The sequence below is a fragment of the Camelus bactrianus genome, chromosome X, assembly GCF_048773025.1.
Source record: "Camelus bactrianus isolate YW-2024 breed Bactrian camel chromosome X, ASM4877302v1, whole genome shotgun sequence".
NCBI classification, from domain to species: Eukaryota; Metazoa; Chordata; class Mammalia; order Artiodactyla; family Camelidae; genus Camelus; species Camelus bactrianus.
In genome coordinates, this window is record NC_133575.1 from 79821792 (window position 1) to 79893880 (window position 72089).

The following is a 72089-nucleotide window of genomic DNA, read 5'->3' on the forward strand; positions in this document are numbered from 1 at the left end:
TCTAGACCCTCACAGCCATGTAACAATAGTCATTTTCAGAATATCAGTGATGGGAGTTTGTTCCTTGTGTGAAATATTAGCTTGAAAAACACAGGCTTATAATTATTGAAGAAACAGGATGTTCAATCAATGGATAAGTCTATATCTGGAGAGTAAAGGCTTATCCTCTTTCAAAATAGACTAGATCACACTCTGAGTCCCACCAGCTAGAATCATATTCATCTAAGAAAGAAAAGTTAAAAAAAAAAAAGATGGCACAGATTGGATGCCATCAGTTCAAATGTACCTCAACAATTCTAGTGGCAGGACATCTTCACGAGATGCTTTAAATTTGAGCTTTTTCATCAGCTATACTAAGTGAAGAACCATTAGCTGTGCCCAATCGTTTAGGAATCTGGAATCTGCAAAGTTCAAGGAGTAGGGGGTGGGGGGCCTTTAAATCTTTGCTACTCAATGTTTGGTCCCCAGACTAGTAACACAGGCATCATTTGGAAGGTTATTAAAATGCAGACTCACAGGCCCTATTCCAGCTAGCCTTATGGGATCAAGATCTTCATGTTACCAAGATCCCTAGGTGATTTGTACTAAAGCTTGAGAAGTGCTGCTCTGGGTGTTAGCTGGGAGTTGGACTTGCCTGATTTCAAGCACCAGAATCATGCCTCTAGTAGCTAAATCCCTGCATCCACTCTCATCCCTAGTTTTGATGTCCAAACTCTAGGAGATGTAAGTGCACAATGGTATTAGCTAATGGTCTAATTGACCAAAATTTATAAAGCCACTACTGTACACCCAGTCAAGTGTCAGGCCCTTAGAGATGAACAAAAGACAAGCCCCCTCTATTCCCAAGAGTGAATCCTATGAAAATGAATATATGTATATATATATATGCATGACTGGGACATTATGCTAAAAACAAAAGAGTGAATCTTCTGCTTGTGGGAAGAGAGAAGCATGTAGGCGCCAATCCCCTTTTCCTACCTTCTCTCCCACTCTTTCTTCTAATGAATTTCATACTCTATCCATATGGGGACAGATCCATGTTCTCCAAATGGGCCTTGTGCTTTTCTCCCTTTGTTCTTAATGTTCCCTGTGCCTGGAACTTTCGCTGTCCACCCACATCTATGACCATTGAAATTCTACTCACCCATCAAAAGCCAGCTCCTGCCTACACTAAATGACTCTGTCTACCCTTCCCTGAGAGTGCATTCACATATGTGCACCTTCACCATTATCCAGTAACACTTGCCTTTGGACTAACAAAAAAGATTGATGAAGCTTTCTGAAACAAAAAATAAACTTCAAGTGTAATTTCACCTCTCTCCCAGCTAAGCACAATAACCCCATTTATTCTTGTACTTAGGGGTGTCTCTGACCTCGTGTTCTCATTCTAAATATTTCTCTTTCATTTCCAAAGCGCTATTGAGGTAAAGCATTGCCAAAATGGCTTTCCTAGTTTGAAATCAAATTTTAGGACTTCATGGAAATTTTAAATATTCCACATAGAGATAAAAGTATTGGTCCCCAAACACTGGACTTCACCAAAAATACTGCTCACCCTCCTACATGACTTATACAAAGCAACAAACACACAAACACAGAAAGCCGGAGGCCGTAAGTCACCTGAACTGATGGCAAACACTAGATGTAATTTTCAGTGGATGCTCTAGATGGTAGCATTGTGCATATTATTCTTTTACTTCTTTATATTGGTTTCCTAATTCATCATTTTATACATCAGGAAAGCCATGTGTGGAAGGGAGATAGAGAAGGTCAAATATAAATTATATATTAATAAGACTCGATAATGAGGTGAAAATAATAACAATATAAAGTTTCCAAAATTCTATTGCTTCTCAAGCCAGTTTCCCATCTCTCTTTTCCCCGTTGTTCACATTCTTAGAATTACAGTCCATGCCACTGACTGGAAGGCCTCACCACTCACTCACTCGCCAACCCTTCGCAATCTGACTTTGCCCCTCTCCCTCCCTGACCCTTCTGAAATCAACATTTTTTGAAAGATTTCCAGTGGTCTCCTGATCGCTAGACCCAAATGCCTCTTCTTAGGGCTCATCCTAATTCATTGCTCCGAAACAACTACAAGTTGATTACCCCCTTCTTTTTTTTTTCCACAATTTTCCAAACTCCTTTATTTTGAAAATTTTCAAGCCTATCAAAAGTTGAAAGAATATTACAATTAGCAGCCACATACCATTCACTTAGCTTCACCAGTTAACATTTCACCACACTTCTTCCATTCTCCTGCCCTCACCCTCCCTTTCCGTCCTCCCCTTTCAACCTCCCCCAGCTCCCTTCTCTCTCTCCAGACTTCCTAACACTCAAAATACTTCAATATACATTTCCTAAGTTGCAGATGTCATTACACTTGAATCCTAAGTTCTTGAGCATGTGTCTCCTAAGAATAAGATCATCCCGCTACACACTCTTCTTGATATCCTTTGCTGTCCTTGCCCTCCCTTGGTTCTCCTTCTGCCTCTGACTACACCTTTCCAGACGTGTAAGGCAGAGAGGCAGTAGGGCATGAAGAGCTGAGTACTGGTTCAGTCACATACTAGCTCTGTGCTTTGAAAGAAAAAAAACTTTTTCCCTATAATATAAGCTCATTGTAGAAAACAGGGAAAATGCAAAGTTTAAAGAACAGAAGTTTCTGTATAACACAGGGAACTATATACAATATCTTCTAGTAACCTATCATGAAAAAGAACATGAAAATGAATATATGCATATATATATGACTGAACTATCATGCTGTATACCAGAAATTGACACATTGTAACCGAGTATATTTCAATAAAAAAAGAAAAGAAATCTTAAATCTAGAGAAAAGCTGCAAATAAAATGCAAAAAAAAAAAGATAAAAAACAAGGACCTACTGTATAGCACAGGGAACTATATTAAATTTCTTGTAATAACATATAATTGAAAAGAATCTGAAAAGAAAAAATATATACGTATGTATATGTATAACTGAATTACTTTGCTGTACACCTGAAACTAACATTGTAAATCAACTACACTTCAATAAAAATTTTTTAAATGCAAAAAAAAGAACATAAAAGTATCTAAACCTACCATCTAGAGATGATTACATTTTTTTTAGTATTTCTTACCATCATAAAGAGATGGTAGAAAATATACACTCGACACAGTATTCTGGTAGAAAAGATACAGAATTCTATCCTGTTTTTTTTTTAATTTAGCATTGAAAATAAGAATTAGAAATTCTTCATAAGACATTTTTATTGGCTGTATATTATTCTACTGAATACAGTCTTGAAGAAAAAGATAATACTTTAATTTTGAAAGTGAGAAGGGTTTAAACAAGCAATTCATAAATAGATACAAACAGCCAAAAGTTCATGAAAAAGTGTTCAACTTAACTAATAATCAAAAATAAATTTAAATTAAAATAAGACACCATTTTCACCTACCAAACTAGCAAAGATGTTTTAATTAGAAAAGTTATAACCAGGCTGGAAAAAGATAAAGGAGAACAGATACTCCACAAATGCTGTTAATTAGAGTATAAATTAGTATTTTTTGATAAAATTTAGTAATACATAATTTTGAATGTAAAAATATACATATGTTTTAACCAGCAAATGCACTTATAGGAATTTATTCTAACAAGATAATTGAGCAATTGCACCACAATGTATGCACAAAGATGTCCATAGTAGGAGGATTTATTAAAGATTGTTTTCAATTTATTGCTAAATAGAAAATAATATGGAATTAACTCAGTAAATTATGGTATAGCCATACAACAGAATACTAAGCTGCCACTAAATTTATCATTGTATTTACTATTAATAGAATTCTGAGGAAATAACAAGATTATGTGAAAACTTTAATACTCCATGTTAGATATTTCTATATTCTTTGAGATTTTTTTCCCCCAGTGAATGTGCATTACTTCCATAATTAGTAGGGAATAAAGATTTTTAAATGTTGTAGAAATATATTTATTAGCATGAAATATATTAACACTAAATTGATAATCAAAAAGTCATTTATAGAAAACATGTATTGCATGATGCTATTGTTAACAGCTTTAATGAGATATAATTTACATACCATAAAATTCACCCATTCAAAGTGTACAGTTCCATGCTTTTTGGTATATTTAGAGTGGTGCAACCATCACCATAATCTAATTGTGGTACTTTTTTTTCATCAGTAACTTATTCCTTTTATAAATAATATTCAATTGCATGGATATATCACATTTTGTTTATCCATTCATCAGTTGATAGACATTCGGCTTCTTTCCATTTCTTGGCTATTATAAATAAAGCTGCTATAAATAGTCATGTGCACGTTTATGTGTGGACATGTTTTCATTTCTCTTGAGTAGCTAAGTAGGAGTGGAATTGCTGGGTCCTATGGTTAAACTATGTTTAAATTTTTGAGAAACTGTTGAACCAAATTTAAATAGAGGTTGTGCCACTCTATATACATATCAGCAGTTTAAGAGAGTTCTGATTTCTCAACATCCTCACCAATACTTGTTGTTATTTGTCTTTTTTATTTTCATACCCAATAGCCATTCTACTGGGTATATGAAATGACATTACTTTATTGTTTTGATTTGCATTTCTTTTATGCCTGATGATGTTTAGCATCTTTCATGTCCTCATTAGCCATTTGTATATCTTCTCTGGAGAAATGTTTATTTAAATTCTTTGCACATTTTTTTAAAAATTGTGGGTTTTTTTATCATTGAGTTTTAAGAATTCTTTATATGTTCTGGATACAATTTCCTTGTCATATATAGTTGACCCTTGAACAACACAGATTTGAACTGCGCAGGTCCACTTACATGTGGATTTTTCAATAGTAAATAGTACAGAACTACATGAATGCAGTTGGTTGAATCCACCGATGTGGAATTGTGGATACTGAGGAATCACATAAAAGGAGGACCAAGAATAAGTTATACGTGGATTTCTGACTACAGAGAGGGTTGGCACCCCTAACCCTCACTTTGTTCAAAGGTCAGCTGCATATGACTTTGCAAATATTTTCTTCCAATCTGTGGGTTTTCTTTTTCTTTTATGGCTGGTGCTCTCGATGTCATGTCTAAGAAAACACTGCCTAACCCAAGGTCATGAAGATTTACTCTTATGTCTTCATGTAAGAGTTTTGTATTTTTAGTTTTTACATTTAGGTCTATTATGGGTTACATTGAGGTCATTATGAGTAAATGTATGAGATCTAAATTCATTCTTTTGTATGTGGATATCCAGTTGTTTCAGCACTTTGTTGAAAAGACTATTCTTTATCCAGTGAATTGTCACCACTTCTTTGTCAAAATCAGTTACAAATATTAAGTTATATTTCTGGACTCTCAATTCTATTCCATTGATCTAAATCTCTATCCTATGCCAGCAAAACACTGAGTAACAATTTTTAACCATATATACATATGAAGAGAAAATAATCCAAAAATAAATACATCGAAGTATTAAAAATAAAAATATTCTATTGTATGTCTTACCATAAGTATTTAGCTACTTCCCTCTTGTTGGGCATTTTAAGCTGCTTCCATACTTTCACTATTTTAAGTAACATTGTGATGAGCAACCCTCCACAAAAACTAGTCTATCTCAGATTACTTCATTGGGCTATATTCCTATCACTGGACTCACTGAATCAAAAGTAAGAATATTTTTAAGATAGATGATAGATAGATATGAAAAAAGAAAGCAGGGAAGGAAAATGGAAGGAAAGAAAAGAGGAAGGAAGGAAATATACATGTGAAATTACTTTACATAAAATCTGTATCGACTTACATTCCCAACAAGATGTGTTACTTGGAGCAAGTCATTTTATCTCATGCCTCAGGTTTCTCATCTGTCAAATGAGGTTAACAAAGCAAGCCTTCCTTTGTTTACGAGGATACTGCAAGCATCAAATGAAATCTTTGATATAACAGAGCCTTAACAAGTTTTAAAAGTGCTACAGGCATATAGGGTATTATTATTTCCATTTATTTTGTCTAATTATATTCAACAAGCATTTATTGAGCACCTACTTTCTACAAAGAACTATGGGAGACCAAAAATAAAAAAGAAAAAGAAATTAAAAGTAAAGAAAAATTCATTTTGGAAATGAAAATTTACTGACCAGATTATAAGCTGCTTGGAGGCAGAAACCCTATCTGGTAGAGGATATAAGAAAATTATTGTAGTGCAAAAGAATATGATAGCTGCTCTAATAAATGTAACAAACAAAACCCTTTTAATTCACAGGTGATGAGGAGATTAATTTTAGAAGGGGGAAATGAAAAAGACTTCTCAAAAGAGGTAGTATTTGGACTAGGAATGGAAATTTGATGAGGGTTGAGGGTCTCATGCCTTACTAAGAAGGCAAAATTTCTGCAAACAGATGTTTATTTTGTCTATTCTATTTCTGATTCTGTTTATGATTTTTAAGTAAAAGTTATTTATTACATTTTTATTGTAATAAGGAAAAATATAAAAAGGAAAAAGAAAATGTTTTACAATTTCTTTAGTTTACTCCCAATATGATTTTTTTATTATTATTTTTTCCCATAGTTAAGACTTTATTCACCTAACTAGAAAGTTAGGAGTACCATATCAGACCTGGAATAGTTAGACACCTGTTGATGGTCAAATTATCAGAATACAGAGGTTTGGATGTGCCTTCCCCAACAATTCTCCTCCAGCTTTTTATACAGTTGAAAGTGTCCATTTGTATAGTTTGACCTCATCCACCATAAAAGGGACTGTCAGAATTGTTGACTCTTATTGACGAGGTAAGTTATTTTTTAAACTCATTGCTATCATAATCTTATGGTCTCTTTACTGTCATAATCAAAATATGTTTGTTCTTCAATCCTTTTATCTTTGTATTGGCAGAAAGTTGTGCATGGGTCTCTGACATTTCTGCATATTTTGCAAGCAGAGGCACTGACTATATTTTCAAGGATGTTTATATAGCAAATATCCATGAAAGATAAAGATAGTATCCCCCTCTGCAGTAAAGTACAGATTTGTTTATAGTCCGGTAACTTTTCCTCCCCTTCTTGCGCCTACAGATAAGGCCCCCTAGCCAAACAATCCTCTTTATCAAGGGGACAAGGCACAGTTTCTGCTTATCCCTGAGTAGTGGGTTTCAGTTCCTTGCCACCTTACAGAATTATTCAAACAAGCAAATCACATCTTCCCACAGATAACAGGGGGCACCTCACCCTCTTGATACTGCAAAGCTTGCCTCCCACAGCCCCTGGTTGTTAACTCTGATTCTGTGTGCAACCTTATATGCCCTGTAAGGCACATACTCACAGCTCATTTTGCACTGGCTCTGAGTGGGACGTGGTCTTGTACAGTTCAAATTAAAGCCTTTGGCCAATCTGGTTCACTGATATTACAAGTTTTCTTTCTCGTAGATTATTAAGACCTATAATATTGACTTCTACTGGTTTTAAAATGTCATTGCTACCACTGGAACACTAAAGAATAAATCACTGAAATCATTGATTGACGCCTATGGTAAAATAATCCTAATTAAATAAAGGTGGAATTCATTGGATGTGCAGAGGTTCTTATTATCCAACTATTCATTATTGGAATCTAATAGCAATTTCCTGCAGGGAACAAAAAAATGTTTTTGCCATAACACAAAAAATCTTCATCAATGAAGTAACCACAGTACAATTGGGCCCCATTTAAACATCCTTCTTTGACTAATGCTAGTGTATATCATTGGCCATTGTAGCAATGGTCTTTCTTTCCTATGAATATTCAACAAGGCACAGTACAAATCTGCAAAGTGAAATTGAAAAATTTGCAAAATATATAGAAATATGAGACAGATAAAAGATGTTGGCAAATTGCCCAAATAACTCATAAAGTCATTGGCAAATGATGACCTGGCAAAGTTAGATCAGTTAACAACTGAAGAGGAGACGGTGGATAAGGATGATGATAGCACTGACATTTCAATAGAGAATTATTTGAATGGTAAAACCTTAAGAGAGGTCCTTGGGAAAAATGATGCAGCTCTCAAACATCTTTGCAAAAGTGAAGGTCAAAAGTGAAGTAAAGGGTATTATGATCATGCTGTCACATAAGTTTGAATAAAATTACACCCCCAAAAAGCAAAAATTCATTATTTGTTTCTAAGAATTAGAAAATAGTTGAAGTTGAAACTGAATTCAGTTAAATGTAAGATAAGCTTCTTTTTATAATAGTTTCACTTTAGAACTAAAATTCCAATCAAATCTTTTATTTTTCCACTACTTATCGTGGAACATTTCCTGTTTCACATACATTCTCTTTAAGTGGCTTTTTCCAGTGCCAGTTAGTCCTAGATGATCAGGGCTTTTTGTGATTAGTTAGCAAACCACTGTATCAGGCTTCATTTGATCCTGGAGTACATATTCCACTGGCACAGTATTTCTTAAGAGTGGGACCCATACTACTGATAGTACTGATAATTTTAAGTGATTTGTGAATGATACTTATGCATTAGTTTTAATATGGAATAGAAAATATATAACCAATTAATTAAACCCAAGTTTTCATAGACAGTTGTGGCTTAAGACAAAGCTAAATTTTAAAACGTGAATTGTTTAAAATTAACTTAAAGAAAGTGTTAAGTATTATTTTTGTGTAAATGGTAGGCATATATGGCAAAAGTTACAACTGTGGCCCATAAATGACTCAGTTTTAGGAAGCATAACTCTGGCCTTAAGGTACCAGGCACAAATTTCAGGCACCTTAAAAAGATGACATCCAGTGACCAAGGGTGTGTTGAGTAGGACAGCATAGCCTCCCATTAGTGATTGGACAGGCTCTTTCACATCATAATTGTGGAACAGCTCCCAACTATTCAGATACATGTAAAACTCTCCAGAAACAAATAGCACAAGGTCCTGCTGTATAGTATATGGAACTATATTCAATACCTTTTAATAACCTATAATGAAAAAGAATATGAAAATGAATATATGTATGTATACGTATGACTGAAACATTATGCTGCACACCAGAAATTAACACATTTTAAACTGACTATACTTCAATAAAAAAATTTTTTAAAGAACTAATAAACAAGTTCAGAAAAGTTGAATAAAAAATAATTAAGGATAATTTTTTTTCATCTCTCATATCCTCTCTCTCTGTATGTCACTGCATCTTTCTCTACTGTTTGAACACTCCTGCCCCATTCTTACCCTTCTAAACAGAAGGCTTGGCCTGATCCCACTTTCTTATAGCAGTCCAGTCTGGAGGCTCAGAGTACTTTAAAAGCCGCAAAGTTGACCATCCCAAACATCAGGGAAGCAAAATGCCTCTCCCTCTCAGTGCAGGCAAGTGTGTGTGTGTGTGTGTGTGTGTGTGTGTGTGTGTTGTGGGAGGTAGTACAGAGGCAGTCATGTCATGAGTTTCTATCTTCATTTTTCAGTTCAAATGTTTTTTCCAGTAAGTTAGTTATTACATCAATTGATGAAGGAAAGGAAAGTTCTGATGAAAACTAAGCACTAAGACCTTCGAGCATTGATAAGAAAGGTAGGAAAAAAAAACTTAATTTTAAAGCTTTACAATATACTGCTTTCAAGGGGTAGAGATCTTTGGTATGGGCTCTGGTTTTCCAAATTTCAGTCATCTACTGCCTTTCTAGTTTTTTTAATTTACTAAATCATTGGTTTATTATAAGAAGGATATAACTCAGAAACATCTAGATGGAAGAGGTGCATAGGGCAATGTATAGGGAATGGACTCAGAGCTTCCACACCCTCCTCTGGTGCACCACTGTCCCAGAACCTCCACGTGTTCACCAACCCAACCTTCCCAACTTTTGCTATGTCCAATTATCTGTATTCTAGTTCACTTAATATTTTTATTTAAATCAATTCAGTTTTCTTACTTTGCCTCACCTTAAGCAATGATACTTGTGAAATTATAGGGTTTTTTGTCCTTGTTACATTTTTTGTATACAATTTAAAATATATAATATCCACCATTTACCAAATGAGTACTTTGAGACAGATACTATTCCAAATGCTTATATAAATTACTTCATATAATCCTCACATCAAGCCCATGAATTAGACACTATCTTTATTCTCATTTTAGAGATGAGAAAACTGAGGTACAGAAGATTAAGTAACATGCTCAAAGCCACATAGCTGGAATTCTGTAAGAACTGATAAATTCAACAAAGTTGTGGGATATAAAATCAACACAGAAAAAAATCAGTTGCTTTTCTATACACTAACAATGAACAATCTGAAAAGTAATTTAGGAAAACAATTCCATTTACAACAGCAAAAAAAAAAAAAAGAATAAAAATCTTTGGAATAAGCTTAACCAAGGAAGTGAAAGACTTGTATACTAAAAACTACAAAATGATTCTGAAAGAAATTAAAGAATATGCAAGTTAATTGAAAGACATCTCTTTTCATAGGTTGGAAGACTTAATATTGTTAAAATGTCCATACTATCCAAAGTGATCTACAGATTTAGTGCAATCCCTATCAAAATCTCAATGGTATATTTTCCAAAAATAGCAAATGCATCCTAAAATTCATATAATATCTCAAGTAATCCTAAATAGCTAAAAAAAAAATCTTGAAAAAGCCTGAAGGTGGAGGTCTCATACTTCCTGATTTTAAAAAATTACTACAAGGCTACAGTAATCAAAACAATGTGATACTGGCATAAAGACAAACATATAGACAAATGAATAGAAGAAAGAACCCAGAAATAAATCCTCACATACAAAGTCAAATGATCTTGACAAGGATACCAAGATGATTCAGTGGGGAAAGGACAATCTTTTCAACAAATGGTGTTGGGAAAACTGGATATCCACATATAAAAGAATGAAGTTGTACCCTTATCTTACATCATATGTAAAAATTAACTCAAAATAGATCAAAGACCTAAACATACGAGCTAAAACTATAAAAGTGTTAAAAGAAAACAGGGGGAAAGCTTCATAACTTTATATTTGGCAATGATTTCTTACATATGACACTAAAGGCAAAGCCACAAAAGATAAATAGATAAATTAGACTACATCAAAATTTAAAAGTTCTGTGCATCAAAGAACACTATCCCAGAGTAGAAAAGTAACATCCAGAATGGGAGAAAATATTTGTAAATCATATATCTGGTAAGTGATTTATATTCTAAATATATAAACAACAACTGAAGAACAAAATAAAGGAGCCATCCAATTAAACATAGGCAAAGGGCTTAGACATTTCTCCAAAGAAGTTATACACATGGCCAACAAGCAAAAGAAAAGAAGGTCAACATCACTAATCATCAAGGAAATGCAAATCAAAACAACAGTTAGATACCACTTTACACCCATTAGGATGTGTACTATTAAAAAAAAACACATAAAATATCAGATGTTGGCAAGGATGTGGAGAAATCAGATCCCTTGTGCACTGTTGGTGGGAATGTAAAATGGTGCAGCTGCTGCAGAAATCAGTATGGCATTTACGCAAAGAAATAAACATACAATTACCTCATGATCCAGCAATTCCACTACTGGGAATATACCCAAAAGTATTGAAAACAGGGACTTGAACATACACCAATGTTTATAGTAGCATAATTCACAATAGCCAAAAGGTGGAGACAACTCAAATGCCCATCGACAGATGAACGGATAAACAAAATGTCCTCTGTACATACAATGCAATAGTATTCAGCCTTAAAGAGGGAGGAAATTCTGGTACATGCTATAGCATGAATGAAGACATTATGTTAAGAGAAATAAATTAAACACCAAGGGATAAATATTGTATGATTCTACTTACATGAGGTACCTAGAGTAGTCAAATTCAGAAACAGAAAATAGGATGATGGTTGCCAGAATCTGGGGGAAAAGGTCAATGGTGAGTTATTTTTTAGTGGGTACAAAGTTTCATTTTGTGAAGATGAAAAAGTTCTGGAGATGAATGGTGATGATGGTTGTGTAACAATGTGAATATACTTAAAATGCCACTTAGTGGCTACCTAAAGATGGTTTAAATAGTAACTTTTATATTATGTATATTTGCCATAAGAAGAAGGAGGAGGAAGAAGCTTACTTATCCTGAAGAACCATTAAGGACCAGAGCTTACAGATTCCAAATACCTCAGAAAACTAGGGTGAGACATGGGGCTAATACAAGGTAATTAGTTGAACAGCTATATATGAAGTGATTGACTCACCACCTGAGATTCCAGGCAATTACACCCACCACCAAAGAATCATTTTATGAAGAAACTGAACTAAAGAAGACCTAGTGGAGGGCAGGAGTGGATGTGGAGCTGAAAAACACGTGGATGAGGTGAAAGTCTGCACACTAAATGAGGGAGCCCTCAATTCCTGTCCCCTCTCCCCTGCTCCCAAAAATGCCAGCAGCCAAGCACCTGGCTCCCAAGAAGATGAATTTTTCTCTTAAGAAATGGAAAGACCTATAAAATACTCTTCAGATTCTGAATCTTGACATTGCTCAGTATAATCAAAGCAGCATGCCAAAAGACCAAACAAGCAAACAATAAAAGGAAACAGGAGGAAAGTGAGATAATGCAAGTAAAAGATTTTTATTTTTCAACCAACAATATATTTACACTGTTTAAAGGTCAAAACAATATAAATAGGGATTCTCTGAGAGGTCTCACTCTCAACCTTGCCTCCATCCACCTCCTTCCCACTCCTAGTCTCCAACAGGAAATCATTTTATTAGCTTCTTGTTTGTCTTTTTAATATTTCTTTAGATAATGTAAGCAAATATGAATATTTTTATTTTTCCTATTTATTTCACAAAACATAGTATACTGTATATTGATTCTTGCAATATTAAATTTTTTAATGTTAATTTTTTTATATTTAAATTTAGTTTTCACTAAAAATGTATTCTGGAGATCTCTTCATATGAGCACATGAGATCTTCATTTTTGTTATAGTGTTGTTTTTGACATTTCTGTATTTGGGGTTTTTTTGTTGTTTGTTTATTTGTGGGGGGTTTTTTGCCTGAAAGGCAAAATTTTGTACGCATGTCATTGTACATATGTAGTTTTATGTATGAATCTATGGGATATCTATAAGATAGATTCCCAAAAGTGGTATTGTTAGGTCAAAGAAAAAATAGATCTGTAATTATGGTATAAATTGCCAGATTCTCCACCAAGGGTTTGTGCCCTTCTTCCTCAAAGGCTCATCAACAGACAATATTGTCAAATTTTTGGATTGTTGCCAAACCAGTAGGTCAGATTTGGTATTTCAGAAAAGTTTAATTTGACTTTCTCTGATTATGAATGAAGTTTGGTGTATTTCTATATTTTAAGGCATCTTTGCATTTCTTTGAAATGTTTGTTTACATACTATGCTGATTTTTTATAATGTTCTTGGTCTTTCTTCCTCAGCTTCTATGAGAGACCACTTTTTCCTGTGATATAAATTGCAAATATTTTCTTAGTTTGTCTTATTTTCTTTCACTTTGCTTATGATGTTTTTTCCCATAAAGAAGCTTTTTCTTTTTTAGTATAGTCAAATTTGTCAATCTTTTTTCTTAACAGTGTCTTAATTTTGAGTCATAGGTAAAAAGGCCTTCTCTTACTCCAAGATTATAAAGGAATTCATCAATGTTTTCCTCTAGTACTTCGGTGGTTTTATTTCTCTTTAAATTTAAGTCATTGATCCACTTGGAGTTTAGCCTGGTAAATAGCATGAGATATGAATCAAATTTTATCTTTTTCCAGCACCATTTATTAAAAATTCTGTATTTTTAAATGTTTTTTCCAGGTTTACTGAGAAAAAATTGGCATACAACACTGTATAAATTTAAAGTGTACAGTAGGATGGTTTGACTTACATATATTGTGAAATGACTACCACATTAGGTTCAGCTAACATCTACCTTTTCATATAGACACAATAAAAAGAAAAGAAAGAAAACAACACCAAAAAAATCCTTGTGATAAGAACTCTTAGGATTTACTCTCTTAAAAACTTCCCTATATATCATACAACAGTGTTAGCTGTAGTCATCAGGTTTTACATTACATCCCTAGTACTTATTTACCTTATAACTGGAAGTTTGTACCTTTTGATCACCTTCCTCCAGTTCCGCCCCCGTCACCCTCTGTCTTTGATAATCACAAGTCTGATCTTCTTCACTATGAGTTTGTTAGTTTGTTTGTTTTATTTTTTAGATTCTACATATAAGTGAGATCATACAGTATTTGTCTTTGACTATCTGACTTATTTCACTTAGCATAATGCCTTTTAGTTCCATCCACATTGCCGCAAATGGTAGGAAATCCTCATTTTTTATGGTTGAATAATATTTACACATATATGTAAATATATCATCCATCAATGGACATTTAGGTTGTTTTTATATCTTGGCTATTGTACATAATGCTGCTATGAACATGGGGGTACAGATATCTTTCAAGTTAGAGTTTTTGTTTCCTTTGGATATATTCCCAGTATTAGAATTGCTGGATCATATGGTAGTTCTATTTTAATTTTTTAAGAATCCACCATATTGTTTTCCATAATGACTATACTAATTTCCAATCCCACTAATAGTGCACAAAGGTTCTCTTTTCTCCACATACACAGCGGTATTTGTTATTCTTTGTCTTTTTGAGACAGCCAATCTAACAGGCATGAGATGATATCTCACTGTGGTTTTAAATTGCATTTCCCTAATGACTAGTGATGTTGAGCATCTTTTCATGTACCTATTGGCCTTTCATATATCTTCTTTGGACAACATCTATTCAGGTCTTCTGCCCATTTTTTGATTAGGGTATTTGTTTTTTGTTATTAAGCTACATGAGCTGTTTGTATATTTTGGAAATTAATCTCTTGTCAGTGGCATCGTTTGCAAATATTTTCTCCCAGTCCATGGGCTGGGCTGTCTGTACAAGTGTCACTGCATATAGTGTTGTTGAATAGGCTGTGCAGTTTCCCATGTGCTCTGGTCAGGTTCCCTGGGCAGGCATGCTGAAGGATGTATTCAGCAATTGAGAGGTGCTACAAATTAGATTCCCTGCCTGGGCACGGTGAGAGAAGCGGCTCTAAAGCCAATAAAGCCCTTTGTTGTCTTAACTCAGATGACGTGCACCCCAAGTTCTCTGAATGAACAGGGCCACTGGCTTCGATCTGCAAACTACTGCCTCTGCCCACCCACATCTAAGCTCAAGTGCCACTGGACTGCACAACTTCCAGGAATTGTCATCAGCCTTTCTGGTCAGATGGGGCCGGAAGACACTCTCCACAGCAAGTGGGGATGTGATTCAGTTCCTTGCCTGAGAGAGGGCAAACCAGGTTCTAGGGCCAGCAAAACTTCTTGTTTGAGGAGTGAATTAGGCAGATCTGCACCCTGCCAAGTTCTCTGGTCAGAATGCACCATGAACCTGGTTCTGCAGACGAGCCATGCTGCTGGCTGGGATCACTGCTTTACACTACCGGTGTCACCTCGGGATGCCAAGATCCAGGTGCTGCTTGTTGTAAGCCCCTCCCCCCTTCTCTATCACAACTAGATTCCCAGAGCTTGAGCCCCACAGAGCCCCCTGCAGTCCCCAAGATGTGAGATCAGAGTAGGGACTCCCACAAAATGACCCACGTTGCTGTGGGAGTGGGCTAGTTGTCAGCATTTATTTCCCCCACTTGAGGAACCGGCGGTCAGAAGAGACCTCTCTGCGTGATGCTGCACTGGCGTGGGGGAACGCAATGCAGCAAACGTCTAGCTGCTTCTCTTATTCTTCTGATGCAGTCTGTCTTGGCTTCTGTGGTGCAGTGAGATGCTTCAGTCTCACCTCGGTGTTCTATGATTCTCTCAGTGGTGATTTGTTCTTGAATAGTTGTAAGTTTTTCTTTTTGTGAGAGGGAGTGAAGTAAAAAAACAATTTACATTGCCATCTTGGTGCCATCTTACTTTCCTCCAAATTCCACCTTTACCACATCTATCTTAGATGCCCTATACTAAATTCTTATATATGTATTGGGGTCTGTTTCTGGACTATTTCTGTTTTATCTGTCTATTCATTCACCAATACTACACACTTTAATACTTGAGGCTTTATAATATGTTTCAATATTTGATTTTTCTATTTCAAAGAATCCTAGTTATTTTTGTTTATTTATTTTCCATATGAACTTTTGAATTCTCTTCAAGAAAAACTACTGACAGTTTATTGGGATTGCATTAAGTTTATAAATTACCTTTCAGAGAATCAATATCTTTACAGTATGACTCTTCCCTGTCCACAAATAGAGCATGTCTTTTCATTTCCTCAGATATACTTTTGTCTTTCAGTCGTGTTTTCCTCATATGTCTTACATACTTTTTTGCTAAGAGTTTTTTTTGTTGTTGTTGCTGTTGCAAAAAGGTTCTTCTATTTCATTGCATCTTCTAATGGATTGCTTGTATGTAATAAAGATATTGATTGATTCCTATAAATTAGCTTCATATTCTACCATTCTACTGAATTCTCATTCTATCTCTCTCTCTCTCTCTTTCTCTCTCTCCATATTTGGACTGCTTTCCAAATGATTCTCTTCCATTAAAAAATTCTTTTTAAAAGCTAAAATTAATATCCCCAGAGAATTAAGAAATTATTATATCCATAGTTCAAGAGCAGGATTCTATGGGAAAAGAATAAAGAACAAGAAGATATTTTTGAAATTTAAAAAGACCAAATAAGAAGTTTAATCAAAACATTATAAGATAGAGGAAATCTTCCATTTAAAAAACTAAACAGCCAAAAGAAAAAATAATCAATTTGAATAGCCATATATCTATTAAAGAAATTGAATCAATAATTAATAACCTTCCCAATCAAACACTAGGCCCAGAGTTCACTGTTGAATTCTACCAAACATTAAAGGAAGAAATTATATCAGTTCTCTATGATATCTTCCAGAAGATAGAAGCAGAAGAAAACATCTTAGCTCATTCTATGAAGACAGTAAAACACCAATACAAATACCAAAAACATTACAAGAAAGAGAACTACAGACCAATATTTCTTACAAACATAGGTGTAAAAATCCTCAACAAAATGGCATCAAATTGAATCTACAATGTATAAAAAGGATTTTACACAATGTCCAAGAGGGATTTATCCCACATGTGCAAGACCGGTTCAACATTTGAAAATCAATTAATGTAATCCATCACATCAACAGGCTAAAAAAAAAGAAAAATCAAATTATATCAATAGATGCAGAAAAAGCATCTGACAAACTCCAACAACCATTCATAATGAAAACTCTCAGCAAAAAAAGGACTAGAGAGTAACTCAATAAAGAACATCTACAAAAAAACTACAGTTAATATCATATTTAATGGGGAGAAACTTGAACATTTTCTGCTAAATCAGGAACAAGGCAAGGATGGCCCCTCACCATTCCTTTTCAAGAGAAGGATATTAAAAGTAGATGGACTGGGAAGAAAGAAGTAAAACTGTCATTGTTTGCAGATGACATGACTGTCTATGTAGGAAATGCAAAAAATTGACCAAAAAAATTCCTGGATTTAACAAGCAATGATTGGAAGAATTTAAGACATAAGAGTAATATACAAAAGTCAATCACTTTCCTATATACGATCAATGAACAAGTGAAATTTGAAATTAAAAATACAATACCATTTACATTGACAATCAAAAAAATGAAATACTTAGATATAAATCTAACAAAATATGTACAGGATATATGAAGAAAACCACAAAATTCTGATAAAAGAAATCGACTAAGAACTAAATAAATGGAGAAATACTCCAAGATTATGCATAGGAAGACTCAATATTGTCAAGATATCAGTTCTTCTCAACTTGATTTATAGATTTAATGCAATCCAAATCAAAATCCCAGGAGGTTATTTAGTGGATATTGACAAACTGACTCTAAATTTTTTACAGAGGGGCAAAGACTTGGAATGTCCAACACAATATTGAAGGAGAACAAAGTTGGAGGACTGGCATTATCCAACTTCAAGAATTACTATAAAGCTGCAGTAATCAAGACAGTATGGTATTGGCAAAAGAACAGACAAATAGATCAATGGAAAAAAACAGAGAACCCATAAATAGACCTACATAAATACAGTCAACTGGTCTTTGACAAAGGAGCAAAGGCAATACAACAGAGCAGAGAGAGTCTCTTTAACAAATGGTGCTAGAATAACCCCTACATCCACATACAAAATAATAATAGTAATAATTATAATTACAATAAGCCTAGACACAGATCTTACACTCTTCACAAAAAGTAACTCAAAATGGATCATAGACCTAACTGTAAAATGCAAAACTATAAAACTCTTAGAAGATAACACAGGAAGAAACTTAAATTACATTTGGTATGGTGATGCCTTTTTATTTATTTATTTTTAATGGAGGTACTGGAGATTAAACCTAGGATGTCATGCATGCTAAGCACGTGCTCTACCACTGAGCTATACACCCCACCCCGGATGCCTTTTTAGATACAACCCCAAAGGCACAATCCATAAAAGAAATAATTGATAATCTGGACTTCATTAAAATGAAAAACTTCTGCTCCACTAAAGACATTGTCAAGAGAATATGATAAAACACAGACTATGACTAAATATTTGCAAAATACATATATGATAAAGTTCTGACATTCAAAACACACAAAGACTCTTGAAACACAACAATAAGAAAACAAATAAGATTTTTAAATGGGCCAAAGACCTTAACAGACCTCACCAAAGAAGATATACAGATGGGAAGTAAGCATATGAAAAGATGCTCCACATCATTGCATACCAGGGAAATGATAATTGAAACAGCAATGAAATACCATTACACACCTATTAGAATGGCCAAAATCCAGAGCACTGATAACACCAAATGCTGACCAGACAGGAACTCTCAGCCATTGCTGGTTGGAATGCAAAATGGCACAGCCAACTTTGGAAGACAGCTTTTGAGTTTCTTACAAAACTGAACATACTCTTGCCATATAATCCAGCAATTGCACTCCTCGGTATTTACTCAAAGAAGTTGAAAACTTATGTCCACACAAAACCTGCAAACAGATGTTTATAGCAGCTTTATTCAAAATTGTCAAAGCTTGGAAGCAACTAAGATGTCCTTCAGTAGGTGAATGTATAAACTGTGGTACATCCAGACAAGGAATATTATTCAGCACTAAATAGAAATGAGCCATTAAGCCATGAAAAGACCTGGAGAAATCTTAAATGCATATTATTAAGTAAAATAAGCCAATCTGAAAATTCTACATATTGTATGATTCCAACTATACAGCATTCTGGAAAAAGCAAAACTACAGAGTCAGTAAAACGTGGTTGCCAGGAGTTAGCAAGGAGGGAGCGATGAATAGGCACAGTAGAGAGAATTTTTAGGGCTGTAACACTACTCTATACGATACTATAATGGTTACGTTACTTTACATTTGTCAAAACGCATAGTATGCACAACACCAAACATGAACCTTAATGTAAAGCACAGATTTCGGGTGATTATGATGTGTTCATGTATGTTCATTAATTGTAGCAAAAGTACTACTCTAGTGGGAGATTTTGAGAGTGGGAATGGCCATGGGTATGTGAGGGATGGAGGTATATGGGTAATCTCTGTAGCTTCCATTCACTTATGCAGTGAACCTAAAACTGCTCTAAAAAATAAAATGTATTTTTTAAAATCAAAACCAGAAGGTAAAGGTATAAAAAATGGGAGAGAAAAGATAATAAAATTTGAGGGCCAATCTGGGGGGGTCTAATAGCCACCTAATTAGAGTTCAGAAAGAGACAGAATGAAAGGGATGAAATTATCTAATAGTGCAAGAAAATTTTCCAGAATTGAGGGATCCAAGTCCCTAGAGTACTTGGTGAGTACTTGGTGAGCCCACCAAGTGATCAGCAACATGCACCAAAAAAAAAACCTGAAGTGATTCACTTATCACGAAGGGGAGCTGGTTTGTAGTAAGCTTATGTTATAAAAGGTACTGTTCTTTTTCAGTAGCTCTAATTTAAGGCTTGTGAATCCATTACAGTCACTTCAGTGGAGTTTTCATTAGAATCAGTTGGCTGAGCCAAGGTGCTAATGAGGCCCCAGTCATGGGCGTAACCCCTGGGTGGGCCATTCAATGTATTCTGTTCTGTGGCCAGCCTCTTAGCATAGAACATGAGGGAGGCAGGGTTAAGAGGGTTAAAAAGTACAGATGAGTCGATTCGAAACCATCCCCAGTATGAGAAAAAACACTCCAAGTACCTGTCCTAGTGGAAGTGCTGCCTGTTCATGTATAACAGTTAGACTCCTCAGTTTGGATAACCAAGATGTACTAATTATTTAATATATTCAATTACTATCCACACACTGCACTGGCTCTGGGCCTTGAACTATTCTCTGGAGAAGGAAATAGTTGGGTTCTCTGTGTTTTTTGGTGGTTTCCTAGTTTTCTTTCTTCACATAAAAATTCAAGCAAGAGCCCAGAAGTAATTTTTCAGGCTAGTATTTCCAGGCACACGAATTTTATATGCCAGTCAGATTTATTGTAATAGGAATAGAATGAATTAAGTCAGCTGCTTCTAGATGAGGTTTGTGATTGATTTTCCAGAGCACCTTGGAGACTGCCCGTTTATCTCTTACTGTTCTCAGTAAAAAAATAAATAAATAAATAAAAATAAAAAATTTTGCTCTTTGGTCAGGTGTGTGCTATTTTCCACCTCTCTTCCTTGGCACCTACTACTGCACAGCACCACGCGTTCTTTTCACCCAAATTGCTTGGCTTTACCATGTCTCTCTGAGATTTTTTTTCTCCTTCTGGTCATTGCTCTTTTGTCAAATTCTCTTTGAACAATCTCTTCCTTTCCCTGTCTCTCTATTTCATGCTCACCTTCTAATGACTCTTTTGGTAATATCCAAAAGGCTTATTTAGGAAGAAAAAAAAAACGATCAGCAGGAAGAAAAACATCTTCTCTTACTCCAGATTTTTCTCCCATTTTAAAATATGATATTCTATTCATCTTGGAGATTTTTTTAAGTTTTCAGAAGTGAATATTAATCAAGCCACAGCATGAGGCAGTGAGGAGTCCATTTACTTTTCTATGCCTCAATCTTAGCCTTTGTAAAAGGCAGTCACTAAGTTACCCAAAGCTGATACCTCTTGAATATAAGTAACTTCTTTCTTTTTTCTGTCACTGCTTTCTCACTGGTCTCTGCCAAAGCACTCTGAGTAGAATCCTACCTGTAAAGTGAGGAAACTGAGGGACAAAGCCTGGTTGTGATTTGATGAAGGTCACATGGTTTGTCTGTGGCATTCAGAAATAGCCTGGTAAACTCAGTACACCAGACAGTCTTCCCACTCAATTGTAAATCATTTAAACTCAGATTTAAGTATAATACCTTGCCTTGGTCTCAGTGCCACAGCATTTTATTGTTTCTGGCAGAGAAGGGGGAAAAATGAAAATTAATATAGTGGTTGAAAGTTAAATCTCTTTAACAGACTAAGCTCAAAAAGATACTCACTATTTTCCTTCAGTTCTTCCTCTTGCGCCCCAGGCTTGGTCCTGCTTGAAGAACATATGAAAAATTATTAATTTGTCTTCTCTGGGGCTAACTATCCCTGCTATAGTGAGAAAAGCCCTGGAAAAGGAATCAGGAGACCCAGGGGCTGGTCCTCAGTGGATCACTAACTAGCTGTGTTACTTTGGGCAAGTTGTTTCATGGTTCTGGCCTTCAGTTTTCCTATCTGTAAAAATAAAGGTTGGAGCAGAAAATTGCTAAGATCATTTCAGTCCCAATTTTGTCCGATGCTAGCTAGAATCAATAAAAGAAAACACTTTGTGAGTGAGCACGTGAGGTAAATACAGAAGTAAGAAAAGAGACTAACTGGTTGTTCAGCACAGTAGACAATGCACAAAGGAAAATCCAAAGAGGTATGAAGCTGAAAAGTGTAAGATGCTTTTAGCAACCTAGAAATGGATTTAGATATCATTTAATATAGGTCTGGCATGTTACAGAGAATACGAAGACTTGGATTAGATGATCAGTTCCAACCCTCAAGCTGTCCTTTCTTGTTGGTTGATGTAGTTACCCATCAAAGGGGATATAGAATGGGCTAAAAGCAAAGACCTTCAGAGGTGAAAAATATAGAAGGATAGAATCTGACCAATGCAAGTTTCAATCATCTACAGAGAATGGACACCACTATTTTAACCAAGCACTGATGGCATCATTGGTAACATAAAAGAATGTTTGACACTTGGCAAACATTCTATGAGGCTGCGCACCCATGTACATGAAGGCAGCCAAATAAACTCCTGTTGCTATAATCAGTGTCTCTTTGGGGCAGGTAGATTTCTTCCCTGTTACACTGGAGTAAATGAGTCAGCTTAACTAACTGGAAGAAAGTGATTCTTCCAGAACCATGCTTCTCAAATTTAGGTATGCATGAAAATTATCTGAGGAAAGTTGTTAAACTGCAGATTCCAGAGTATGACTCCTGGGATTGTGAATCAGCAGACTGTAATTATATGCACCAATCTGTATCTTTAAAAAGTATTGCTGGTGATTCTAATGCAAGTTGGAGTGTACTTTGAGAAACTCTGGGGTAGAGAGACCAAATCAGGCCTCTTCTACAAGGCACCTGTTCCTATATGGTCCATTAGAATAAGGTCTTCAAGCAAAGAGTTCCCTACAGTGAGTTTTCTATCACACCAAAAAGACATAAGCAATACGTAGAAAATTCAGGTATAATCCAAATTCAACGATAGTATTTCTGACTGAAATAAATATAGGCTGTGATTATCCCCCCGTCTTTAGTATCTTCACTATCATCTTTATCAATTTTGTTCCTTAAGCATTTTAACATGCTCTGATCTACCCTGGACATTATTTTACTAAATTCTTCAGCAGTATTTGAAACACTTCATATTCCCTAAAGTAATGACCATTCCCACTGTTTTGAAACTCTTTCTTCCCTTGACTTCCATGACACCAGGTTCTCAAGATTTAACTGTTAATTTTCTGGTCATGACTACTTAGTTTCCTTTGTGGTATCTTCCTCCTATCCCCATTCCTATGGGATAGTGATCTCTGTTTCAGACCCTCTTCTCATTTTAAGCATTCTTCTTGGGCAGGGTTATCTTTTCAAGGAGCTTCAACTAACATCTCTAAGTTAACATCTACTAAATCTGAATCTCTAGACCACATCTCTCTCCTGACCTGAATAGTCAATCATCTCCTTGACTTCTCCACTAGAATGATGCCCAAACACCTCTACCTTGGTGTGTCCAAAACTGAATTTGCAAAATCCAATAGATCTACTAGAGGATCTAGCCATGAAAATCAGGTAAAGAAAAGAAATAAAAATCATCAGAATTGGAAAGAAAGAATTAAAACTATCTATTTCAAATGACATGATCCTATAATGGAAAAAACTACATAATCCACTGAAAAACTATTGGAGCCAATAAACAAGTTCAGCAAGGTTTCAGGATACAAGATCAATATACAAAAGCTACTTGTATGCTTATACACTAGCAATGACTGACCCAAAGTGAAATTAAGAAAACAATTCCACTTACAATAGTATCAAAAAGAATAAAATCTTAGGATAACATTTAACCAAAGAAGTGTAAGACTTGTACACTGAAAACCCAAAAACATAATTTAAAGACATTAAAGAAGACCTAAATAAATGAAAAGACATCATCCTACGTTCATGGATTCGAAGACATGATATTGCTAAGAAGGCAATACTCCCCACATTGTTCTACAGAGTCAAAGAAATCCCCATCAAAGTTCCAACTTCCTCTTTTGCAGGAATTGAAAGGCTTATCTTAAAATTTATATTGAAATGTGAGAGACACATAATAGCCAAAACAATCTTGAAAAACAAGAACAAAGTTGAAGGAGTCACACTTTCTGATTTAAAAACTTATTACAAAAACTACAGTAATCAAAACAATGTGATACTGGCATAAGGATAGACATATAGATCAATGGAATAGAATTGGGAGTCCAGCAACAAACCCAAACCTCTATGATCAATTGGTTTTTGACAAAGGTGCAAGACCATTCAATGGGAAAGGATAGCCTTTTAAACAAATGATACTGTAAAAATTGGATATCCACATGCAGAAGAATGAATTTAGATCTCAACCTCATACCACATAAAAAAATTAACTCAAAATGGATCAAAGGCCTAAATGCAAGAGCTAAAACTATAAAACTTTTAGGAAAAAACATAGGGATAAATCTTCATGACCTTGGATTTGGCAATGGAGTCTTAGATATGACACAAAAAGCATCAGCAACAACAAAAATATAAGTTGGAATTCATCAAAATTAAAACTTTTGTGCATCAAAGGACATTATCAATAAATAATAAGGCCACCCATAGAATGGTGGAAAGTATTTACAAATCATATGCCTAAGAAGAAATTTGTATCTAGAATACATAAGAAAATCCCTTATAACTCAATAGTAAAAAAACAAATAACCTAATTTAAAAATGGGCAAAGAATTTGAATAGACATTTAAAAGGATATACTATCCAACCATAGGAAAGAATAAAATAATGCCATTTGCAGCAATATGGATGGACCTGGAGATTGTCATGCTAAGTGAAGTAAACCAGAAATAAAAAGAAAAATACCATATGATATCACTTATATGTGGAATCTAAAAAATATGAGACAAATGAACTTATTTACAAAACAAAAACAGACTCACAGACACAGAAAACAAAATTGTGGTTACCAGCAGGGGAAGGGGGGTGGAAGGATAAATTGGGAGTTCAGGATTTGCAGATACTAACTATTGTATATAAAATAGATAAGTAGCAAGGTCCTACTGTATAGCACAGGAACTATATTCAATACCTTGTAATAGCCTATAATGAGAAAGAATATGGAAAGGAATATATATATGTATAACTGAATCACTATGCTGTACACCAGAAATTAACACAACATTGTAAACTGACTATACTTTAATAAAAAATAAAAATAAAAAAGGATATACAAATAGCTAATAAACACATGAAAAAATGTCCAACATTATTAATGATTAGGGAAATACAAACCAAAACTGCAATGAAATACCACTTCATACCCACTAGGATAGCTGTAATTTAAAGAAAAAAAAAAAGGACAATAGCAATTCTTGGAAAGGATGTGTAGAAATTGGAACCCTCAAATATTTTTGTTGGGAATGTAAATGGTATAACCACTGCTGGAAACAGTTTGGTGGTTCCTCAAAAAGTTAAACATAGAGTTACCGGACGATCCAGTAATTATACTCCTAGCAATATACTCAAGAGAATTTTTTTGTTTTGGTTTCCATTTTTTAATTGAAGTATAGTCAGTTTAAAATTTTGTGTCCATTTCTGGTGTACAGTATAATGTTTCAGTCATACATATACATACATATATTCCTTTTCATATTCTTTTTCATTATAGGTTACTACAAGACATTGAATATAGTTCCCTGTGCTATACAGTATAAACTTGTTGTTTATCTACTTTATATATATTAGTTAGTATCTGCAAATCTTGAATGCCCAATTTATCCCTTCCCACCTCCTTTCCCCCTTGGTAACCATAAATTTGTTTTCTATATCTGTGAGTCTGTTTCTGTTTTGTAGATGAGTTCATAGTGTCTTTTTTTCTTTTTCTTTTAGATTCTACATATGAATGATATCATGTGGTATTTTTCTTTCTCTTTCTGGATTAATTCACTTAGAATGATGATCTCCAGGTCCTCCATGTTGCTGCAAATGGCATAATTTTGTTCTTTTTTATGGCTGAGTAGTATTCCATTGTATAAGTATACTACAACTTCTTTATCTAGTCATCTGTCGATGGACATTTAGGTTGTTTCCATGTCTTGGGTATTGTATATGATGCTGCTATGAACATTGAGGTGCATGTATCTTTTTGAATTAGAGTTTACTCCAGATATATATCCAGGAGCAGGATTGCTGGATCATATAGTCTATTTTTTGTTTTTTCAAGAGAATTTTAAAACATATATTCACACAAAAACTTGTACATGGTTTCTTTGAACCATGATGAAGGTGTTCTGGAATTAGATAGTGATAAAGGTTGCACAACTCTTGAATATATTAAAAACCACTGAATTGTACAATTTTAAATGGCACATTTTTATGGTACATGAAATAGCTCCATAAAAATATCAAATTTAAAAAACATTAGAAATGGGCAACAGATTTTAACAAGCAACTCACAGAAGAAAAACTAATAGGACTACAATTAAAATGAGAAATAATATTTTCAGCCTAAATCCAGTGACTGCCATCCTTTTAAGGAAAGGGAGATTTGAAGATACACAGATCCACGCACAGAAGGAAGAAGGTCAGCTACAAGCCGAGGAATGCCAAGGACTGCCCAGAGCTATGATAAGCTAGAAAAAGGCAAGATCCATGAGCGAATAAATTTCTGTTGTTCTAAGCCACCAAGTTTGTGGTTGTTTACGGCAGCCCTAGGAAACTAAAACACCCTACTAAGAATCTGTATCCTACAGAAATGCTTGTAGAAGTGGGCAAAGATATTTACAATATACTAGTAGGCTCATTGGAGCATTCTTTATCATCTCAAAAAATTAGAGGTAACCTAAATGGCCGTCAATAGATAGCCAGTTATATAAATTACAGTACATCCCATTGTATATAAAATATTATTCTGCTATTAATAAAGTCTTCTTGTATTGACAAGGAATGATGTCTTTGATATAGTTCCAGGTGGCAAGATCAAGTAGCAGACAAACATGGATGCTTTTACAAGATGATATATTTTAAAAACTATTAATATTGTGTACATATATACATACATGTATATGTGAGTGTGAATTTTCACTTGAATAGTAACAGATATGAAATAATACCCATTAAACTCTTAGTGGTTAATTCTGAGGACTTGTAGAGGTGGGTGAAAACCTTTTGATTTTTTTTTTACTTTTTACTTTTGATAGACTATTTGTCAGTAAAGCTGCACTTCTTTGGTGATGGAAAAAAAATTTAAACACTCCTTCCACACTAAAATTCTTTCAGTTGTTCAAACATTCCATTGTCTTTCACGTTTTCAAGCTGTTGTCCATGATTTCCCTCTGCCCAGAACACTGTCTCTGTCAACATTTTTGCCGGGCTATTCATCGTCCAAGTCTTGATTTCTTCACTCCTAGAAGCCTGCCCTGAGTACCCTTCCCCTCTTTATAACCATGCAAAGCTGGATTAGAGACTCTCTCCTGTGTTCCCAAGCACCCTGTACTGCCCTAAGATAGCACAGAGCATACACTAGGCTGTGATGGTTGGTTTGCCTGTCTCCTCCACTACACGTGTTTTATGTACTGCAGTATTCCCAATCTACAGCCAATAATTATTGAATTTATTAATTGACTTATGGACAGAACCTTACTGAAAATCCAATTCTTTTTATTTCAAAGGGAAAAAAACAGAAAAATATAGAAGACATTGAAGAAGGGAGCCAAAAAGATAACTCAGAGATATTTTTCTTTAACCCAGGTGAAGAGTTAGATGGAAAGACAAAAAGAAAAACAAGGCAGCCTGAGAGAAAAAGATCTGGGTAACATGATCTGTCATAACTTCATCTCTCCCCACAATCAATATTCCTCCTACAATGGACCGCTCAGTACTCCCACACCCCAAACACAAACTTACATGACTTTGCTCATATAAGGGGAAGTGCACGTTTGCAGCTCAAAATGCTCTTCTACCCACCCCCCTGCCAAATCTTATTTTTAACAGCCTTTTGACCTCGCAGAAGCTTTTGACAGAGTTCACCACTGCCATCTTTGTTAAACATCCTCTTCTCTTGGTTTTTGTGACACCTCAGTGTTTTTCTGCCATTTTCCTGGCCACTCTATTTCAATCTCATTTTGCCAGCTCCTCCTCCTCCATCATTTGACTTCTAATGCTGGAATTTCTACAATGAAATCCAGCCAGCTGAAGGGTGAATGTCGAGGCCATGGTGAAAAGTGTAACCACAATGCCAAAGATAATGGAGAAATATTGACAAACTCCTGAGGAAACCAAAGTATGACTCCAAAATTTTCTATCCTATTATTTTGCCCTTCAACAGACAGATATTCTCAAGCATGCAAAAGTTCAAGAAATACAACACTCATGAGGGCTGCTTAAAAAAATAGCTGATAAAATCTAGACAACCAAGAGATGTATCAAAACAAAGAACTCAGGAATAAAAAGCTGCGATGAAAAGACTAGTGGTAAGCACTGAATTGATTTAAATACAGAACCAAGACCAAACAAATTAGAGAATTCTAGGTGAAGAACAGAATGTAAATGTTATAAACTATGAGAAGGTATAAATAATAATACAGCTAACAAAAGAGATGGGAGGAGAAATGCCCCTCGTCATATTTCATAATGATAGCTTATTTCCTCATATTTATAATAATAGTTTATTTTGAACCAGGCTGTGTGCCAAGTATTTCATATGTAGTAATTCTTTCATTCCTCATAACCCAATGAAGTAGACACTTTTTAATCCCCAGTCTAAAAATGAGAAAACTAAGTAAGGAACATAGAGATAAACTAATTTGCCCACCCTGTAGCTAGTAAGTAGCAGAGCTGATTTGAACCCAAGCAAGCTGTCTCCAGAACCCATGCTCTTTACCAACTACCCAGGGAATCAGTCTAACACTATCAAAAATTGAAACATAGAGATAAAAATATAATAACTATAACCTCTTTATAGTTTCCAAATCTTTGATCTTAACTTTAAAATAGTCTTTCAGAGATTACTACTCCTTGAGGGGGAAGAAACATTTATCAGAAGTTTATCAGTTTCTTTACTTTCACTTTGATTTATTTTTCTTTTGTTCAAGCATTTTTTAAAATTTCATACTTTTAAAAAGAGTATGTATACTATTTCTATTGAAATTTTCTATCTATCCATTTCTTACTCTTTTATAATAAAATTGATGCCCAGAATAATGTTCATTAATCTTAGTAATTAATGTTTATCTGCCAGATAGCAAAGTAAGCACTTTAAATTATCTCATTAAGTTATCACAACAATCTTATAAATAGTTAGTATTTTTATCCACTTTTATTCAAATAAAGAAACTGAGGCACAATAATGGTTATTTCTGGTTAGTGCAGATTTGGAGGTATTTTTCCCCTCTTTTTTGCACTTCTCTATATTGCTTCCTTGTTTAATAATGAGTATTTTTTACAAAAATGTGAGTGCCATTCTAAAAGTATATTTTTAAATAAATTACTCTTGAAGATTCCACAGTGGTCAGTCTTGAGACTTTTTCACTTTCTATTCTGCATTCTCTCTCTAGACCATGTCATCAACTCCATAGCTTTGAATACCATCCACAGGTAAATGGCTCTCAAATCTGTATTTCCACTGCAGGGTTTATTTCTGAGCTCCAGACACATATGTTCAACTGCCAGCAAGACATCTCCTCTTGTATGCTTCATAAACACCTCAGTTTCAACATGTCCAGAATCATAGCCATCACCCAAAACTGGTCCTTCATGTTTCCTAATCCCAGTGAATGGCACCACTCTCCACCCAAACACACAAACCAGAAACACATGAGTCATTTTTCATTCCTCCCTTTCTCTCACCCTGTGTATCCAGTTCATCACCAAGTACCTGCTACCTCCAAAGTATATCCCAAATCCATCTACTTCTCTCCACTACTACTTCCTCAACCCAAGCCACCATCATCTCTTGCAATCAGCTTCTAACTTTAAAAATTCTTGCCCCCGTAAAATTCATCCTTCTCACAGCAGCAAGAGAGATGGTAATAAACATAAAAGAAATTGTGTATCTCCCCTACTTAAACTCTTCAATGAACTCCCACTGTTCTTAGAATAAACTAAGAAACCCCTTACCCCTTATGGCAGAAACTGCAAATTGCCTATCCAATATGTTTCCCCCTTCTATAATAAAATCAGGATTTTCTTAGGAGTCATAAGAGGCTGAGTTGAAAATAAAAGCTCTTCATCCTCCATTATAGCTAGGGGTGGCCAAACCCAGTTCTAGCCAATAGATAAGAGGAAATCTACAGGATAGGGCTTCCAGGAAAACAGTCGCTTTCCTGATGGAAAGAGACAGACTCGGCTGTCACATGTCTTTTGCCCTTTGCATTCTCTCCTTTTGCTGCCTGGAAGTAGAACGGTCATCTTGGAAGCATGAAGATGGAAGCCATGCTCAAAGGATCATAGAACAAAAAGATAGAAGCTTGGGTCCTGAAATTTGCATGAGTCTGAACTGATGACAATGAGGCTCCTTTAAGTCAGAAAAATAAACCCTTTATTTTGTTAAACCATCATAAGCTGGTTTCTGTTATGTGCAGGCAAAAACAGTTCCTAATAGATACAATTTCATATGATATGGTCCCTGCCTACCTCTTTAGGCTCTTTAGGCTCTCAAGCAACTCTCCTCCTCATTTACTATATTACCACCTTACTGACTTTCCTTCTACTCTTCAAACACGACCTCTTTTCTGCTTCAAGGTATTTGCATGTGCTGTTCCCTCTGGCTAGAATAATCTTTTTCCTATTCTTCACAGACTACCTTCTACTCATTATTTAGATCTGAGCCTAAAGGATACCTCTTTAGCATAGACGTCCCGATCACCTCCACAATCCAAAATAGGTGCTTTCACAATACCATGAAATTTTCCTTCTTAACATGTTTCATTATTTATATATTTTTATTTATTTACAGGACTTTCTTTTCCCTTTTAGTTTAACTTCTGTCTCCCCAACTAGCCTCTGAGCTCTACAAGGTCAGGGACTGTGTTTGTCTTGTTCACTACTAAATATATATCTAGCCCCTATAACAGTGCCTACCACATAGAGTGCTAATAAATGAAAAATCTACTAAAATTTTGTTTGCTTTGTGCCATTTATCCTGCTCTCCTGAATCAGACTTAATCACTCCTCCCTCTATGGTTCCATGGCATATTGCTTTGACCTCTGTTTTAATTTAATCCTTTTAACAAATGAGGCATGTTTTAAAGGATCTTGAAGTCTGCTCAGAAGAAAAACACATAAAAACTAATTATAATGCAGTATAATAAGCACAACATTTGAAGTATGTGCAAGATGTGAAAATAGAACCAGGGAAAGAGTGATGAAGTCGATGAAGTGGTAGAGATGAGAGCAGGGAAGTCCTTCAGGAGCTGGCAACAATTAGGCAGCATTTTGAAGGCTAAATGGGAATTTTCAGGTAGACAAGCGGAGGAAGGGAAATCCAAGCAAAGAATATAGCATGTGAAAATACCCTGTAAAGTGAAAAAGCAGAGTGCCTAGAATCAATAAGGCATAAAGTGTAAAGAAGGCATTGGAAGCATAGCGTGAGTAACATTGTTGAGGAGGAACCATCTAACACAGTAAACATGGGTTTTTCCATAAGACTGCTCTCATGGCTTTCTTCTCCTTCTTTTTTAAGCTTGACCAAAGAATTGTAGAACAAATAGAACCATGGCTTATAGTTCATAACTTCCATAATCAATTTCATACATGAGCACGTCTGCAACAATTAGAAAATTACTTTTCTTCCTCGAGATGTTAGGATGCAGATGAAGTCATGCATACCTGCTCCAAGGCCTTGCCCAGATAAGACACCCAGTTGGCTCTATCTCTATGGTGGAAATTGTCCAAAATCTAGGCTGGAGAGATTAGGCAGGGTCCAGACCATGAAGTGTCTATGATGTCACCATAAGTAGCTTTGATTTTATAGACAATGGATAGACATAGAAGGATTTTAATCAGGGGAGAGGTTATCCTCAGGTTTGTGTCCTAGAAAAGATCATTTTGAAGGCAATGGATTGGAAGCAAGGAAACCAGTTAGGAGTCTATTACAACAATAGAAGTAGCTATGAGAACCTCAACTAAGACAGTGGAAATTGAGGATAGAGAGAATAAGATTGGGGTGATAATTCAGAGACAAAATTGACTGGATTTAATAATTGATTAGGCATTGAGGCCTAATTAGGCAAGAAAGAAAGAAAGCAAGGATCATTTGGAGGTTTCTATTCTAGAAATGTATCATCATGTCATTCAGTGAGAGAAATAATGTAGGAAGAAGAATATATTTGGAAGGGGAGATAATTCAGTTTGGAACATGTGGTATTTGAGCTACCTGTGGGATATTCAAGTGGGGATGTCTAGCAGGTTAGATGGACACATGGATCTGGAGCCCTAAGGACATCCTAGGTTAGAGATATGGATTTGAGACTCATCAGAGAAGATGACAACCTATACTAAGGCTTTAGAAGCCAATATGGGGAGATAAGAATGGCTTTGAAAGATGTAAGAATTTAGAATCAAAAAGACCTGGTCACTAATTGGATAATGGAATGGGACAATGAGAGGGGGGTCTAAGATAAACCACAGGTTTCTGGTTCCAGAGCCTGGGTGAGTGATGGTTCCACTGTTATGGACTGAATTGTGCCCCTTCCCCACCATTCATATATTGAAGCCCTAACACCCACTATTTTTTAATATGACTGAATTTGGAAATAGGGTCTTTAAAGAGGTAATTAAGGAAAAATAAAGTTGTATGGATGGGCCCTAATCCAGTATGATTGGTGTCCTTATAAAAAATGAAGATTTGGACAGATGTATGCACAGAAGGGGAATAACCATGTGAACACAAGGAAGGCCATTTACAAGGCAAGGAAGGAGGCCTCAGGAGAAACCAACTCTGCTGAGATCTTGATCTTGGACTTCTAGTCTCCAGAACTGTGACAATATGAATTTCTGTTGTTTAAGCCACCCAGTCTATGATACTTTGTTGTGGCAGTCCCACCAAACTAGTACAGCCACCAACCAAGATTGAGAATATGGGAAAGAGAATGTTTTGCCTATGTTTTCTTCCAGGAGGTTTATAGTGTCTTGTCTTATGTTTAAGTATTTGATCTATTTTGAGTTTATTTTTGTGTGTGGTGTGAGGGAGTATTCTAACTTCATTGATTTACTTACAGCTGTCCAGTTTTCCCAACACCATTTGGTGAAGAGACTGTCTTCTCTCCATTGTATATTCTTGCCTCCTTTGTCACAGATTAATTGACTGTAGGTGTGTGGGTTTATTTCTGAGCTGTCTATTCAGTTCCACTGGAAAAAAACAAAAAGAAGATGGGGGGAAAGTAGGTTGAGGGAAGAGGATGTTGAAAGAAGCAGAGTTTGATGTGGGACGTGTTGAGTTTTGAGATTCCTGAGGTACCTCAAGGTAGAGATATTCAAATGGCTTTGAAATTCAAAAGATAAAATGGGGTTGTAGATGGAGATTTGGAAATCATTGATATATAGGTGATATTTTAAAGTGTAGGAGTGGATGAGACCACCTGAGAAGTGTATATATAGAATAAGATCATCAAGGATAGGACCATAAGGAATATCAAAATTAAGAAACATACTTAGGAAGAGAACCTAGGGAAGGAAAACAATCAGAGATATGAGATGAAGAGAGAGGCAAAAAACTTATGTTTAACCCTTTAAATCTTGTTTTTGATTACAATTAGTTGAGTACATATTAATCTCAGTCCTCAAATAGCTTTAATATAGTGGAGAAGGCAATACCTTATTTGTTTCTGAATCTCCGACACCAAGCACAGTGCCTGACATTTAATATCCCTGAAATAAATATTTGTCAGATCAAATGGAATTGAAATTAGAACTTCATTCCTTTTGTTTTCTTTTGATTGCTTATTTCTGGAATGTGCAGCATGTATTGCGACTGATATTTTAAGTTCATAGTGAAAAATCATTTCAATGTGTCCTAGGCTTGGTTCCCTTCCAAACCAACCCCCGGGACAATAGTTTTCATTATAACCTTCTGTCTTTGCCATTCTGGATGGAATTCTGTGCACAGAAGTTATATACATATATGGGTATCTCTATGTAACAAATCGCAGCCCAGGAGCCCCCTGGGCTCCCTCAGGCTCTGGTATGACATCTTTGAGCCGTATAAATTCAGCTTCTCCTCTGGCATCTGTTAGCCGACTCACTTGCAACTCCACCTCAGCAGTGGTCTCTCAGTCCTCTCAAAGCAGGGAAGGAGTACTGTGTGCTGAGAGACCATGGCAAAGAATCCTCCAGAGAACTGTGAGGACTGTCACATTCTAAACGTAAGTTGATTCATATTTTTTTTCCCTTTTAAGCAGAAGCATGGTTTCACAGATTTATCGTATTGCAATGTGAACATTAGAAAGTGAAATCAAAAGTGACTTTGAATTATGGCTTGCTATTTTAAGGGCTATTGTGTATTGTTTTATTCTCTCTGTTCTTTGCTTAGGCAGAAGTTTTTAAATCCAAGAAGATATGTAAATCCCTTAAAATTTGTGGATTGGTGTTCGGTATCCTCGCCCTAACTCTAATTGTCCTGTTTTGGGGGGGCAAGCACTTCTGGCCCGAGACTCCCAAAAAAGTAAGTAAATGCACATTATTATTGAATGTTTCTGTTTTGAGTTTGATTTAATTTAGTTAGTGATTGACATGTGTATTATTACTCTGAGAATGAAAATCATTAAGTTCCTTTTGTGTTTCTTTTCTGGTGGTATGAAGAACTGAATCAAGATTTAACTCTTTTATTTGCCTAATTATTTTGATAAGAGAAAAAATGTGTTTTCTGCATTTGAGTTAGTAATGATAAGACGCAGAATTACCCATTCTTTTATAATGCTTGGCTTTAAGAAGTTAAGATTCCGCCTAAAAGCAAAAATGTTACTGTAAGAAAAAAATACTTTCCATCTTTCTTTCAATTATCTGGGCAGAAACTGATGGAAAAGTAATTATACTACCACATAAGAAGAAACCACCAGAAATGGCAGCAAAGGATTTTCCGGGATTATGTTTCTGACTTAATGCGTCTGCTGTGAGGACCAGCAGCAAACTCCTTTTCAGAAGGAGCAGTTCTCATACCTGAATTCACATTTATTTGTGACTCAAAAAAAAAAAAAAACTCTAAAGCGTTTCAACTTCTTCCCAGCCACGATCATTGCTGTCCTGCTGAGACAGTAATGTCAAAAGGTAGAATCAAGTGACACCAAGTGAGTAATTACAGGTATCTCAGAATGCTTCTGATATGAAGATTATTTGGTGGCACTTGGCTGGCCAGTGTAGTTGACATTAGTGTACCTGAGTGTTATTGTTACTTCCGGGCTCACACACAGTGGACACGCTTAGATGTGACCCAAGGAAAATCAGAGAGTGTTTCATGCCAACAATTTCCATTTGAAAGAGAATTAATAAATGTACAAGCTAGGAGGTGTGAAGATGGTTTTCGGGCTTTGCCACATGTTTCTCTCTGAGTGTGGGATGTTGTTGTTGTTAGTGTTGTTATTCATTTGTTGTCATGGGGATGCTCATTGGGATTTGATAACAGATGTAGGAAGGGAAAGGCACAAATCCAGGAGGGAGGATGAAACACAGGAAGACAGTGGGTTGGCATGAACCAATAGGAGCCAAAGGAGTGATAGGAGCAGAGAGGAAAGAATATGGGTCAATGAGGAAGGAGAGGTGGAGGAGGGGCAGGAGGTGCTGTAGAAAATAGAAAATCAACTGGACAAGTATCCAGAAGAAAAAAGAGAAGTAAGGCATAGCCATCTTTGGACTCTTCACCTCTTCTGCCACACCCACTTGGATTTAGTGCCAGAGGCTACCTTATCAAGTTTAAGTAGGAAGGAGGATGTTTAAGTAGGAAGAAGCAAACTTTGTTTGCTTGCATTTTTTAAATTTATACCTTGTTCCAGAAAGGATTTTAAGCCCTATGCATTACCTATAGTTAGCCTTTCCTCTTAGCTCTCTCACTACTCTGCTTCTGAACTACTTACCGTTTACATGTCTTTCTAGAGAAGCCAGGCTAGCAAGCTGAGCAAAGCCACTGAGATCAGGAAAGAAACAGCAAGTGAGTGAGAGTGCCAAAATGCCTTCGATCCAATTTGCTATTACTTAGCTAATTCCCAAGGTGACATGCTGCCCCACACATTGAATCTTAAGTCCTCTTGACAATTACGGATGAGTTAGAGGACAAGTAACCCTCTTGCCTTCCATGGCCATAATGTACTTAACTGAGTGTAGTAGGTAGCTAGCCCTTTGACTTTCATCCATACATGCCTGCCTAACCATGGGGCCAGAGGGCGTTTTTTGTTTTATTGTAGGGATTGCAAATGCCGCTCTGAAAGAGCTTATGTGTTTTTCTAAACTTACAATGCTATTTGTCTCAGTGCAACTATAAATGATTAGGTCAGGACCTTGCTTTTATCTTGCAAGGTGTCAAGCTCACTAATGGGGCCCATGATGCCCTCCGCTTCTGTATTATATCATCTTTGCCTCTCACTCTGTCGGTTCCTTTTTAATGGATTGTAAGGATAAATCCTGTGATTCCTTAAACCAAATGTAAAACCGGGCAGTGCATGCACAACAGAGATGGGGTATGCTACCGAATGAAGTTTATCAAGAGCCAAATCTCTTAAGAAGTAATCCATCTTAGGATGTAATTTTTTAGCAAAGGGATTCTCAGAAATGAACAAAATTATCACAAAGTAATCTGGTAAAAGACAATAAATAGGTGTCTCCTGAGGCAAGTTTTTCTACCATGAACAAAGGTCGTTTGTTTTCCATTCCAGTGGGGAGTCGCAATTTATTGTCTTTGATATTTAAATCCTGGCCTTCACCACAAGCCCAGGCTGGGTCCATTGCAAACCGAGGAACCAGCTGGAAATGCAGATGCTTTACTCTGTCTACTACCTTCAATTCCCAGACACAGAGCCCAAGGGAGCATCTATGTTTCCAATGGCTAAGGCTGCCAGTAAGCCTGCCTCAGAGCTGACTTACGAATGCTGGGAAGTGAAGAGTAGTCAGATTAGTCTTGGAAGAAGATTTGCAGAGGCAAAGGATCCAGGCATCTTGCACGAATTAAAGAGGCTCCCCTTAAGAGTATGGCCTGGCAGGAAACAGCAGTTAGCAAATTAAAACCCAGGCTCTTCTGGACTTCCCTTTACAAGCCTGTAGGACCTATGGGGACTGTCGGGCCCTTGGTGGCGAGAACCGGCAATGCTGCTGTGCTTACAGATGACAGTGATTTGTTTGCCGTCCCGGGGCAGCCTCCAATTCTTAGTGTTCAGTCCTCTGGCCTCCATCACATCTCCTTTTTATTTATTTATTTATTTTGACATCTGTTTATAATAAAGCATTTATTTAACATTCCACATCTGGTGTTGACATTTCCATGCCAGTAAGTTCCCCCCTCCTCCTTTCACTACCTCCCACCTTGGTGTGGACAAAAGGTCCAGAGTCTTGATCTCAAAGAGGGAGTAAGGCATGCTTGACTCCTTCTCCTCACACACCTCAGGCGTGAGGATGCCCCAGCACACAGGAGGGAGGAGGGGAGGGAAGAGGAGGGAGAGGGAGAGAGAGCAGAATAAAGTGAAACAAGGAGGGCTGCCTCTGGGAGGGCTGTTGCACTCCCTTACAGGCTACAGACCCCCCAGCCCACAGCCACACACAGGAGCCACCTGAGCTGAGTGAAAGCCAGTTCATCGAGCTCTGCAGTCAGCTCTCTTACCCGAGCAGAGGGGACCTATTCAGTCCCAGAGATTTTTGACAGTGCTCCACAACGAGGCTCCACTGCCAGGCGTCTTTGAAGCAGATTCCCTAGAGAAACATTCTTGCTCAAAGCTGCCTGTATTACACATTTCACTTGAAACCATCAGCAGTCCACTCCCTAGCTAATTAATCCAACATGGAGAAAACAAGGAATAAAAATGCCAGCCCTTAAACCAACAGATGTCACACAGACCTTGTAGCCTATCCCCTCCAGTCTTCTGTAGAATGACACAGGATGACAAATTAAATACATGAAATGCTGCCATTCCTGCCTGGTGACTTTAGAGTCATTTGGAAAGCAAAAGTCCTAAGGCCCTCACTGCAATCCACAGATTCTTGGGGACGTCCCCTCAGCTGGTACATCCTAGCAGTACGAGATGAGACGTGGTGGGGATGGGTGGGCATCCTTCTGCCATCCCCCTCACTTCACCTACAGATGACCGTTAAGAGTTTCACTCAGGATTGCAAGCCCAATATCACTCTAGGCTGAAAATCCTTTGCCCGGAATGAAAAAAAAAAGGACTTTCCTACTAAGTCTGGATCTAGCTTTCTTGGGCCCATTTCTCTAATGTTAGCATTGGCCAGAGACCAACTTTCTTCACTCCTCTTCTAGGCACACAGAGGATATGACTTTCTTCCCTGAGTTCCCTGGGCTTTCCTACACAGCAGTCTGGTGGGGGAAATGTGGGTCTGGAGAAGCATTTCACACTCTCAAAGAAAGAGTTGGAGTTGGAGCTGGAATCTCATTAGCCAGGGGACTGAACTTCATTAGATGGTGCCACGTCAGCGTTTTTAGAAAGACATCTCTTCATTTTCTTTTCCTCCCAAACCACTGCAGGAGCAAAAGCCACCCTGGTACAGCAATCATCATGGGCCAGCTCTTGCTCTGGGCTACTGTGGAGTGGCAGCAATTGTGTACAGCTGGCTACAAAGGGCACATTCGCATGTCCCTTCATTCTCCTAGGTCAGCTGAGCTGAGCCACTTACTTGGCACCAGCCAGAGAAACCTAGGTCTTCAAAGGGAGCTGTCCCTTAGTGGCTGAGAGGGGGATTGGGGCTACTGTTGGGGGAAAGCTGCCCAGGTAGAAGCAGTCCAATGGTCAACTCGACAGATGCCAGCCCAAATCCGAGCAGCACTGACTTTGTCAACTATTCAACATTGCATCCGGCAAGGGGTGAGAGATAAAGACAAGAGCCAAGCCTCCAAAGCTACTTGGTGACTTGCCCAAAGGGACACAAAGTGCAAGTGGCAGAGTTGAGGTTAGGACTAGAACCTGGTCTAGGGGTTCTTCACACTATTCTTATCTGTCTGCTGCACTTAAGAATAAGGAGTGGTGAAGGCAGTGGGGAGGGGAAAACTTCCCAGCCAGCTTGAATCTGTGGAGGAAAAAAATATTTTTTTCCTTTCTTTCTTTCTGAAAAAAGAAGAATGTCTGTGCTGCTTATGCCAATTTTTGTCAGGGCTGAGAACTGGTGATGGAAGATGCAGAAGTCTGACTTTGCATAAGAAATAATCTGTCTGCTCTGTGTTGGTTAAAGAAATACCCAGAGGCCCTTTAATTCCCACAGGCTAGGTCGGTAATAATATGGCACAACGCATTCCCTCCCCTTCCTTCCAACCTAACACCTGCTAGCCAGCTATGCCGAGCATGTATCTCACCTTTGGAAAGTGTACCTCATAAACAGACAGTAAAGAATGAAGGTGGAGAGCAGAACAGCGAGATTAATCACAGGCTTCAAAAAAAAAAAAAAAAAAAAAAACGAAGCCAAATGTCCTCAAATCCCTTTCAGGACAGACTAAAGCAACTTGCGCCCAAACAGATCCATCACGCTGAGGTCTGAGGCAGCTTTACTCTTTATAAAAAGCTCTCTTTTCTGATCGCAGAGATTGTCACAAATTGAGGCCAGAAAACACAGCAAACTGTGAGAGGGGGATGTTAGGGCTCATTTGCTGCCTGAGTGGAGGATTTAACTGGACTGAGGAAAGAATACTTAGGCAGGGAAGACAAATGAGTTTGCGCTCTCTCCATGTTTTGTCAGGGTGGTCTTCTTACATCCATCACCACGTGGGCTTCACCACATATCAATCTCATTTCACTTCTGAGTCGTAGGCCACCCCATTGGCTTCCCTGTTCCACACTAGTGTTCTAGTAGTTAAAACCAGTCTTCTATGTGGATGGAGTTGGAACCCGTTTCAGTGGTGCTGGAAAGATGCCCTTGCCCCTAAAATATCTCCTATTCCTAGTGCCACTGTGCTTAAAGTCCACCATTAGTAATTCATTTCTTTGAGTAAGTATTACATTCAGTTTTTTTAAACAGACAAATACCCATCACTAATAACTTAGTGTGAAGTCATTTGTCAGATCAACTTCTTTTGGGGGGGAGGGTAATTAGGTTTATTCATTTATTTATTTAATGGAGGTACTGGGGATTGAACCCAGGACTTCGTACACTCTAAGCGTGCACTCTACCACTGAGCTATACCCTCCTCCACCCTCGGTTTCTTCTTTGATATAAGGTACCTGAAACACCATGATGTCTAGACAGCAGACAAAGGTATAGAGGGAGGGGGAAGGGCTAGAAAGGTATAAAGTGAAAAGGATGTGAAAAGAAGAGAAAAGGGAAGTTAGAAGCACCAAAGATGATCTTTCCCTATTTGCCAGTTTGGCGGAAGTGTACTTTTTGTCATACTCTGTCCCTGCTCTGTCATTCCTGGAATAAGACTGAATTGGGGGCAGTCTGAGATGAGCTACTGGGAGCCCCAGTCACACCTCTCTCAGGCAGTCGTGATGTCTCTGCTTTAGTTTGCACCAGGAGAAGACAAAACTAACATTTATTCCTTCATCTCCAGAAAGACCCTCAGTCCCTAAGCCAGTGAGCTTAGTAAAGTCCCTCTGAAGCCAAAGGCATGAGCTCAGTGAAGCTTGCATAGCCATTACCCAGGCACTGCACTCCACTGGGACCTGGATGAGACAGTATGTCTGGATTTGCTCAAGCCCATCCCTGAACAGTCCAAAGCGGGCCACCAGCATCATCTTCCTAGACAAAGGACAGTCTGTTCCAAAAGGACACCTTCGATAGTTGAATTCCATCTGAGTGAATTTATAGCTCCCCAACCCCCCACCTCCACCCAGAATTCACATATACATGAAGTCATTCTGATCCCACTGCCATGGCTAACAAAAAAGGCAACATACATGCTGGTTAGTAAATACAATCAGAACGGATCCTTCCTCCCTTCCTCACACACACACACACACACACAAACCTTCGTTGAAGGAATGTTGAAAATAATCAAGATCTGCTGAGCTTGGCAGTTTCCAATAGGTTTCATCTAGCAAGGTGTCCAAGTGAAGTGCATTGCCAACAGTGCAGGAAAACTCATTCCACAGAAGTACACTGAACTCCTAAATGTCACCAGTATGGTTCCATAGTCTTCTACCAATGATTGAAAATCCAGCCTGTATTTTCTCTTTTGCCCAGGTAGGCAGTGTTCCAACATCCCCTAGTCTCTAACCTCATTTTTCCGTGCAACAATCCATCAGTAGTGCTACTGATGAAACAAACACCCCACCCCACCCCCAATGACTAGTGGTGTCAACATTTGTCTCAACAATGGATAGGATTTCTAAAGAAATTCCCCCCTAGTGGGAGATCTGACAAGCCTGTGTCTGGAGTAGATGCCTCTCTCCTCTCCTCAGGTCAGGCCAACTGAGAGCTCAATTTGTTGCCGTAGGTAGGAGTTTCTCAAGCTGGCCGCAGAGCTGGAACTGAGGACAAATTTATAACTAGAAGCAAATAACAAGCCTAGATGAATTTGCTACCTGTCACAAACCAGGCCAGACTTCCTGTGTTAACTCTGCAGCTGCTGGAAGATTCTAAACACTGCCTTCCTTCCCCTTTTAAACTATGGTCTCTTAAAAGACCTTGCCAATGTTCGAAATCTCTCCTTAGGAAGATGAGAATTGCCATTGTTGGGAAAAACTTATTCGGCAGATACTTTAGTTCTGACCACATCCAAGGCACTGCAGGCCTGCAAGAGGTCAAAGACATTGTCTGGTGTTTTCCTATTCAGCAACTACATAAACTTTTCACAGTTGAAGTAACATTGCTTCTACGAACCCTTCTGACTTGTTTTTCTACTTGAGTTGGGGAAAATTTGACCAGGTTAAATAAATATGCAGTCACAGACACTGGCAGACATTAAAAACAACCCAACCCAGTGCAAGCTCTAAAAGACTGCCACTGGGAACAGGAGCATGAGAAAGCATCGTTCGCTCTGTGGATTACCTCTGTTTTCAGGCTTTTAGTTTACCAAATGTTTTTTGTAAGGAAAAAATGAAGGAATCTGATAGCCGAAGGCCTCCTGACAACAGGGATGAGATAGATTTCCACCTGGCTCCATCAGATCTGGCCTGGTTTGTGACAGGTAGCGAATTCCTTTAGGTTTTTATATTTGCTTTTAGCTATAAATATGTCCTCAGTTACAAGTAATGTGCTTGTTTGTAAACTGGGACACTCTATGGGACCAGGTCCTCTTGATCCTTAGAAAAAGAATTGTCTCTTTTAGAGGGTGGGAAAGAGTCTGGGGTTTTGTTTCAACCGCTTGAGAGCGACCTGATATGCAGCTTTGCCAAGGTGTTCCTCTCGGCAGACTCCGTATTACACAGTGCAGGGCCCTTGACCCAGTCGTTGAATTCCGTATACGGGATAATCTCGAGAACTTGAAGCCAGCTGAATCAGGCTAGGAAAAGAGAACTCAGGAATATAAGCTGAACGAGTTTGGTTAGCTCATAACAGAGAAGGTTAGGGGAAGGCAGTAAATATTTCCTGGAGTTTAAAGGGTAAAAGGAAGCAAGTGAGGTCATGGTAAAACTATTACCTAATACTGGCCAAAGAGAATGGTCTTCAGATTCTGCAAAGGACAGACTCCAGACGACTGAGGCAATATTAAATCCCTGGTTGGATAAGGAGATAAAGAGCACTACTGAAGTGTTCTAAATGTGTTCAAATCTCTCTCTTAGCCCTAGTGAATTTCTTGGGGCGTCAGGGGGCGGTGACTGCTGGGTACTTGGCAAGGGAAGGGGTACCTTAAAGGAGCAGCATAGGTTTTTGGTGATTCCCCTGCTTACCACAAGGGGAAAATCCCTTACAGGCTGGTTTGCAAAATATCATTTGCTATTTAGTCAAGAGTGCCAAGAAAACTGTTGGAATTCTTAGTAATTAGTTCAGCAACTTGGCTTGAATACAAAATCCTGGCTCTGAAGGGATCCCCATATCAGCTGCAGTGCCAAAAAAAATACCTCACTTTAATCTCGACTCTCAGAGAATTCCCAGCGGCAAGCTGCTGAGATGACACCTTTCTACAAAGGCTCTGGAAAAAGAAGGTGCCCCAGATATTACCCAATTCAAATGTCTTAGGAAGGGACATACTGAGTGTCTTAGAGCTTGTTTCCCTCTGTACTCCCAGACATATGACATGGAGCACACTTTCTACAGCAATGGAGAGAAGAAGAAGATTTACATGGAAATTGATCCCGTGACCAGAACCGAAATATTCAGAAGCGGAAATGGCACTGATGAAACATTGGAAGTACATGACTTTAAAAATGTAAGTTGGATATTTCCCCCCTCAGGCTTCCCACAGAATATTAGAACATTTGAGTCAAGTCAAAAATAGCCTGTAGCCTCCATTTAATTGATAAGACAAAGCTCTCCCTTTGAATTCAAATTTTGCCAGCCTGGGGCCCAGACAGATCATGAAACTCATTAATTGTGGCTCTTTCAGGAAGTTGTTTTTTTTTTTTTTTTTTTTGGTCTGTTTTATAGGGATACACTGGCATCTACTTTGTAGGTCTTCAAAAATGCTTCATCAAAACTCAGATTAAAGTGATTCCTGAATTTTCTGAACCAGAGGAAGAAATAGATGAGGTATGTAAGAGTAATAATAGTGGCGGTAAAAGCTATCATTTTATTGGGTGCTAACTGTGTATCAGACATTGTACTAAATATTTTACTCTCACTTGATTCTCACTACGACCCTCTAGATAGGTTCTATTATCATCCTCATTTTCAGAAAGTGACTTGCCCAAGGTTACACAGCTGGTGAAGAGCAGATTGGGGTCTTGAACTCAGGCCTTTCAAAAAACTAAAGTTCATGCTTTTTAGTGCAACACTAGACTTTTAGACTTGGGTATCCATTAACAGTATGTCCATTTGCTTCTAGTCTAGTAAAAGGGGTGAGCCAGAGGAACAAAATCAATCCTGCCTAAGATAAAGTCCTCAAAAAAGTCCCAAGGCCACCTGGGATCCTTACCACTTTTGTCACACTGTGACATTCACCTATTTTAAACATTTCAGTTCCTTCACCGTACCATTTTATGCTGGGCTGCTAACGGAGTAATCCACCTTTAACCTCACTAGGACAGGCAAAAGCAAAGAAGGTGAGAAGCACAGTGTAATACAAATTCTCTGGAAACACACTGCTGGGCCAGGATGGGGTAACCTAGGGGACCAGAGCAATCGCACATGGCCCCTGAAGGCCTAGTGGGAGGTGGGAGATGACTGCCTAAAGTAAGCTATCAGTAAAGCCCTTTTAATATTTTCCCTGATATTCTGTCTGTAATTATGGTGTGTTGTTCTCAGTGGGGGAAAAGGGAGAACCTTGGCTAAGGCCATATTACGACTGCATACCCCGACTGTAGCCAGGAAGAGACAAATGTTGGATGGTTTTGTTTGTGTTAGTGTTAACTGGCAAATCTAAAATGAGATTATGTCAATGCCCCAGTGACTTCTCTATATATTACAAATACCTCTTTCTTTTTTTTTTCTCTCTCCCCACTTCTTTTTCACTTTTCTCCTTCCCAACTCTCTCCTTCTTAATTCTTATCCACTCATTTAGCTTTTTCTTTTACTTTTCTTATTTTTTGGGGGGTGGTATTGGGAGCACTTTTTTCTTTTCCTTACCTGAATCACAGGCTTGTCACTGGCTCCCACAGACATGCCATTAGTATCTTCATGGCCAGAGAAGTTATAGACCTTTGTTACTAAGATTTCTAAGAAAAAGAAGATTTCACCCAAAGGTGATGCTCTGCCCCCAAGGTCTATGGCAGTGAAAAGTTTTGGAGATTTTTCTTTTCCCCAAAATTCAGCCTAAGTTGGATGCATCTGAGGAACAGAACGAGTTGCAGGATATTAGGGATTACTATCAGAGGCAAGAGTAAGATGAAAGGAGAATCAATAGGCTAAAAAGCTATTCTATCCAATACCCTGTGCTGCTTCTTACAGAAAATAATATAATCATTTGAGTAGGGCCAGCCAGCAATGACATCCCAAACTGACACAGCAGGATTTATTTTTTCTGAAGAAGTTAAAGGCAACGGCCCATAATGTCTCATTTTGGCCCTAACTTATTCTTCAGTTAATTTTGGCAGATCGTCGAAATAACACAAGTATTCATCTCATGAGAGTGAGATTGCTTTCTCCTCAAGAAAATCCTATTTTTTATATTCAGGCTACAGATTTTTTCTTTACGAGAGAAATTTGTGGTCCTGAATGACAAAAAGCCTCTTATTCTGTACTTCTCTCTCCACTGTATCCATGATTTGTGCATGTTAAACATGCAGAGCAAGTATATAAATAGCCCTGATTTTGCTAACAAAGCGAGTCCGCGTACCAACCTCATTTCATATAGTCCCTTTCAATGCATCCCAAGGTCTTTACAGACTCAAGGACAAAGGAGCTAAAACTGGAGAGTTTTAAATGACTAGGAGAAAAATTATACAAAGCCATATTTCAAGAACAAATAAAAACACTGAAATCATAAAGCTAGAAAGAAACAAAAGAGAGAAGGAAGAGCCTTATTAAGACTCAGGAAAAAAATGTCAAAGCCCAAGAGACAAATGAGTAAGAGCTAGGTATACAAGACAACAGCTTCCAACACTAGAAACAGAAGAGAAGGCAGTGTTCTTGACAGTATAAGAAAGACTACCTAAACAAAAAACTCTCTGTGAGACAAACTCTAAGCATCTAGAATGAAAGGACTAAAGTAAAAGTAAAGTAAGGCCGGTGAAGTCACAAGGAAGGGACATGATTTTAAAATACACAGGGAACTATATTCAATAGCTTGTAATAACCTGTAACGAAAAAGAATATGAAAAAGAATATATATGTATAACTGAATCACTGTGCTGTACACCAGAAGCTAACATAACCTTGTAAATCAACTATACTTCAATAAAAAATTGATTAATTAAAAATAAAGAAATAAATAAAAGACATCTTTTATACTACAACTATACCATTAACAGTCAGTCTTGCAAAAACCAAAGCATTAAATTCAGTCGCAATTTAACTGATTTCACCAATTTAGATTATAGGAGTTTTTCCCAGCTTGAGATCAAATTTAGCTTGCAACCCTTAGTCATAAGCCTAAAACAAGGCAGGCACTCACAACATCCATTTGAAAAGAAGGAAACAAACGTAAATCACTCAGGGTTCCAGAAGCTCAAATCAAAACATACATGGCCCAGTGGGAGGCCCAGAAAATGATGGCGAGCAATCCTGACTTAAGTGAAAGGGTAACAGAGAAGACTCCTGTTTCAGTGAGCAGCCTTACTTTAGACCCGAGAGGGAGGGACCAGTTGTTACCTCTCCCAGGGGCGCCTGCTGTATGCAAGGTACGGAGCTAGTTCACTGGCAGCCCTGGGACTGGAATTTTTATTCAGATTCAAAATATGGTGTTCCCCAGTGTCCCATAATGTCTCACTCATTGTATTAATGTCTCTGCCTATCTTCACCCTGAACCACTTTCTTCTCTCAGAATGAAGAAATTACCACAACTTTCTTTGAACAGTCAGTGATTTGGGTCCCAGCAGAAAAGCCTATTGAAAACCGAGACTTTCTTAAAAATTCCAAAATTCTGGAGATTTGTGATAATGTGACCATGTATTGGATCAATCCCACTCTAATAGCAGGTATGGCCTCCTCCTCTTCCTCCTCCTCCTCCTCTTCTTTCTCCTCTGCTTTCCAAAGTCTGTAACAGGTTAATGTTCCCAGTATTCAGAGACTACGTTTCTAGGAAAACAAATGGTCAGCTTATATCTTCTTAGATGAAACTGTATATGCTGACTGCCAGTGAGGAGGGAATTTTTCACAGCCAAGTTGTAAATGAGATAAATTAATGCTGACAGGCTTTTAAATATCCCAGCAAAGGTAACGCCACCCTAATGTGAGTAGTGATAGCAAAAAGCTAATCTGTCTCTCTTTGCACATCTATATTCATTGCAGTCGGGCTACCAGACTATTACTCAAACCACTGTGTGCCCAACCCAAGAAGGGAGGAAAGAAGAGCCAACAGTGATGCTCTGTTGTCTCAAGAAGGGTGCTCTATGTCAAATGGTGGCGTTCTCCCCAGAAGATAGGACAGTCACTGCAATACAAATTTCTTCATGGCTGTTTTAGGAATCACTATAAAAGTAATTGAGGGCTAACGGTGCAGAGTAGAAGAGTTCAGCTCTCAACTTCCAGCCAGCCCATAGAGGGGGCAAAAGTCCCTGGACATCTTATTTTGCCCAGCTAGCACAGAATTTGGCCTCCCTCATTCTGGATAGCATAGATTACTCTATTACTCAAGAGAGACCACTCTAATCAATGAGGATGTCTATTGGTGCTCTTTGCCCTTAAAAAAAAAAGGCAACCAAATGCAGTGTGGTATCCTGGATTGGGTACTATGACTTCTGCCTGAGCATCCTTCTTCTAAAGGACATTACTGGAAATAATGATGAAATCTGAATCAAGTCTGTAGTTTAGTTAATTATACTGTACCAATACTAATTTCTTAGTTTTGATCATTGTACCATGGTTGTGTAAGATGTTAACATTAGGTGAAACTAGCTGAAAGGTATACAGAAATCCTGTACTCTCTTTGCAACTCTTCTGTAAATCTAAGCTTATTTCTAAATACAAAGTTTTTTTAAAAATTAAGACAGGAAAGAGAAGGGAGGAGGGAGGAGGACAAAGGGCACTGAATCAAATCAGGCAACCAACAAATATGTACTGGGCACCTACCATGGGTAAAATCACTGTGGGAGACACGGAAGTCCCCTGTCCTCAGGTTTTAATTTAGTATGCTAAGGCAAAGCAGTAAGTGATGCCAAATGAGCAAGGACGTCTGTGTACATGGGAATGGTCAGATTTGTTTTGGAAGATCTCCTTAAAATAACAGCTGCAGAAGCTTCAAAAAGTGGTTCAGGCATGCCTAAACGAGGGCTGTGAGAAGACAATGAAAATCTCTATCCCTCAATGCTTGTCCCTCAAGCAAAGCAGTGGCATCACAATTTTGTATTTATTACCTTAGTTTCAGAGTTACAAGACTTTGAGGAGGATGGTGAAGACCTCCATTTTCCTACCAATGAAAAAAAAGGCATTGAACAAAATGAGCAGTGGGTGGTCCCTCAAGTGAAGGCGGAGAAGACCCGTCACGCCAGACAAGCAAGTGAGGAAGACCTCCCGATCAATGACTATGTGAGTTATGTTCACGCTATTCTAGTTAGAGGAAAACCAAAGAGCCCGCATAAAACTCCCTACCTCTTAGATCAAAGTCATTGAAAGAAGAATGTTCATTGTTTTAACAAAAAAAAAGTATTTTAAGAAATTTGGAATCCTTAGAAGGCTCATTCAAAATCAACCTTGATCTCTATTGATGTATCTCCAAGATCAGGCTCGGGAACTGAATTTCTCACCAGTCCCAATTCCATATAGTCTTACGGTCCTCCCCGGCTTGGTGGACCTTTTCCTAGTGAACCTTCCCTTCCAACACTGGCTTCTTCTTCTTTCAGACCGAAAATGGCATAGAATTCGACCCCATGCTGGATGAGAGAGGTTATTGTTGTATTTACTGCCGTCGAGGCAACCGCTACTGCCGCCGCGTCTGTGAACCTTTACTAGGTTACTACCCGTATCCATACTGCTACCAGGGAGGGCGGGTTATCTGTCGTGTCATCATGCCTTGCAACTGGTGGGTGGCTCGCATGCTGGGGCGGGTTTAACAGCAAGTTTGAGCTTGAGTGCTTAAACTTCTGGCAGCCAACATATAATAAATGCATGCTATTCAATGAATTTCTGCCTATGAGGCATTTGGCTCCTCGTAGCCAGTACTCCGGAATTACTTGTAGGTAATTCTTCTCTTCATGTTCTAATAAACTTCTACATCATCATCAATGGCCTGATTGCTGCTGAGCACACTGGGTAAGTGTTTGCTGAGAATATTTCCTGCAGCTGAAATGAAGCAGATCTATCTCACATGGAGGACGACTATGAAAAGTTGCATTTCATCAGGCTTGGGGAGTAGGAAAGGGCAAAGCATAAGGATTCTCAAATACCGTATTCTCTAGGCTGTATTGAGAAAGTGGAAATAGGGGCTGCTGCTAAAATGTCCCCATAAGTGATGCGTAAAAACTTGTCCTTTTGTGCAGAGCCCCAGTGTTTAATTATCTGAGAGACATATTGTGGACTTGCTTAAGCCACTAGACAGGCAGTGAGTCACAGCAGGCCAACACTAAAATATTCCAAGTGCTCAGACTCAGCAAAGGAGAAAGCTAACCCAGCAAAAAGGGGCCCAGACTCCCCTCCTGTGAACAAGAACTCAACTTTGGACAAAATCAACACTTCATAACCTTTAGGTATGACTTCTCTTTAGAGCAATGCCTAGTTACATAACACTCCAAGGCATTGTCTGGAAAATGGGGACCTATAAATATCATTCACAGAAACAGGTATTACAGGACATCACTGAGGAGTCAAATGGGATTTTTTGCCTCCAAAATGACGAGAAACTAGCAGTATGTCACTTTTTTAAAGGAAGGATAAGGTCTCGTTTCCGATCACCTGATACTTCGCTTGGGAATGGGGAAACGAGCAAAGGGGTGAGGGAGGAAAAGAAGTAGTCAGAGGGGAATGTTGAAATTGGAGTCCCAGCCAGTTGTAGTTTCAAAATTCCTGTTCTACCCATCTGTCACGCCTTCTAGTTTCACTTGCAGGTAGCCCCTTCATTGCTCCACTTCAAAGTTACTATGTCATGAAAATGTCTGTCTGGCACTTTCCATTTTCAAAGAGTACAATCTTCATCAAGATGCCTGTGGGCAAGAAGTCATTTTCCCCCATTTAACACTTGAGGAAGCAAATAGAAGCAGCTTTGCCCAAGGCTGAGTTAAGATTAGCCAGTCATTAATTGATAATTAGTATACATGCTGCACTTGGATTACCAATTTTCACAGAATGAGAGCACAATGAAACAGATCTAACAATGCACCATCACTGAAAATATTTTCTTTTTCATTAATGATTTAGAAGACATTTGAGAATTCTGGAGTCCTTCAATTATCATAACAGGCATTAATTTCTGGTTGAAATAGAAAAATGGAAAGGATAGGAGATTAATTTGAGGTTGTATGGACTTTACAATGCTCTCTATCATTGTTAAATAAATTATTCATTTTTGACATTGGTTTTCAAGCTCAGCCAATAATTTTAAATTCCTGAGACGCTCAATTTTCTACAGTCTAAATTGTACTATATATACTACACTCTGCGGGGGATACAAATGAGGTAGAAGGCACGCTCCTTATTGCCAAAAAAAAAAAGAAGACACTCAAAATAGATAAGCCCATGTACAGAAACTTCTACACAACTAACTACAGTTGTATATGGCATGCTACATACACGTGCACACACACATACACACACACACACACACACACAAGAGGTATAGAACGTTTCATGTCATATGTGAGGGTTGAGTTCCTACTCACATTATTTTAATTCAGGAAGCATTTCTTTTTTTTAATTCTTGTTTTTTATTGAAGCATAGTTGATTTACAATGTTAGTTTCAGGTATACAGCAAAGCCATTCAGTTATACATATACATACATGTATATTTTTTTCAGATTCTTCTCCATTACAGCTCATCACAAGAAATTGAATACAGTTCCCTGTGGTATACAGGAAGCATTTCTTGTTCAGATGAGATACCTTGACCTCCATATCATTTCACAACACTGGGAAAATGTGATCCCCTTAATGAAGCAGAAAATACAAGGATGTGCTTAAAGAAGCAGTCAAATCATCTCACTCTTAAGGAAAAAAAAAAAAACAACCAAAACAGCAAACAAACCCAAACACATGAGTCTGTTGCTTCACATAGGCCGAGGTCAGATTGGACAAGAAGAAAGCAGGGTATCACTCTCCTAGGATAGATTTTTGCCCCTCATTGGTGCTCTGTGCAGACAGGCTCCTTACATCATGCCTGGTACTTTCCTCAGACCAACCCATTGAATCTAGAGCTGTCTGTCTGCCTTCTGCCACCCTGCCCTAACCCCAGGCTCCCCATCACAAGGAGTGACACAAAGTGACTCTGCTCTCCAGAGTCAGAGACCTTGTGGTAGTTCTGATGGATCCACGTCCTCCACTCCAGCCTCTCACCAAATACTTCCAGCTTCTTCCTCCTAAACCACTCTTCAATGATGCTCTGGTCCAGGCCATGGGTTATTTCTTAGTACCACTGATACCACTGCCTCCCTGCTGAAGTTCCCAGGCTACAGACTGAAGCTAGAATAAATTCTTTTATTTTTTCACATATAGATTTGATGAATGTCATTTTCTTTCCTGAAAGTCTATCACAGCTACTTAACTACATTAAAGATCGAGGCTAACTTGCATTCAGATAGTCCTGCCTCAAACCACCCTGAGACACCACCTCACACCCGTCTTATCCTCCGACTACGCTACCTACCCCGTTTGTTTGTCTCAGGCACATTAGCTTACTGCTCTATTTGGGAAATCTTACCACCATCTCTGCAGAGTTTCCTCTCACTAAGTGGAAGAGATTAAAAAATCCCATTTTCCTTTTACCTAAACATGAAACCTAAATCTTCTCTACTTTATTCTCTGCCTGTATAAGTTACTATATCCCTCAATGCACATACTGTTTGTGTATGAGTTCAACCTACAAGTTCTAACAAAGGGCTAATACTCGGTCCCATTTCTCCAGAACTTTGCCCAGTATCAAAGGCATATAAGTGGCCTTTAATTGTTTTTTTTTTTTTAATTAAAGGTAATGAGAAAGAAGAGAGGGGAAAAGGCAGAAGAAGAAGAAGGGGTTGTAAGCGAGCCCAGCTACAAGGCTCTTCAGAATGTTATTACATAAAGTTGGCCTTGAGTTCTGTTGAAATTTAGGATGAAAGTTCTTATCTTACTTAAATCCGTTTTTGCATCTCTTATCTTTTGACACAGTCTGTCTTGACAAGTATGAAGGATTCCTCTAATCCCAGAATAATCAAAAGCATCGATGATTGCCCACAGCTCGATGACCTAGTTCCATTATACAAATGCAGGCTTTTTGCATTTTCTTCTTAACTTTCAATGACTCTATATATTAAAAAAAAAAAAAAAGGCCAAAAGCACATCTGCCGTGAAATCATAAGAACCACCATATTACCTTTCAGATTTTTGGGAATCTAAACTCCAATCAAAAAAAAAAGTCAGGAGAGACGAAGTCATCCATTGCTCTCCCCCAGCACAGGGCACTATGCATTAGTGCGCTCAGCGCCCTGCCTGCACACCTAAAATGGCTCTTTGGCAGGGCTAGGGGCAAAGGAAATCTATTTTTGAGTCTTTATATATAAGGCTCACTGTCTGGCTGAGTCCAAAACTGTCACTTTGGCTCCTAAAGTCTAACGCTGAAAGCTTACTGAGATAAATATGGACCTTCTCATTCAGGCTGTCAGGAAATGCGTGGATCTATTTTATTTATACCCTTAAAAAATGATTTCATTTTGGCTTTCCTTTTTTGAAGAAGTTTCATTCCAGGACTTCATTTTGCTGACAACAGGCTGTTCCTTAACAAGAAAGAAAAGTGGCTCCATATTAAAAACCAGGTATGAATGTACACACAAAAAATATGGTCCGTAAGTGGCTCATTCCAAAGTCCAGCTTCTAAGTCTCCTCTGAGTCTCTTTAATTAATTTACATGAAAGCTACTTACCTGAGGACTGCAATTAAGATCAAGAGTCAACTTTGGCATTTGTAGCCTAATGAGTGAACAGTCACTTGTATATGTACTGCTTGGACATTTGGGTTCCATCTGCCTTATTTTTCCTTCCGTTCATTTATTGGACACTCGGACCTATTGTCCTTGCTAGAAAAAGCTCAGAAAGAGAGCGGTCCATTGAACCAAGGGAAACCAACCAAGCCACAATAAATCCCTCAACCAAAACAAACAAACAGACAAAGCCAGCAAGTCCCTAGTGCTGAGATGAACTCTGTCTAACAGTGATATGACCAGATTGTTTATATTTCGCCTTCCCTGCTGATGCTATCATTCACCATTCTGAACTTTCCACTGACAGCAGTATTTCTGCTGGTCTTATAGAGATGTTGGCTACTGAAACACAATTCAGGCTCATACCCATATCAATCATCAGTGAGCCAAGAACAAGACACTTGCCAAAGGTAGGGAACTTAGAGTACAGTTTCCAGCTATTGTTGATTTGCTGAAGCAGACAGCAAGGTGACTAGCTACAAATAGAACACAGGGATTTGAGCTTGTTTATCTTGCAGAGGTGCCCCTGTGGCATGCTGACCCCCAAATTCACTGTGTCCACTGAAATCCATCCCTTGGGGTGGGGTTGCCTCTCTACAGCTTTGTGGCTCTAGCCCTATGTGTCTGTCTGGTGCACGACTGTCATGTAAATCCCCCATGTTCCCATTAATAGCATTGCATGTTTTGGTTATGCTAAATCATATCCTGTTCAAATCAGAATGGTTTGTGGTTGACCCTTTACATTTCCTGTTCCTCCAAACTACTTCTCTCTTTGAAAGTGTCTTTCTCTTAGGTCGTGTCAATCTAGGGTAACTGTCACACTAATACAAACAAGATACAGGAATCTAGCTGTGACATAGCAGATAGGTTAGCCTCTTGTCTAGTCATTTACAATTTATTTGGCATGATCAGATCTGTGCCCTGTAAACAACTGAAAGTATGAGACAGATTTTTTTTTTTTCTGGAAGGATTCAGGAGAACAAGAATTCTCCATCTGCTCTTAGAGATGGAGAACTTCTCTCTTTCAAAAGTCAATGGTGACAGTTTTCTCAGAATTAACCTACCGATTTTGCTGAGAGATACCACAAAGCCCTGATTTCCCGAAGATATTTGCCTTCTGACTCCTTAGAATCAAGTTCAGCTTCATATAACAGAAAATCTCCAAATGATGTAACTTAAACAGGGTAGAAGTAGGTAGTCTTGGTAGTCCAGTCAACTGACCCATCTACCTGTCTTTCTGCTTCACCATTCTCAGGATGATGTTTCCATCCTCAAGGACAACTTGGGGTCTGAGCAAACTCCAGTTCTAATCATCATGTTCCCATTCCAGATTGGCACCACAAAGAACCTGATCAGGACAAAAAGGCAGCCATCTATCTTTTAGGGAGACTTCCATTTACATGTTGTAAGCCTGAACTTAGCCTCATGGACAAATGTAGCTTCGAGGAGACGTGATAGTCTTTGTTCTGGGCTCATTATGAGACCAAATGAAATCATGATTATGTCACTGAGAAAGAAAGTTAGAAGTCATGCTGGGAGACACAATTGCCAATATTGGTCACACACAGTACTTTGTTACAGGATCTAGAATCCCTATTATTAAAGTCATCTCTTTTGTATTAAGTCACTGTCTCTCAAAATCTCTGCTCAATGCAAATACTACTTGGAAAGTGGTAAAATGTGAACAAATTAACATCCATCCCCCTATGATCACAAATTAGTCTATGAGATTAACTTTTTATCTGAAGGATGTGACCATAAGTAAACGGAACCAAAAACAAATAAACAATATGTTCAGGGAAAGCCCCCACAGGACACTGGAGTCAAGGCACCACAGGTCGAAATGTTGAGGGTAGGGAGAGAGCCCAAACCAATTGTGCTTACTTCACAATTTTGCTGAGGACTAACCCCACCCATCTAAGTCAATACAATGGAATGCAGTTGCTGCAGTCTTGTAGATTATTCCCAGACTGTCACACACATAATTTTAAAAATAAATACAAATAAATAAATAAATAATGTTTAAAAGAATGTTACAATGCAAATAATTCTATTCACTCTTATCTTTTCCAAGTTTTTGTTTGTTTTTCATTTTTCCCAGAGAAGGGAGAGGGCAGGGGTAGAAGAGTGGTACTGTGAGATTTAGAACTGGTTGGAAAAAGGAGAGAAGAAAAAAACTTTCAAACACTCTTATTTTGGAATCAAAATAGAGCACCATTTGGAAGAAAACGTATGGGGACAGGTTTTTCTTCTCCAAAATCCTCAAAATCCTTCAAAATCAGTTTTTGGAGTAAGCCCTTTATAAAATGAATTTTTTTTTTATCAAAGGGGTTTTGTTTTGACAGACAAATTGACTAGAGAAAGTTCATCTTCTACATTATGGGGAATCAAAACGTGTCTAGTGAAGCAGAGTAAATTTCACGACACATCATACAGAGAGCAGATGTGAGACTCTAAAGCCAGAAAAAACAAGTTCTATTTTACCGTCACCCAGGGAAATTTCCCTTTTCTTTCAAGTAGCCAATAATCCACACTTATTTTTCTGAATCTTCATTTTTTGCACCATCAATGGATCCCATCCATCATTCCAATGAATATGGCTTTGGAGATATAAAAGGTTGTAACCAATTTATAGACCAATCCCAGGAGCATAAACCTTTATATTCAGAGAAACTATGGTGACGATTTAGGCCACCAGAGAAAAAATAAAGAAAAAAAATTTATTAGTTTGAAACTTATTCACAGTCTTCAGGCCAACCAACACAAACTGATTCCCTACAGCACATTCGTTGTGGGCATTCAATAAATATTAACCAACATTCCCCGGTGTTTTGACCCAGTGTTATATTTAGCCAGCTCAAGAATGAAGCCCCCTTCAAGTACTGAGAGATTTCTTTACAGAAATTCGACTTGTCTTGATTTTCAGTCCAATTTTTTTTCTAAAATTTGTTTTCCTGGTGTCTACATTTTATTAATGAATGAAGCCTTCCCTTTGAGTTTATGAAAAGTTGTACAGAAAATGGTGAGAAGGGTTTTTACTTGAGGGTATTGCTATCATGGTCTTAGGTATTTTTCACTTGAGGTGATGGGGAGAAGCGGCAGGAAAGCTGATCTGTGTTTAGCTTTTTCCCAAAGTCCCTAAACCTGGGTCCTTGCAGTTTCTTTTTAGATGATCATTAAATGGTCTGTAGGAGCTGAGAAAAAAACACCTCGAATCACAGAAAATTGAAATTTATCTTTCATCAAGCATTCAAGAATTTCCCTCCAGGTATCTAATTCCACATGCCAAAGCACGTTGTTTTCAAAAATAGAAGAATTCAACATCTGATAATTTTTCTTACACATTTCTCTACATTTAACACCCTATTCCAAAGTGCTCAACTGGAATGCATGTCACTCATGAAAGAAGGTCTCTATTTCATTTTAGACAGTGGCATGTCGAGGAGACATTTTTCAGATATAAAAGTTTTAGATTTAAAAGTTTCATTCTGTGTCATCTTTGAAAAATGAACAATCCCACCCAGAGGGCCACGTTCCTACCCTATACAGAAACGTCCCTTGTCTCATTATCCAACCCCCCGGGAAAGATTTCCATGCTAAAATAGGGAAAAGACCACCTCAGACTTCTCTGTTACATAAAGCCTGAGATCAATAGGCTGACTGTGCCCCCTACTGGTATAATGGAGAGCTACAGCCAGCCATCAAAAATTCATTGGACAAAAGCCTTACAGAACTAGGAATTAAACATTTGTTTACCATGCCCAGAAACAGGATATTTTGCCACCTGAGTTCAAAAATTACATAAAGGATTATTCATTAGTCTGAAAGCAGAAGCAAGTGAAGTCAGAGCAGCTCCTAGGTCAAGTTCAATATGGATTTAAATATTAGTACCCTTTGACATTATTGTCGGTGTAACTAGCTGCATACTGTGTTCTGACCAAACCATACCTCAGTGTAGCCTGACCCAGTGGTTCTCAAACCTTAGTTTGCATCTGGGGTTTCTGCGGTACCTGTTTAAAATGTACGGTCTTGGTTCCAAGGCCCAGAAATTCTGATTCTGCAGGTTTGGGATGAAGCTCTAGAATCTGCATTTTATCAGTTCTTCCCTCCCCTGGTGATTCTGATACAAGTAGTTCAACGAATACATTTTGAATAACATTGACATATTCTTTACAAAGCATCCTGATAGTATGAATAATTACTGACTCGTATGTCAGCAACACCATCAACAGAGCCATGATCTCCCTAGTGGGGCTGGAGGAAAGCCCCTAGTTTTCTTGCTCTCAAACACACCGGCTCTCTGCCTCTACTTGCCTTACTGTCGTCTGTTAGATGCTTGAGCAAAGGAGAGACTTTTAATTAATAATAATAACAATAATAGCTAATATTTACTGAGTGTCTTCTATCTGCCCAGTACTAAGTGCTTTTCTTATATTAACTAATTTAATCCTCATATTAAGCTGAAGTAGGAACTATTATTTTTATTTTACAAATGAAGACATTGAGATATTGCCCAAGGTCACAGACTCTGTAAGTGACAGAGCCAGGAGATGAAGACAGGCAGTCTGGCTCATGCACTTAACCGCTATGTTATTCTGTCTACATTTTAAAGGGAAAGGACTCGCTTTTTTTTTTCCCTTTGTGATTATATGATTTATATGATTTTAATTTTACTCACTAAGGCACGAAAGTATAAAATAGTGTGAGGAGAAAGAAAGAATGGAAGTATAGCCCTTTATCAGAGGCTTAATTGATCAAGTTCAATTTCCCCGAATAGTATGTGATCATGGTAATACCCACTCGAATGCTTTTATAATAGTTCCACATGCCCCACTAATTCATTGCCTCACTTAAGAGATCTGAAAACTGAGACAATAAGCAAATTTTCCAAGGTCACCACAGAGTTAATGGTGGCAGCAGAGTGAGGCCTGCTCATCTTCCCCTCCTCCGCCCCAAATTCTGCATGCTCCCCACACATTTCCTCTACGTACTGGCCTGATTTGAGTAGCACAGTATCCATCATATGGGAATGGCCATGTATGGAGGATATAAAAGAATAAGCAGTGTATTAAGTGAACTTGGCCTGGCTTTTGGAAACAGTACTAATGCCCAAAAGACAACAAACGCAATTGAAGACATCAGCCTAGACAAGGGTGATGTTTTCTTTACAGTTGTCATAATAAATCTCTCTCTGAACTTCACCTGGCATTTAGGTATATCAGGCCTTCAATTGTAGACCTTTGATTTTTTTCGCCTTTCTTTTTAACCTCACTTTAAACATCACTGTTTCTTTCTCTATACTTCCCTCATACAATATTTTTAAAGCAGCCTGGACATAATATTACTCTTTTCATACCCTTTACAAAATCTTTGTGAGCCCAAAGCATGTGCAATTCTTTCTAGTTGCAAGTGTGAAAGAAAAAGGTCACCAGTAGCTAGTCAAAATGTTCATGAGCAACTGTAAGTTCTAGTCAGAGCTTAGCAGGGCCGCAGAGCAATTTTCAAGAGGGCGCTGCACTCACCATCCTGAGTCATTATGCCAAATGCCAGGGTGTAGGACTTCAGTTTCTCCAACAATCACAATGAGTCTTAATAGTGTGAAGTTATACAAATCCATGAAACAATGGCAATACCAGATTTTGATTGATGACTTTATCCCCAGACAGCTTTTGCAAACCATTCGATAATAAGGCATGTTCCATGATGTCAGCCTTATACTAAGCTACTTAATCATATATATAGCATTAAAACCAATTAAAAAATAAATAAGTGAATTAATGAAATGTGGCACCATTTTCTGAACTATTGAATTAGCAAAAATTAAGAATCTCGGGGTTGGCAAATATATGTTAAAAAAGCACTTTAATATAGTAGTAGAGTATAATTATGTAGCTATTTTGAGGGTAATTTGGCAATATTGATCAAAATTAGAACTGCACACACTCTATTCTTCAGTTGGGAATTTAACCCGAAATATATATAAAAGATGAAATATATATAAAAGATCATTCCAAAGGGTATTTGTTGCATTGATTGTATTGGGGGAAAAAAACTAAATTGTCCAGTGATAGGGCCTGGTTAAATAAATATGTCTCACCCCTTCTCTAGAACAAACAATACAGAAGATCTGTATGACCTGATATAGAAAAATCAAGAGGCATTGTTAAATGGTAAAAAACAACAACAACAACAAAAGAAAAGGTAAGCTAAGGAGCAACTTGAAAAATAAAGTAATAGTTAACCATGTGGGACTTCTGGAATGGCAGAGTGAGGGCTTCTATAAATCCACTCTTACATAAAAGCAACAGAAATCTGGAAATTAACCAAAGACCTGAAGCAATCTGAGGGGCATTTAATCAAGAAAAACTGTTTAACCTCTATAAGAACACTTACGGCATTTTTAACTTGACGTACTCCCCATGTTCTCTCCAGTTCCACAGTAGCCTTGAAAAACAGCAAACTGAACCATAGTAGCTGTAAAGAAAACAACAGCATTACAGCCACCAGAGGGAGCAAACTGGGAAGCACCATCCCCAGAACACTGTCACTATTTAACCTGTCTTGCAGCATCCTGGAAAGCCCCATTCATAGAGTGTTTCCATTATTTGACCTGACTCAGAGCTTGCCCCATGGGACAAGCCCTATTTGCAGAGCATCTGTTGAATGCAGTCAGCAGCAACTGGTTAATATGGCAATTGCCTGAGGTAGCTATAATAGTTTGGGCATGCAAAAGCCTAGCCAAAAACTTAAATAAAAAAAAAAGATCTAGAGAATATATCCATAGTGGCCTTTAAAGAGCTGTGATATAACTCTGGGAATCTAGAAGGCTGTGTATATGTGCAGGGCTGTGTACATGCCTAGGAAACACCTGGGAGGAAATCAATCTCTCATCTCTGGCTAACCTTAAGGCTCTAGTCAAGCTGGAAGCACAGGCCAAGGCAGAATTGTAAACTGCCTGCCTGAGTGTTGAAGGCATGCCCCAGCCAGTACAGATGCCCACCCGCATCCTGCCCCACTAGGAAAAGGATGGAAGAATTACCGATTCAAGACACTTAAGGAAATATCTGATGAATCATCATCTAATCACTAAACTGAATAGAGACTTGCATGGCCACACACTAGAGGCAACACAATAGAATTTGTCCAGAAAACTCTCTAAACAAAAGAACCGCAAAAACAAACTGACTAACAAAATAAGAACCAAAAACATCCTGGAGAGGGAAAGGATATGATCTAGAGTTTCCAAATTATATTATCTAAAATATCCAGCTTTTAACAGAAATTATATGACTCATAAAGAAAGAGGAAAATGTGCCTATACACAAGGGGGAAAAAGCCATCAACAGAAACTCTCCCTAAGGAAGCTCAGACATTGGACTTAATAGACAAAGACTTCAAATGAGCTTTTATTAATATGTTCAAAGAACTAAGGGAAACCATGCCTAAAGAATTAGAAAAGTATGACAATGATGCCTCACCAAATAGAGAATTTCAATGAAAAAAGAGATGTTTTTTTTAAAAAAATCTAAATAGAATTTCTGGAGTAGAAAAGCACAATAAATGAAATAAAAAATTCACTAGAAGTATTCATCAGCAGATTTGAGCTGACAGGAGAAAGAATCAGAAAACCCAAAGATAGGTCAATTAAGATTATCCAGTCTGAGTAACAGAAAATTAAAAGGATGAAGAAAAATGAACAGAGACTCACAGACCTGTGAGACACCATCAAGCATACCAACATACACATAACAGGAGTTCCAGAAGGAGAATGGGGTCAGAGAAGGAAGTAGAAAGAGTATTTAAAGAAATAATGGTTAAAACTCCCCAAATTTCATGAAAGTCTTTAATCTACACATCTAGTAAGCTCAAAAAACTCTGAGTAAGATAAACCCAAGAAGATATACTCCCAGACATATCATAGTCAAATTGTCATAGTCATCTTTGAAAGCAACAAGAGGGAAGCAACTCATCATGTACAAGGGATCCTCAATAAAATTAACAATGGACTTCTCATCAGAAACCATGGAAGCAAAATGCAAAGGGATGACATATACAAAGTATTCAAAGGAAAATACTGTCAACCAAAAACTCTGTATTTGACAAAACTATTCTTCAAAAATGAAGGAAAAATTAAGATATGTCCAGATGAACAAAAACTAAAAGAATTTTTTACCAACAGACCTGACATAGAAGAAATAATAAAGGCTTCAGGCTGAAATGAAAGGACCAGGCAGTGACTCAAATCCACACAAATAAATAAAGACCATCAAAAAAGGTTTAACTATATAGGTAAACATAAAAGATAGTGCAAATGTTAACCACTGTATATAAAAAAAGATTAAAAAAACAAGTTTCTACTGTATAGCACAGGGAACTATATTCAATATCTTGTAATGACCTCTACTGAAAAAGAATATGAAAATGAATATATGTATATATATATATGACTGAACTGTCATGCTGTATACCAGAAATTGACACATTGTAACTGACTATACTTCAATTTAAATAATTAATTAATTTTAAAGTTACCAAAAAAAGATAGTAGAAATGTATTTTTTGTAACTTCCATCCTCTCCTATCTTATTTAAAATACAATTGCATAAAGAAAGAAATAACTATAAAACGGTTGGACTAAACTATATTATATAATAAATAAATGCTGGAGATAAATGCTGGAGAAGGTGTGGAGAAAAGGAAACCCTCCTGCACTGTTGGTGGGAATGTAAATTAGTGCAGTCACTATGGAAAATTGTATGGAGATTCCTTAAAAAATTAAAAATAGACAGTTACCATATGATCCAGCAATCCTACTCCTGGGCATATATCTAGAGAAAACTCTAATTCAAAAAGATACATGTACCTCAATGCTCATAGCAGCACTATTTACAGTAGCCAAGACATGAAAGCAACCAAAATGTCCATCAACAGACAGATGAATAGATAAAGAAGTTGTGATATGCATATATATATATATATATATACACACACATATATATACACTATTCAGCCATAAAAAAGAATGAAATAATGCCATTTGCAGCAACATAGATGGACATAGAGATTATCATACTAAGTGAGTAAGTCAGACAGAGAAAGACAATTATCACACAATGTCACTTATACGTGGAATCTAAAAAAATGATACAGATGAACTTATTTATAAAACAGAAACAGACTCACAGACATAGAAAACAAACTTATGGCTACCAGGGGGGAAAGGAAGTGGAGGAATAAATTAGAAATATGGGATCAGCAGATACAAACTACTATATATAAAATATATTAAACAACAAAGTCCTACTATATAGCACAGGGAACTATATTCAATGTCTTATAATAACCTATAATGAAAAAGAATATGAAAAGAAAAAAAATATATATATATACATGCCTGTATGGCTGAATTACTATGCTGTACACCAGAAACTAACATAACATTGTAAATCAATACACTTCAACAAAAAAAGAAAAATGTATAATAAAAGAAGCAACAAAGTAATTTAAATGGTACACTACCCATTTATTACAAAATAAGGAAGTAATGGCAGAGCACAGGTACAAAAAGACATTAGACATATGAAAAACAAAGAGCAAAATGGCAGGAGTTAGCCCCTCCTTATCAGTAATTAAATTAAATGTAAGTGAAATAAGCTTTCCAATTAAAAGACAGAGATTGACAGGATGGATAAAAACAAACATAATTCAACTATATACTATCTACAAGAGACACACCTTATATTCAAAGATTCAAATAGTTTAAACATAAAAGGAGGGGAAAAGAGATACAAATAGTAAATACAAAAAGAAATGCAAGCAGTGATCAAAAGAAGACTGGAATAGCTATACTAATAGCAGACGAAATAGCCTTTAAGACAGAGATTATAATTAGAATTAAAGAGGGATATTTTGTAATGACAAAAGATTCAATTCAGCAGGAAGAGACAACAATTTTTAACTTACATGCACCTAACAAAAGAGCCTCAAAGTATGTGAAATTAAAACTGACATAATTGAAGGGAGAAATAGACAATGCAATAATAATAGTTGTATATTTTAATATCCCACATTCAATAATGGGTAGAACTAGGCAGAAGATCAACAAGGATCTAGAAGACATGAACAACACTGTCAACCAAATCAGCCTAACAGAAATCTATAGAACATTGTACCTAACAGCAGTGGAATAAATTTTTTTTTCAAATGCACATGGAACATTGTCCAGGATAGATTTATGCTAGGCCACAAAACAAGTATTAACAAAGCTAAGGAGTGAAAATCATACAAAGTCTGCTCTGCGACCAAAATGGAGTTAGATTAGAAATCAACAAAAGAAAGAAATTAGGGAAATCAGTAAGTATTTGGAAATTAAACAACACATTTCTAAAAACCACATGGGTCAAAGAAGGAATTCCAAGGCAACTAGAAAGTACTTTAATTTAATTAAAATAAAGGCACCTGTATCAAAATTTAGAGGCTGCAACTAAAGAAGTGCTTAAAGGGAAATGTATACCTTTAAATGTCTATAATTTAAAAATAGGAAAGATCTCAAATCAATAACCTAATCTTCCACTTAACAAACTAGAAAATGAAGAGGAAACTAAACCCAAAGCAAGCCGAAGAAGGATATAATAAAGATTAGTATGGAACCAATTGCCCTAGAGAATAGAAAAACAGTAGAGAAAATCAATAAAACCAAAGTTGGGTCTTTGAAAAGATCAACAAATTAACAAACCTTTAGCTAGACTGACCAAGAGAAAAAGAGAGAAGACTCAAATTACTAAAATCAGGAATGAAAGTGGACACATACTACCAACTGTAGAGAAATAAAAGTATTATAAATAAGGGAATACCATAAACAATTTTATGGCATCAAATTAGAAAACCTACATGAACTAGACAAATTTCTGAAAAGACACAAATTATCAAAAACTGACTCAAAAAGAAATAGAAAATCTAAATAGATTTATAAAAAAGTAAAGAGATTGAATTAGTAATCAATAAACTTTCCACAAAGAAAAACCCAGGTTCAGATGGCTTCCCTGGTTAATTCTATCGAGCGTTTGAAGAAGAATTAATACCAATCTTTTGCAAGCTCATAGGAGGAAACACCTCACAACTAATTCTATGAGACCAGTATTACCCAAACCAGACAAAGACATCACAAGAAAACTACAGACCAATGTCCCTTATGAGTATAAGCACAAAAATTCTCAACAAAATACCAGCAAACTAAATCCAGCAACATATAAAAAGGTTTACACACCATGACCAAGTGGGATTTATCCTAGGAATGTAATGTTGGTTCAACATATGAACATCAATCAATGTAAGATGTCATCTCAATTGAAAAAAAGACAAAAACTACATGATCATCTCAATAGATACAGAAAAAGCATTTGACAAAATACAACACCCTTTCATGATAAAAAACATTCAACAAACTAGGATTAGAAGGAAATGTCCTTAACCTGATAAAGGGCATTTACAAAAAAACCCACAGCTAACATCATACTTAATTGTAAACGACTGAAATCATTCTCTTAAGATCAGGAAAGAGACAAGAACATCTGTTCTTATCGCTTTTATTCAATGTTGTACTAGAAATTCTAGGAAATTAGTCAAGAAAAAAAATAAAAGATATACAGACTGGAAAGATAGAAGTACAACTATCTCTATTTGTGTATGACATAATCTTATATATAGAATATCCTAAGGAATATACAAAACAAAGCAAAATAAAATAAAACAAAAATACAGCAAGGCCACAGGACACAAGATCAATATAGAAAATTAACCGCATTTCTGTGCAAGCCATCCAAAAATCAGATTAAGAATGTAACTTTATTATAATAGTATCAAAAGAATAAAATGCTTAGAAATAACTTTACTGAACAAAGCACAAGACTTGCATACTAATAATTACAAAACATTACTGAAGGAAGTTAAAGAAGATATAAATAAATGGACAGGCATTCCATGTTCTTGGATTGGAAGACTCAATACTGTTAAGATAATAATTCTCCCCAAATTGGTTTATACACTCAATATAATCCCTGACAAAATTACAGCAGGAGTTTGCAGAAATTGACAAGGAGATCTCAAAGTTCATATGGGAATACAAGGAATCCAGAATATTTAAAACTATCTAGAAAAAAAGAAGGTAGAGGACCCTCACATTCCAATTTCAAAAGTTACCATACAGCTATAGTGATCAAGAAAGAGTGGTACTGGCATAAGGATAGACATAATGATCAACGAAACAGAATTAAAAGTTCAGAAACAAATTCTATTATTTAAACTGATTTCTGACAAAGCTATCAAGGCAATTCACTGAGGGAAAGAATGGTCAACAAATGGTTCTGGATGACTAGACATGTGCATGTAAAAAGATGATCTTTTTACATGCTTTATTGTCTCCATAAAGCTGTTTATGGCCTTTATCTCAGGCCAAACACAAAAATTTTCTCTAAACTTTCCAAACTGAAATGTAAGAGCTAAAACATACAACACTTTCAGAAGAAAATATAAGAGAATCTATGGGAGTTTGGGATAAGCAAAGATTTCTTAGACATGACACAAAAACCATGGCCCATAAAAGAAAAAACATAATAAATAGGACCTTATCAAAATTCAAAATTTTTGTACTTCAAGACACCATTAAGAAAATGAAAAGACAAACTAGGAGAAAATATTTACAAAACCCATATCAGATAAACAACTTGTATCCAGAATACACAAAGAACTCTTACATGTTAGTAAGACAAATAACCCAGTTTTTTAAATGGACAAAAGAAATGAGCAGACTTCACCAAAGAAGACTTAGGAATGGCTAATAAGCACATAAAAGGATGCTTAACATCATCAGTCATTCAGAAAATGCAGATTAAAACCAGTGAGATACCATTTTGTGCGGACTAGAATGAGTGTAAGACAGACAGTACCAGATGTCAGGTGAGAATATGGAGAAGCAGGAACCCTCGTTGGATGCTGATGGGAATGTAAAATGGCATAGCTACTTTGGAAACAGTTTGGCAGTTTGTCAAAATGTTAGCCATAAAGCCACCATCCATCTCAGCAATTCCACTCCTGGGTATCTATTCAAGAGAAATGAAATCACATGTCCATACAAAGAAATGTTCCCAGGAGCATTATTCACAATAGCCAAAATTGGAAACACTCTTAAATGTCCACCAACTGGCAAATGAATAAACAAATATGGTATATCCACACAATGGAATACTATTTAGGAATAAAAAGGAATAGACTACATCCATGTTACATCATGGATGAACCTCAAAAACATTTTGTGAAGTGAAAGAGACACAAGAGACCATATACTGTATGATTCCATTTATATGTACTGTCTAGAAAAAGGCAAACCTATGGAGACAAAGTAGATTAATGCTTGCCTAGGGTGGGAACAAGAATTAACTCTATGTGAACATGAGGGATCTCATTGTGCGAATGAAAATGTTCTATAATTGATTAAATCACTGGACTGTACACTTGAAATGGATGAATTTTGTAATACATAAAATATATCTCAGTGAAGTTTTAAAAAAATTGTAGCGAACAATCTTGGCAAATCCAAATACTAATGTATGTATCTTGCCAATGAAACGGTTCTCCTGTTTTTCTCATTCCTTATACTACATATTGTCTCCATAAAGCTATGTTTATGGTAAAAAGTCTGCTAAGATTTTTCTTCCACTACTCTCCTCAAAAATGCAAGTTCTACTAGACAAAAATAGTAACATTCTCAAAGAAAATATACTCAAACTGTGTTTCAACATTTTTTTTAACTTGGTTAAATATAATGCCATTAGATGTTTGTACTTTGGGTTACCAATGCTTTAAGAGATTGTTAGCACTTTAAGAAAGCTGTAACAAATATGTATATATTTGGTGGAAAACATTCTTATGTATATAAACATGATGAAAAAAATTGTAGCTAACATTTATATAGCACTTAATATGTACCATATACTGTGTTAAGTGCTTAGCATGTAGCAAGTCATTTAATCCTCATAACAGCCCTATGCAGTAGGTAATATTATTTATTCCTTTTTCATAAATTAGGAAACCAAGGCACAGAGAGTTTAGGTGACTTGCCAAAGAGCACACAGCCAGTAATTAGTAGAGATGGGGGATCCAAACTGTCAGTCTGGATCCACAATCTGTGATCTTAACCATGGCTTCCATTTGTGGGAGAGAAAAATAAAAGAATATATGAATATTCTTGTGTATGGTAATATGTAGAAGGAATCACAAGGAACTTAGATCAGTATTTCCTTCTGGGAAGTGGGAATGAGGGTGGACAGGACAGAGAGACAAATTGATTACTTGATACCACTTTGACCTCTGAATTTTTATCCATTTTATAATTCGTGTATTCATTTTATAGATAAGAAATGTCTGTTTTTAAATCAAAACATTGGTTATCTTTGATTTGTCAGGTTTTTACATTTTTAATTTTCCCAAAAGTTTTAGATATTTTCTGAATTCTTCCAGCTATGTCTTCGGGCCAAGTTCTCTAATAATTACCATGACATGTTTTCTGTTACGTCTCATTCTGCCAACATCAGAGGCCCGGGATGAGGTCACGGCCAAGAAGAGTCACGGTGGAGGCTGAGGAAGACTAGATGAAAGAAGGGCCTGGGTTGCTGACTCGCCTGCTTGGGCCAGACTGTGACTGGCTGGATTCAAGTCTTCAGTGAGCTGTGATGTGCAGCTCTGAACTCCCTAGATGTTCAGGGGCCCACCATGCGGGCTGGCAGTCTTGGAAATTGCTGCTATCCTGTGGAGAGATAGATTATCTGCCTGCATGTGCACATGTGCAAACAAACCCATTTAACGAAAGCCTGCATTTGGATCTGTGCCTACCGGGTGGAGAGTGATTGCCTCCAGCATGTGTGTGTGTGTGTCTGTGTAGCAGAGGTTTGGGTTTGGGGGGGATGTTTTTTCCATTTAATATTTAAAGATATTCACAAGAGAATACATTATGAAAGCAGCTGAGTGTTGTGGAGTGTATTTACTAACATAGGAACTATTAGCTTATGAATTTTAGGGAGCCTTTGACCCTGTGACAAGATGCTTACAAGAAAATGGGAGGAGTTAATGCTTAGACTGTGACTCATTGTCATCATTTTTTTAGTTCAATAATATTGTGGAGGCAGGTAGTAACAACAGATGTGTTTGTTTTTATTATGCACTAATTGTATACTAACACCCTACAAGAGCATATTGTGAGAAAATAGGATACTCTTTTTCATCAGGGCTTTCTTTTCAAAGATTTCTATTCAATAAAGACAGAATTTTTTTTTCTTATTCCTGTTCTCTGGCCACAGACCAGGGTCACATAATCTCCAGAGCCTTTTTGTTATTAAGATGTAGCAAAATTCAAAGAAAGAAGCATGGGCTTCAGAGTCAGACAGATTGAATTTCAAATCCTAGATGTGCTACTTACTAGCTGTGTGAGCTTGGACAAGTTATTTAACTTAACCTTCAGCTTTTTGGTGGTTTTTCTGAGAAAATGAGGCTAGCTCTGCCTCCCTGCACAGGGTAGTGGATTGAAGCACCTTACACGATGTCCAGCTGTTACTAAGTACTTAGTGAACTTTAGTTTTCTTACCTTCCCTGGGCACAGGGGGGAGAGAAACTGAGTAGGAAAAATAATTCTTTGCAAAAGGTCTACTTTCTCTTAGATGCCATTTTCCTGCTAAGGGAGGTCATGACATGCACTTAAGAGTGAAAATGTACGGATGCCATCCCTCACCTCTCAAAATCATATACTGTACCCCCTGTGTGTTGCTCTAACTGTGTACATAAAGCTACTCTGCCTTTCCAGCGATGACGCTGAGTGGTTGTATTACCTGTGCTGTGTACACCCATCTGTGAGCTGATCATCCAGGCAAACACCATGCCAGTTTGATTTGCTTTGAGGATGTTGCTCCCAGGATTATCATTTCCCAGCAAAGGTGGTGAGAAATTTGTTGGAAAAGCGAAGTCTTTACAAGTCACTACTTCAATTTTTTTTAATAAAAACTTTGAGGATGTGGTAATGAGAGCACCATCAGATCAAGTATGACAGTCCTACCCAAAGAACTCGTGTTTGCCCGGTAGCAGAATCTATGATAAACTCTCAGAGCAACTGGCCCGTTTTCTCCAATTCCCACTGGGGAACCAGTTCATTGAACATCAAATGTGCCTACTATCCATGGACTATGTTATAGGAGGGGTTCTGAATTTTTAAGTGTTCAGAATGTTAAGCTTTGGGGTGCTGGAGGGGGATACAAGCAAGCCACAATTACCAACACAGAACTCAGGTGCGCACCCAGAGAACTGATCGTTAAGCCTGATGATCATTTACATTCGGTTCCTCCAAGGTCAGCCTAACCTAAGAGCAGAAAGCCAAACGCCAACCTTCGGGAGTCGCCACGCTTGAAAAGTAAGAGGAAATTAAAACAGCAAAATAAATGAGAAAGAGCAGTAAAAGGAAGAAAAGCAGGATATTACAAGGTCAAAACAAAAACCAAGAATCTTCAGTAGCATCATATGTAGCAAGGAGTTCAAAAAAGAGAAGCAGCCAAAAGTGATTTGTCCAGAAGGAAGTTAGCAGTGGTTTCTGAGGTTGAGTGGTTTCTGACTGGGCAGGTGGTTTCTGTTATATAAACAGTGGCTTGTATGGAATGAGCTATGGAGATCAACAACTTATTTCACACAGAACATTAAGAAGCTATTATAATTAGATTCACTCACTCATTCATTTCATTAGCATTTGCTATGCTCTTACAAGTGCCTAAACTACTAAGCTCCACGGGGTAGGGGCATCTAACAGAAAGCCATCATTAAATCATAACGGCTTCTCTCTCACAAGGAATTTGGGTGAAGTTTTAGACCCACGGCTCAAAAATGAAAGTCTCATTTCCCTGAAACTGTTTCAATTTGTGTATTCTTTTCTGATATATTAGCCTTTCATTTTCCTTTTTGAATTAAAAAAGTTTGGTTTGCCACAACACAGGCAGAGTGTCAACCTTGTTTTTGTTTTTTATTTGTTTTGTGGGGGGAGATAGTTAGGTTTATTTGTGTATTTTTTAATTGATTTTTTTGTGTGTGTGGAGATACTGGGGATTGAACCCAGGACCTTGTGCATGCTAAGCATGCGCTCTACCACTGAGCTATACCCTCCCCTAAATTGTCAACCTTGAAAGGCAAAAAACAAAACACAACAAAATCAAATCTCAGTGTATCTTATGTATGCTGTGAGAAATGGTAGTTACAACTTGTGTTAGTTTTTTTCTATAAATACAAACAAAAGCCCATACAGAGTAGTCCAAAGGAACAAAAGTTTCCTCAGTTTCACACACACACAAATGCATATATGGCTTTGCCTCTCATATTTTAGTCAGTTTTTATTAAAATAAATTTTGCATCGCTGGCAAAGTACCAACTTGGATTCTAACAGGAGGTTAAAAACATCAAGTCTGAAAGAATCTTGTGTGAGCTCTGAGGAAAAACAGAAATGGCATTTATGCCTTGTATTAGGGACTTATTTTCCATAAAAGTTTGATGCTACAACATAAACCCAACCCCTCACAGTAATAGGCCAAAGCTGCCAAGCTTTCCACACTTTCAGAAAATATACGCACGGAGCTCTGCGGAGCTCAGAGCCGCCGTGCAGTGGGCAGCCCTGTGCCTGGAACTGAGACAGCCCGCAAGGCAGCTTTGGCACATCGCGAAGGTGGAGATGAATTTTACAGTCCAATGTGCACACGCACACCTTAGCTAGAAGGGACTTTTGTAACAGGCCATCCAAAGTAAACCCCCCTTAAAAGTAAATACACAGACCCACCTTAAGGGCGACACGTGGTGTTTTTTCTCTTCCTACTTCCCGTATTTCCTGTTTTTTTTCTTTTTAATAACGAGGAAAAACTTTAAACTTTTTTAAAAACTAAAGAAAAATTTAAGATTCTTCTAGGCCACCCTAGTGAAAACTACCTATTTGAAAATTGTTCTCATTAGCCTTTAAATCCTTCTTTAGCTTCACTAATTCCAATTATCTTGATTCTCCACATTTGGAAAGCCACTCTTTTTCAATTGTTTAATCGCTATACTTTATGTCAAGACTCACTCATCAAATGTTTTAATGGAGAATATCCTTTCTCTGCAGTACCTCCAAGTATTTTAAAACATGTAACTCAAAATTCATTATTAATCTTATATCACTAGTGGTTTTTGTCCATTCTCCTTTCCCCTTTACCAAAATTCAAGGACTGCGGATGTGAGAGATGAACTACATTCTACTGATGGATATATAAAGAAACCCAAAACCAAAGGATTCCTCCATTTCAACTTGAATTTTATTAATTTCCTTATAACCCTGAAGGTACAGGTTACATACATCTCTCCTTATTCAACTTCTTAAAGTATTACAATCAAAAATGTCTGATCTCCAGGAGAATGCTAAGCATGTGCTTATTTCATAGCAAGGAATGTCATCCTTTCACAGGGAACAATTTTTGTAAACAGGGACTTTTTTTAAAATCAGAGCCAAGACCTCAGTTTTACATTCGTATCTACAACTGTACTCCAAGTAGAAATGTGGGGCTTAGCTTTCTCAGTGGAAAACAACCACCCAACAGATTTCCTACAATTTAAACATAATTTACAATAAAACACTATTTATTGTGTAAAACGTTTATATTTATTAATCAAAGGCACAAAGCAAAACTAAGACTATGAAAGTTAACCTTAATATTGACAATTAAGTCATAGCAACCTGGTAAAGAAAGACCAGCTAAAGCTAATAAAGAGGAGTTGCTTCAAATTCCTAAGGAAAATACAATGACTGACACCATTAGTAATTAGAACATTTCAAACAATAGGGAAAATATAAACATCAATAAACACCTTATTTTGGAGGCAAAGAAATGTAAAGTGTTCACTGCCTTGTAGCCTGTGGTATGTATCATAGAGGACTGGTTATGCCTTTCAGTCTTGGGTGCCTTAGAGATCAGAGACGGTTACCATCTGGTAACTCTGGTGGGTGTTATCCAACCACTGGCTGGAATTAAATGACACAGTGACTCTGTTTATCACAGGGACGAATGAAAACATTTTAACTTCTTGATGCAAATTATACAATCAAACCAGATAACCTAGGCTGGGAAAGGGCCAGTTTGGAGGGATCAATTTTCCATCCATCACAGTGCCTTTCAAGGGCCCCACGTAGAAAAAAAAAGTCAAGAGGAACACAGTATTGCTTCATTTACATTTATTAAGCTCTTCCAGTGTTTCAGAGTGGTATGGGGATTTCAATGATCTAACATGAATGGGACAAAAGGTGGACTATAACGA

General features: G+C 37.3%; 2 protein-coding genes across 4 annotated transcripts in view; one reads left to right on the forward strand and one right to left on the reverse strand.

The window, feature by feature from the left end:
- The first annotated feature begins 33863 nt into the window (after positions 1-33863).
- TNMD (tenomodulin) lies at positions 33864-48852 on the forward strand. 2 transcript variants are annotated; one of them, XM_010969620.3, is made up of 7 exons: positions 33864-34154; positions 34322-34453; positions 43103-43243; positions 43462-43563; positions 46454-46607; positions 47990-48156; positions 48471-48852. In XM_010969620.3, the coding sequence occupies exons 1-7, from the start codon at positions 34107-34109 to the stop codon at positions 48678-48680; spliced, it is 954 nt and encodes a 317-aa protein (XP_010967922.1). In that variant the 5' UTR covers positions 33864-34106; the 3' UTR covers positions 48681-48852. The 2 variants fall into 2 exon arrangements, with proteins under 2 accessions (XP_010967922.1, XP_045363120.1); XM_045507164.2 differs by lacking the exons at positions 33864-34154; positions 34322-34453 and adding an exon at positions 41882-42061.
- A 23137-nt stretch (positions 48853-71989) lies between these two features.
- Positions 71990-72089, reverse strand: part of TSPAN6 (tetraspanin 6) — a 4658-nt gene continuing 4558 nt past the window's right edge. For both annotated transcript variants that reach the window (XM_045506918.2, XM_010969633.3), the window contains one exon: positions 71990-72089. This exon is cut by the window's right edge and continues 121 nt beyond it. The gene's annotated coding sequence lies outside the window, so the exon portion shown is untranslated.

Coding starts and splice junctions, on each gene's coding strand:
- TNMD (XM_010969620.3), top strand. CDS start 34,107: ATGGCAAAGAATCCTCCAGAGAACTGTGAGGACTGTCACATTCTAAAC. Junction 43,244..43,461: donor AAGTACATGACTTTAAAAAT/GTAAGTTGGATA, acceptor TCTGTTTTATAG/GGATACACTGGCATCTACTT. Junction 46,608..47,989: donor CAATCCCACTCTAATAGCAG/GTATGGCCTCCT, acceptor TTATTACCTTAG/TTTCAGAGTTACAAGACTTT.